Raw genomic sequence first — 72,089 nt, forward strand, 5'->3', positions numbered from 1 at the left:
GATGAGCAGGTATTGAATTAATTTGAGGTTTTTTCTTCCTGCAGTATTATTATTTCTTTTTTTGTTGTTGTTTTTAATGTTGTCCAGTACTCTAATGTATGCATTAATATTGTTAAGGACTTGAAATTTCCTCTTTGAAAACTATTAAGATATGTTTTCATTTTATATGTAAAATTACCAATCTAAATGGCAAATAAGTAGCACAATATGCAAATGAGGTGGGCTAAAATGTAAGCTATTTCAAAATGAGTTAAAATGTACTAAAATGATAATAGTAATTTACACATTATCATATTAATATTTCACTCTACATTAGTAAATATTAATGCTTTTAAGGCTAGTCGGCTTCAATCTCATGCCTTTCTGTAGTAACACATTTCAAACTCTATTGTCCAAATGTAAGCAAAATAACAAAACATACAGAATGAAAATGGCATTTTAATATTTTTCAGCTATGTTTTACTGTAATGTAATTGTAAATGTTTTATATTTCCAATTACAACCATGATTTCTGTATTTTACTATGAGGCTTTATATTCATGGCTACTGTGAAGGACATACATACTATAAATGAACTAGTTGGAAGCTTTTAGTTAAATGACAAAACTGGTTATCTCCAAAGGCATGAAGGGGAAAAATCTTGTTTGAATTTACATTTCATTTTTTTCCTTTAAGGGAACATCTTGCAATTTAGCTCTTTTATAAAATTGTTTATTTTTACCATATAGGGGAGAAAACAAGGTAATTTTTCAAAAGTAAATAGAGAATGTAAGGTCATGTATCACATTTTAAAATTTAAAATACTTATTAATAATTCAATCAACAATCATTTGTTAAGAATTTATAAAGATCCAGGAACTCTGCTAGGCCCTGGTATTTGCAAATAATAAGAAATGAAGTATTCCCTAGTCTGTAATAACTTACACACCAACTTGGTAGAGGCTGCTAGAACCTGTGCTCTACTGGAAGAGTCTTCTAGAACATAGGATCACCTCTCTACCTTGTTGAATTTTTTGAAGAATGGCAATGTCAGAAGCCATTATTAGAGAAATGAATGACAGTATAATCTTTGATTTGAAGAATCTTTAGTAATAATTTAAAAAGTTAAAGTAGAAAGCACTGAGAAATTTTCAGTGAAAGCAAATTGTGTATTTTACCTTATTATTGACTGTGTAAACTTTTTAAAGTCCAGAATAGAGAAGTGGAGATTCAAAAGCAACATTAGTCACTAAATGTAGAATGTCATTAAATATAGTATATTTTAGTTATGCATGGCCAATCACAATGTAAAATGATTGTATTTTTGTAAAATCTCCTTTTGCTTTTGAAATGATGGTAGTGAAATTAGAAGAAATGATAAATATTGTTTCTCAGTGAAAGTCAAAGTCCTTTCCACACTGACTTTCAACTTGGACAGTCCTAGAATCTCTTTGTAGCCCCCAATATAGACAAATATTAGATGACTTCTAGTGAAGCAGAGAAAAGATATAATTAAATATGAAATTTAGTTTGATGGGAATTTGTAGGTAGGTCATGTGGAATTTTGAACCTTGAACTTAATATTTTTTTTCTTTCTTGCTGATAATGATATAGGTTTTCATCATAATCTTGTTCTCTGTCTCTATCTCTGTTTCTGTCTCTTTCTCTTTCTGATTTATTGCTCTATGCTCTTTCTTCCCCCTCACTTTCTCTGAATCTCTTTGTCTCTCCACTTCATATATATATATATATATATATATATATATTTCTTTTTTTTATTATTATCCCTTCCCACTTTTCTTTCTTTCTGGTTCTATGCACAAAAGAATATAGTTCAGAGACTCCCAAATTGCCTGGTATTATACTCTTAATAGGAATAATTATGTGGCTTTATCCACTTAAGATTATTCTTAAGTATAATTTTTATAGAACACATTATTCATAAATTCATGGGTTCAGAGTTGCCCTGATGGTCTTGGTATCATGTGCTGGGTAATTCAATTTTTATTAGATTATCATGTTAATTACTACACAATAGATTACCTTACAATTTGTATTCTCAAGCATTTCTCTCTCTATAAAGAAATCATGTATTTAATTCATTGCATTAGCTTTGTGTGCCTAAAGATGAATAACAAAATGTAAAAGATGAATGCCAAAACATCCCAGAACTCAAGAAACCCCAATGAATTCAAGAATGTTCACAAACTCATGACTTGCTCTGCCATGCAGAAGACATACTAATAGAAAGGGCAAATGAATCCTTTTAAAAAAATCCCTTTCAATAGAGAAAGGCTAAGAAGAAATACCCCTTCTTATCAAATATATTACAAAGGAAAAAAAAAACAACCTTTTAGATCTCTTCTGGGCTACTTTATATTGTCTCTACTTACTTTGGAATTACATAAAATTTATAGCAAGGACATTTAAAGAAAATGCTTGTGCTTGGTGAATGGTCCCTTGGACTCCATTCTACTCCAAGTCTTTGGTACTGCTCCTCCTTTCTTCCTTCTTTTTAGGATCTTCTTGCAGTGCTTTCCCCATTCCCCATCCAGAGCTCTAGAACTTAATGAATTATGGGGCAACTAGGTGTTTGGCCTGGAGTCACAAAGATTCCTCTTTCTGGGTTCAGAATTTTGTCCCATATATTTACTAGCTTAGCTGGATGACCCTGGGCAAGTTATTTAACCTTGTTTACTTCAGCTTCCTCTGTAAAATATGCTAGAAAAGGAAAGGGCAAAGTGCTTCGGGATCTTTTTCCAAGAAAACTCTAAATGCACTCATGAAGAGTTAGATGTCACTGAACAACAAAGCCTCCTACTACACATCAAAACTAACAAATCTTATAGCTAATTATTTTAAGGCCTATTATATCCTAAGGATTTTTTGATAAACATATTACAGTAAGTTGTCTCATTCTAGGTAATAGAAACACAATCTAATCTGTGACTCTGAATGCCAGAAGATTGATTATGGGTGAAAAACTCTAACAGGAATTTTAAGGAAATATTTTTAGGTTGGGATGGGCTGTTGGCTTTCAGCAGGTCTCAAATAACAATATTTAGTTTGTGTTTTTAAGTTGTATCAAGTCATTTAAATGAGACAGATAGGCAGTACAGATGAAACAATGGAAATAAGCATGTAAATAACATCCAAGAAGTGCCAGACATTGTGCTAAGCACATTACAAATCATATCTCATTCTGAACAGTGGATTGTGCGCCAGATATGGAGTCAGAAAGACCTGAGTTGAATTTCTAGTCTCAAATTTATTAGCAAAATAATCCCAAGCACATCATTTAATTTCTTTTTGCTATATTTTCAGCATCTACAAAATGTGGATCATCACTGCACTTACATATCAGGGTTGAGATAAAAATAAATTTTAATACTATTTTTAATTGTGTTATAAACCTTCAAGCATTGCATAAATGTTATCAATAATAACACTAGCAATAATAACTATTTATGAAACTTGATTTTATAAAGTTTTCCAAAGTCCTAAGATTTAAATTTAAAAATTTAAATTAAAACTATAAGATATTAACTAATGTAATATTTTGTCAGCAAAATGGGAGAACACTAAGCATGTTTAGAAGGAAGTGAGGAGTATATAAGGATACAACTAAAAGTAATATCTTCATTTTCTCATTAGAGAAAAACAATGCACTAAGGAAAAATATATATAAATATATGATTCACATTTGTCAGACTTCTTGAGAATATTTCCAGCTATTTGCTTTTCTTCCTACTCTTGAGAATGATTTCATTTATGCAGAAACAATTCTTCCATATTTTTACAAATATAACCTGTAACCTGGAATGATTGTTTCATAACCACAAAAGCCCGATTTAAATAAAATCACTCATGCTAATCAATATTACTAACCTCACTATTTAATTTAGACAATATCCTGCTATTAACTGTGTCACAGACTGTGCAGAGAAGGAATGTTGACAGAAATATGTAATTCTATCTCTGTTAAATGACAGAACACCTAAATATTGATTCATCTCACTGAATTAAATTGAATTTCTAAAGAACATAAATATGTTTTGAATTTTCAATTCGTTTTTAATACCTACATCAGTTTCCCTCCAAGCATCAAGTAGTTTTTAATATCTTTAAAGATCACTTTGCTGTTCTAAGTTAAAATTTACCATGCAGTATATATTCAATAATTTATGTTTTATAACCAGTAACTTCTTGCTTCCACACATGGAATAGATTGTATACAGGAAATATTTATTATAGAAAACTTCAATACTAATACAGCTATATTAATAGTGCCAATACCCTATTTCCCCCATAGCAAGCATTCCATTTTATTAGAAAAACTAATAACTTTTTTCCATTAGATTTTTTATGATGGAACTTTCCTTTGCTCCTCAAGCTATTAGTGCTTTTTAGCCCAAATGGTTTTTATTTTAACAAATTTGTATTTACATAGGCATAGTTAATTTTTATTATCCATATATATATTTATATGAATATTTGTTGTTTTCCTCATTAAATTGTAAAATCCTTTCAAGGAGGTATTGTTTTATTCTTTGTATTGGTATCCCTAGCACCTACTACAATACTTATTAGATACTTAATAAATGCCATATTTTACAATGAGGAGGTAAGGTAAATCATTCTGAAATCCTATATAAAATTATTTTAATCCCCTGCTCCTCACTATGACCACTTATAGCCTCTTTGGGATTTGTCACATAGAAACATCCTAGAATAAACTTTGGTCCTGAGAATGAGCTCCCTACCTTTTAGCTCAGCTGCTCTTGATGATTGCTTATATGGGCTCAAGACAATGGCAACTACCAACAATTTTGTTTCAAATGTAGCTGGCTATGCTTGATTGAATAATTTAAAAAATCCAAGTTTCTGCTGTACATTCAAAAAATGCTTTATGGAGTGATAACTATTTCATGGGTTACCTCTCTTGACTAAAGGTAAACTGAGGAAATTGTGAGTTATAGAATGTTCCATTTTTTCCTTATCAAATGTTTATTAAGAATTTCCTGCATGCCAGGCTCTATATGACTATATATTACTATTCCAGAGATACAAAGAAATGCAATAATATTCCTCAAGGAGGTCAAATTCTAATGAGAAAGGCATTATATCTACTTTCACATATTTAATTCCCAACTCTGCTGATGATTCTCAAATCTACCTATCCTACATTAATTTCTCTTTTGAAATCAATTTTTTTTTCATTTCCTACTGCCATTCAGGCTCTTTAAGCTGGATGTCAAGTAGCTTTTAAATTCAATATGCTCACAACAGAGCTCATTATCTTTCCCCCTAAGTACTTCTCCAACCCCTTCTAACATCCTTATGACTGTCTAGAGCAACAGTCTTTCAGCTCACCAGACTCACAATATAGGATTTCTCCTTCATTATACTATCTCTCAACCCCTCCCCCATTCAATCTGCTGCCAAGGCTTACCAATTATATCTTTGTAACAATTTTTAAAAATATGTATATATTTCTCCTCTCTTTTGGCATTGCCACCACTCTAGGATAGACACATCAACTAGCTGCTAGACTATCAAAATAGACTGCTGATAAGTCTGCCTGCTTCAAGTCTCTCCCCAATCCAGTCCACCCATCCTATCAAATAAAATAATTTTTATTAAGTACTTATCTCAATGCCTGACACATAATATGAACTCTATAAATATTATTCCCTTCCTTGTCTTTCCTATTCAGCTGCCAAACTGATTTTCCCAAAATGACGATCTAATCATGTCACATCTTTATTCAATAAACCACTATGACTCACTACTCTTTATGACCAAATACAAAATTCTCTTTGACATCCTAAGAGGATTAGCACAGCAAATGGTAGTGGGGAATTGAATGAACCACACCAACTCCATCTTATGACTCAATGGAGCAACCTCAGTTCTCTTTCTATTCAATTATGGATTTAGTCCAATTTCTGTCTTGTGAGAAATCTTCATTAAATTGTGAAAATTGGGATAAAAGCTTATTGCATTGCTTAAATGTATCTCTTCATGGTTGGGAAGCTGGACCATTTCTATCTGCTGCTTAGATACCTTACTAAGGAACTAGCTTCTGCTGACTAGAAACCTAGTCATATCCAGAATGATAAAAAAGTAGTTTTCTTACACATACATCTCAACCTTATTTTATATCTAATCTGCATGTCTTCTATTTAAAAATATCATCATATCAGTGACCAGTTATTATTTCCATGTTCCTTTGATTGACTAAAGATACTTTATTCACATCTTTTTCATGATTTCTGAGAATTCTTCCAGTTTGCTCTCCCTCTCCAAAACTGGGAAATCCTTATTCCTTCATCAGTCAGAAATCAGATGAGCTAATTTTGCATTCTGGTTAATTGTTTTCTTTTAATTAATTGATTTTATTTGATTTATTGTTTTTAATTAATAAAAATCTCTACATATACATTTGGGATACACACTTTATTGGAGGACGTCTGATCCTGATCAATCATGCAATTTACATCAACTGTTTAATAAATTGATATACTCAGAAGCTCAGATTTTTATTTTCTTGGGCATTTCATATTTTACATGACACAATTCAAAGCTTTTATTTTCCCTTTTCCAGATTTCATGATAATACTTTTTAAAAACTTGTTTTCTAAAATTTGGTAATTCATATTTTCTCCCTCCCACTCTACCCCCCACCCCAAGAAGGCAAGTAATATGATATAAATTGTACACATTATCATATAATACATATTCCCATGTTCTCATATTGTGAAACAAGACATATTGCTTACGCTGGAGAAAAGTTCATGGAGGAAATATAGGGAAGAATGGTATATGCTTCAATCTGCATTCAGATTCTGTCTGTTCTTTTTTATGGCAGTTGGAAAGCATTTTTTGTCATGAATACATTGGAGCAATCCTGTATCCCCTCTTTGTTGATTATATTTGAGACATTCACATTTGATGATCAAACATTGTTGTTACTGTATAACATTGACCTGATCATCTTGTTTGTCATTTCTTATGGCACAATAGCATTGAATTACAAGCATGTATCACATCTTGGTTAGTCATTTCTCAATTGATAGATGTCCCTTCAGTTTCCAGTTCTTTGTCACCACAAAAAGAATTATTTTTGTACAGTTAGTTCATTTCCCCCTATTTTTATTATTTTTGGAATACAGACCTGACAGGTTTTGCTTAAGCAAAGGTTATGTGTAGTTTGATGGCCTTTTGGGCATGGTTCCAGATTGTTTCCAAGAATGGATGTATCAGTTCAGAGGGGTTTTATTGTTCCATGTTTTCCATATCCCCTTCAACATTTATCATTTTTTGATCAAGTTATCCAGGTTGGTAAGTGTGAGGTTATCATCTCAGAGTTCTTTTAATTTGCTTTTTTTTCTAATTAGTAGTAATTTAGTGCCTTTACATTTTTTAAATTTAAATTTAGGAACATTTTTTCAAATTAAAAGATTTGATTTTTTCAACTGAAAAGTGTCTATTCAAATCCCTTGACCATTTTTCAATTGATGAACTTTATATGATAAATAAATTTACTCATTTCTCTGTATATTTGAGATATTAAGCCTTCATCAGAGATACTTGCTATACAGAATTTCCCCAGTTAGTTGTTTGCAATTCAAAGCCTTCATGAACTAATCCCCTTTTACATTTCCAATCTTATTGCATCTTATTCCTCACTATATATTCTTCCATCTGGTGAACCTGTTCTTGTAATTCCATAAAAAGACACTATTTCTTGGCACCAGGCATTTTCTGGCATACCATCCCTCTTCAACTCAACCTACAAGCTTTCTTGACTTTCTTTAAGCCCCAACAAAAATTCTATCTTCTAAGAGGATTCTTTTCCATTTCCTCTCTTTTAGCCTTTTTCTAATCTTCCCCATGTATCCTGTATATATTTTGTTTGTACACATTTATTTGCTTATCATCTCTTCCATTAGATTATAACTCCTTAAGAACAAGGAATGTATTTTGATTTTTGGGGGTATCACTGACACTTATCCTAATACCTGGTATATGGTAGGGGCTTCATAAATGTTCGTTAATTCATGTTCATTCATATTCATATTATACACATTCATAATTCACATGTAAATAATTAGATACCTTCAAAATATGTAGAGAGGACATTTGAGGCAATCTCTCAGGTAGAAGGTTCTAACATATAATAGGGTTAGATTTATTTATTAATTTAAAATATTACGAAATAGCAGAATTAACATCTAGATATAATAGCATACATAAGCGTATGTATTCAGGAATGATCCAATTGAGAGAATATTTTTAAATGTATATTGGAAAATATGTGAAATATAGTAATTATCTCTGAACACAGTGGAAGAAGGAACATGATAAAATCCACATGTAAGGGCAAGCAGTGATAATGAACTCATAAGATTTAAATTGGAAAGTTTCCTTAGAAAAATAAAAAATAAATAAAATTGTACACTATTGACAATAGCATGTTAACATGTTTGAAAGGAAAAACTAACTGCTTATATTTATATAATTTTATATCACACTTTCTTATTTCTACTTTTTTATAGTTTGGAAGAAATAATTTAATTTTAATTTAATTTTAGTTGACTAAATATATTTTGTGTATGCCAGCTCTTCTGATAGATGAGATTCTGTTATTATAGGATAATAGATTTAAAGTTAGAAGGAATTTTATAAATCATTTGGTTTAAACCTTTTCTTTAGAAATGAGATACTAAAGATGAAAAAATTTATATGATTACCCAAGGTCACACAAGTAGCAAGAGGCAGTCAGCAATTGAATTGAGGTTCTTTGACTCTAAATTTAAAGCACTTTGTGTTTTAATATATAATCATGGGCTGATACAGTGGGAAACTCCAATATCAATATTCAGACATAGAAAGATCTGAAATATCTCTGCATTTGTAACTGAAGGCATTTTACATTTTTGCCTAGTACTTAAACTTTCACATGACAATTTCATTGAGCTAGGTACTCTAAGAGGTGTAGGTTTTAGAAAATACTATGTGTTTTGATTAGGGCAAAAGTGAACAGATTTGTAAGGAGGGCATTGTTATAGATGGCTCAGAATAACATCAATGGCCAAATGTATCTAACCTTTGAGTGTCACAAAATGTCAGTCTAATCTTGAAAGCAGAGAATGGGAAGAAAGAACTATTTTACACTAGTAAGCAAATGCCAAATGTATGCCGTTGTCTGTATGTTTCTCTATACTGAAGATCCAGAAAAAAAAGTTTTTTTTAATGTAATTCTAAAAAATCTGTAATTCTTTTTTTCTTTTAATAAGATCAAATTTGTTCTTCTATCTACCTAGAACATTTTTTTCATTGATTGCATCTTAGTACAAAAGAGAAGTAGAAGTTATTGAATAGAGGAAAAATGGCTAAATATATCAGTTAAATTCTGAGTCTCATAGATAATCAGAAAATATAATTAATTGAGATTTTGGGTTGTTAGAAAAGGGTTCTCAGCGGAAGTGGTACTCAAACTGAAACTTGAAAATTGGAGAGGACTCAGCTAGGTCAACAGGAGTACTGGTTAAGGGTTTCATATAGGAGGAAAGAGGCAAATAAAAAATGAGTAAAATGAGTATTGAAGTGCTTATGTATATGTAATTATATTATGTGTTTATAGATTTATGTATATGTGTGTATATATTCCGTAAGTGTATTTCTATGTATTTTGTATCTTTAATGCACATGTGTATATATATATATATATATATATATGTGTGTGTGTGTGTGTGTGTGTGTGTGTGTGTGTGTGTGATGTGTACATATACACTACACATATAGTTCTGCTATACTAAACACAAATTTCATGACAAAAATATTCCAGTGCCTTAATATTAATATAAGTTTATACTTCTTTTCTCAGATAACAGAACGGAGAAGGGGAAAGATCTTTTAGTCTAAAAATAATCAATAACACAAAAAAACTCATCTTCCTCATTTAGGGTAAGCATTTTTACTTTTCTAATAAAGATTTACCAATCAGAAGATGTAATAGCATTGTAAGAACATAAATCTGGGACTGCCAGGTAGCTCAGTGGATTGAGAGCCAGGACATGAGATTCTGGCCTCAGACTCTTCCTAGCTGTGTGACCTTGAGCAAGTCATTTAAGCCTTATTTTCCAGTCCTTACTGATCTTCTGCCTTGGAACCAACACATAATATCCATTCTAAGATAGTAGTTATGGAGTTTTTGAAGAAAGTAAACATCAACAGCTTCTAATATTTGCAATCCTATAAATTATATGTTACTTGAATTTCATTTAAACAGAAAAAGATAAGAACAAAAAAAGTGTTTGAGGCTTTGGAAGATAAGATATTACTTTTTGCACCTACCAAATTGATTTCCTGTAATTATAAAACTGTGGGATAAAGAATTACTTCAAGGGGAGATATTAGACCTTAGGATCACATAGTAATTACAAATCAAAAAGAATTATTAGCATCACCAATAAATATCTTGCTTCTGATTAATAATGGTCTAAGAATGTATCTTTGGCAGATGATATAGTTAAAAATTGTGACAAAATGTGCTTATTCTTTGCATTTTTCATGTTTTCTTTCATTAACATTGCCACAAAGAAAACAAATAAGAGCCAAATACAGGAGAGAGAGACTGCAGAGAAAGGGAATGTGAGGGGAGGAAAAGCTTATTAATGGAAGTCTGTAGTAGAGGAGATAAGCTCAAAGAGAGGGAAAAAAAGTTTAGATTACTTTGAACACTTGTCTCCTTTATATTCAAACAGACACTTTTTGGATTCGTTTCACCAAACTGCCTCACCTACAGAAACTATGAGTCAGAGAAATTCTATTCATGATTATGTCAAGATAAAAAACAGCAGTTAAAAATGGCTTGTTTGTATGCCAACTTCATGTCAGTTTCAATTTGGCACTTTAGAAAGGAGAAGAGAATGGATACCTTTAAATGTGTTTTTCAGATATTTCAGGTTGAAGTTAAGATGAATGCAAATCAAAATATCCCTATTTTTTTTATAACTCTAAGTTCTGAATTGCTTTCCTAAAGCATGGAAAACCATGGAATGTGTAAAATTTATATTGAAAAAGGTTAATAAATTATACATAATTCTGAAAATGTCTCAAAATACATTTAAATTTTTATTTTTCCCCAATTACGAGTTTCAAATTCTTGACCCCTCTCCCTTGCCTCTACTGCCCTCCCTCCTTGAGATCATACTCAATCTCATATAGTTTTTACATGTGCAATCATGTAAAACATTTTTCCATATTAATCCTTTTGTGGATGCAAACTTCAATAGAAAAAAATTAAATGAACAAGGTTGCTATGGTCTATATTCAAGCTCAGTTATTTTTCTCTGGAAGTAGTTGGTATTTTTTTATCAAGATGATACTTTTGGATCATTGTATTGCTGAGAATACCTGTTATTCATCATTATTCATTATAAAGCATTCCTTTCACTGTACAATGTTCTCCTGGTCTACTTATTTCATGTTGTTTCAGTTTGTGTGTTCCAGGGATTTCTGAGCTCCTTCTGCTTGCCATTTCTTACAGCACAATAATATTCTATTACAATTATATATTATAACATCAGCCATTCCCTAATTGCTGGGCATCCCTTTACTCTCCAAATCATTGTCATCATTGTTTCCCTTAAAAGAGTTGCTTTAAATATTTGTGTGTGTGTATATATATGTGTGTGTGTGTCCTTCCCATTCTGTTTTTTTTTTTTAAATCACTGGGATACAAAGTAATAGTATTGCTGAGGGAAAGGGTAAGTACTGTGAAGCTTTTTGGCACATAAATTGCTATTCTGAATGATTGAATCAGTTGATATTTCCTCCAACAATGCATTCATGTCCCAGCTTTCCCACATCTTCAAGTTTTGTCATTGTTCTTTTCTGTCATAATAGCTGATATCTGAAAAGTGTGGGATGGTACCTCAGAATTGTTTTAATTTGAACTTAGAGCATGTTTGCATGACTGTAGAGAGCTTTAAATACTTTGAGAACTATTGCTCATATTCTTTTATTTATCAATTGCAAAATGGATTATATTCCTATTATATTCAACTCATTTCACTATATATTTGAGAAATGAGGCCTTTACTAGAAAGACTTCTAAAATTTTGTCACACCATTATTATGAATGTATATTACTTACCACTCTACTTCCCTGTTTAGTTTCTGTAGTCTTCCTCCCCCAATTTGCCCACTTTTCTATCACCTCACCTACTTTACTTATATCCTTCTTCTATTTTCTTGTAGAATAAGATAGCCTTTTATACCTAATTAATTCTGTATGTACTTTTCTCATTGAGCTAATTTTGATAAGAGTAAGGTTCACATACTCTCTTCTTCAACTCTCCCATCTTTTTCTCCAGTGCGAATGCTTTTTCATGCTTCTTTTATGTGTACTAATTTGCCACATTGTATTCTTCCCTTCCTCCTTTCAATGCATTCCTCTTTCTCATGTCTTAATTTAATTTTATATTTTATATCATCCCATCATATTCAACATACCCTTTCACATTCTGTCTATGTATATTCTTCTAACTCCCCTAATAATGACAAAATTCTTAGTGGTACAAGAATCATCTCACCATCTAGGAATGTACACAGTTTAACCTTACTGAATGTCTTTTCATCTTTCTGTGCTGTTTGACATTTTATGATTATCTTGAGTCATATTTCACAGTCAAATTTTCCATTCAGCTTAGTCCTTTTCATCAGTACTGTTTGGAAGTCGGCTATTTAATTGCATACCCATTATTTTCCCTTCAAGGAAAATTGCTCAGGTTTGCTGGGTAAGTGATCATTGGATGAAGTCCTAGGTCCTTTGCCCTCTGGAACATAACATTCCAGGCCATCCTGTCCTTTAAAGTAGAAGCTAAGTCTTCTGTTATCCTGACTGTGACCCCACAAGATTTTAATTGTTGTTTTGGCTATTTGCAATATTTTCTCCTTGACAGGGTAGGTGAATTCTTTCAATTTCTATTTTGGTCTCTGGTTCTGGATTATCAGGGAAGTTTTCTTTGGTGATTTCTTGAAAGATGATGTTTATGTGCTTTTTTTTTTATCAAGGTGTTCAGGCAATCCAATAATTCTTAAATTATCTCTCCTGGATTTACTTTCCACTTCAATTCTTTCTCATGAGATATTTCACATGATCTATTGTTTTAAATTCGTTTGAATTGTTTAAGTATTTCTTTATGTCTCTTGGAGTCATTAACTTCCACTTTCCCTATTCTAATTTTTAAGATATGATTTTCTTGAGTGAGTTTTTATACATCATTTTTCTCTTGGCCAATTCTACTTTGTAAAAAGACTTCAATGAATATTTTTACCTCTTTTTCCAAATGCCCAATTCTGTTTTTCAAGAAATGTTTCTCTTCAGTGCATTTTTTTTCATTTGCCAAATTATGATTTTTTAAGAAGTCCTCTTCTTTGTGAGTCCATGTCATGCACCCATCGAGATTTTGCCTAGACCTGAACTACCTCTATCAGCATCTAGTGCTCTGTGCATGGCAGATCCCATCTCTGTGGATCCAGGGAAAACAGCCCATTGAGGGAACTAGACCAGGAAATCTGCCTCCTAACTACAGCCAAGAAGGCCCTCCAGCTACTGCTCTGACCCTTGCTTTAATAATATGTTTATTAGAAAGAGGGGGGTGTGGTGTCAAAATTCAGTCAGAAATGTCTTCATCTTTATGATTGTAGGGCAGATCATTCCTCACGCTTATGCTTCAGTTCCCACCCCCACCCCCACTCCTGCTTTGTCCCATGGAATGAATGAAGTTTTGAGAAACTTAGAAGAAAGAATGAAATTTTGAGAAACTTAAAAGAAACTTAGAAGAACTCCTCAGGACAAAAAGGGGTCAGGAAGCAGCCCCTTCTGGCTGAGGATGGCTCAGCTCTGATCTTAGATAGCCCAGCTGATGGGAGCCAGTTCTTATTTCCCCTCAGAAAGAATGTAGATGACCCAGAAATACTCTCTTGAATGAGCTGGAGGGTGCTGAAGGTTCAAGAAAGTACTGTAGGAATCCATCATATGCTGGCCAGGGGGGAAGCTGTATTCTAGACTCTGGTTACCCTCTGGGGTTGACCTAGCAGGCAGTAGGCTTCTATGTTAGTCCCATCCCCTCTCAACCCCCAGTTAGAGTAAGCTGTGATTGCAATAAACTATGCTGGATTGGCAAAAAAAAAAAAGAGTTCTCTTTTTTGGATTTTTATGCTTCTTTTATCAATCTTCCTATTTTGTCTTTTAAGATATTAATTTCTTCAGTATGTTTGTGACTCCTTTAATAAACTGATGACTATTTCCTCAAGATTTTTTCTGTATTACTAATTTCTTTCCCCAATTTTTCTTCCACCTCTTTGATTTTTAAATTTAATTCTTTTTGGGTTTGAGGGCAATTATATTTTCATTGGAAACTTTGGATGTGACAGTATTGACTTTGTTTTCTTCAGAGTTAGAGTCATCCTCAATAAATTAACTTTCTATGGTCAGTTTCTGTGTGTGTGTATGTATATGTGTGTGTGTGATTTTTTTTTTTGCTCTGTTTCCTGACTTTTTCTTTTCTTTGAGTTGAAATTAAAAGAAAAACCTACAAAAGATGGACTCTGTACCCATGGTGAAGGAAGCACTGGTCCAAGCTTCAGGGTGCTTGTGCAGCTGCCTTCAAAGCTGGCATTAGGAATCTATTTGTTTTCAGTTCTTCCAAGGTGGAAAGGTGTGTTTAATACTCGCTAGGATTGTTCTTTGGTCTGTGAGTAACCCAAAGCTCTCTTTTACTCCCTGGAATTGTGATCAGCATGCCCTGATCCTCTGTGACTGCAAGTGCAGGTGGATGGTGGTGCTCTTCTTCACTCTGCAACTGTGCCCCAGTACTGCCACCTGGTTCCGCATATTGGCGATATGACTGGAGTCCTATATCCAGAGTTAGCAAAGGGACCCTTGTAATCTCCTCAGCAGGTGTCCAAAACCCCTTACCATCTGTGACTGAGAGTTCCAGAAGCCTTTGATGCTGCATTAGTTTTGCCCAAGATCTGTGTCCTTTGTGGGACCTGCCCTGTTGTACTATCCTGGTGCACTAAATTCCTCATGCTGGCCTTCCAAGTTGTTTTGAGCTTAAAAATCACTTCACTTTGTCTTTTTGTGGATTATGCTGCTCCAGAATTTGTTTTGAGACGTTATATCATTCCTCTTTGGAGGGTAATGAGTTTCAAGGCAGATAGACCCTGTACCTTGTCTGCTGTTAAGACTCTGACTCCTATCCCCCAGTTTGTTTAGTTGAATTGCTTGTTGGCTACAGGAGAGGGGGTAGGAGAAGTAGAGGGAAAGAACACGATCCATGTAATCATGGAAAATATTCTAAATTAAATAAATGAACTTAAAATAAATAAAAATACACCTATTTAAGTTTTAGTGGAAAATGCTATAAATTCCTCTTATCTTGAAGTTTTATAGAGTTGATGATAGAAGTGAACAAAATGAAAAATGATTGACAGAGAAGGCCAATTAAACACAGGGGACCCCAATCTTAATTCAAGGTAGGACTAGTAATAGGATTTAGGACTTCTGAATCCTAACTGATCAAAACAATAATAAATTAACCAACATTTACAAAAAACCTAATATGTGCCAGACATTGTATGCTAGAGTTAGAAAGACAGAAAAGGAACAACTCCATAATCTCAAGCAGTTTATATTATATCTAGAATCATTTTAGTGTGGCCTGGGTATTACAGGAGATTCTTGAAATTCTTTTAGGGGATCCACAAGGTCACAACTATTTTCATACTAATACACTATTTTTGGAAGGGTCCAAGCTGAACAACATTCATTAATCTCTTGAGTCTGGTCTTGATTTTCTGACCTTCAGGTCCACACCCCTACACAAGTAACCATCAAGGTGTTTACCATTTATAACACAAGAATACAAACTAACTTGACTTAGAAAATTATATAAAATGTTTTTCTACTCTATTTTTTTCTTTCTTTTTAGGTGTATGGTGTTTCTTATTTTTATTATTTCTTGCATTAACAAAAATATCTGAAATATGATTGTGGATTAACAAAATTTTCAGAATAATTTGAGACATCAATATGAATGTGAAATTCAGGCAATGACAGATATCATTAGGTTAATCTCATTTTGTTTTCAAGCAAGTCACCACTGTTCTATTGATTCCCTTCCAAGTCACATTACACTCAGTATGACATACTTGAATTCATCCATTAAAACTTGGCCCCTCTCTGCCCTTTCACCTTCATCTTATTTTGTGCTGACTTCTTTAATTGACTTCAGAATTATTAGTTTTTAGTTTTTGTTCCAAGATATCGCTGAGACACAGATAAAAAACAAATCTTCCAATCCTTCGAAGTCCATCAGGTCCTCTTTTAGCAAAGGAATGGGAAGAAGAAGGAGGATAAAGCTGAGACTAAAGCTTTCCTTTTACTCCAAATAATTTCTTCTCAAGTACTTGGTCAGGACTTTTCTTTCTAGGCTTGACAGTACTTCTCATCTCTGAATTACAATCTGGATTTCTATCTTATAAACTCACCCATATGAGATGATCTTATTTCTTCAACCAATAAAGATTTATTGTGCTTAAAAGTTATATATTTTATATCATAGAATGAATAGGGAGATAAAAAAAGGCCTCCCAGCAATAGGAGTTGTGTGTTTCTGTCTTTCCCACATGTGTTCTCCAAACTTGGGCTCACTTTCCCCTGGATGTCTCATACACTTTGGGGGGCTGTTTTTTCACAACTATTCATTTACCAGTTTAATAAAATACTGATTTCCAAATGCTATTCAATGCTATCTTATTAAATCAATTTTCAGCTGAAAATACTAGGAAAGCATGAGAATCATACAGGTGTGGGTGTGAGCTGACAGTAATATAGAATCATCCTTATTCTCTTAGTGATACACTAGAGACCAGAAAACATCCAGACATAGCTATTCTAGCTCAGGAAATATGACAGTTATTAGAATAAGTTGTAATAGAGATGGATTGTACAGTTTGTAGGAGCTATACAATTTTAACTACTGTCCTAACAGGAAAGTTGGAAGCAAGGGCAAAATTCTAGAAGGAAAAGGGTCAAAAAGTGGGATCAAAAATAAATTATCACATTTTAATTACTTTGACATATTTGGTTTTCAGCACATACTTTCTATTCCTACTATCATTTTGTGTGAGCAATAGCCTATTTTCCATTATATATGTCTAATTATAAATACAATATACTTTATATTTTTTTCTTTGTCTGTGGATCCTTGGGTTTGGACATTCAATATGCTTTCAAATATAGAATGTCTTTCACTTTCATTAAGAGATTTGTTTTAAATGTTTATAAAATAATTATTAAAAAGTTTCTTCTAACTTTACCACATTTATTTTTTTATATTTGTAAAAATTTCAGAAGTTGCAATTTAAGCTAAATAAGCAGGTCATTTTCCAAATGATGAAAACAGAATATATAAGTTTAGTAAATTTAACATAACCAGAACTTTCACATTTTCCATTAGACAAGTTATTATTATAATTTGTTACAAACACTCACACACACACATACACACAACACACACACACATACACAGAAACTTCTAGAGATTTTTATTCCAATGATAACATTATAGCCTTAGATACACAGTAGATGCAGAAATGTATATGTCCTCTGTGTGTGTGTATAATATATATGTCAATGGATGTCTGATATATGTATATATATATATATATATATATATATATATATATACTTCTATTTAAGGAACTAGCTAAATTTTTAAATATATATACATATAAATATTTGTTTTATTTAGAATGATGATGTCTGTATTTTGGTACTGTATGCTATCAAAGAAGGATTGAATATATTGAACTTGTTGGAAAATAGGCTAATTATTTACAGAAATATTTTAAGCAAGGATTAAATAAAAACTTCAGTGTTGTTTTATGTTTTTCTTAATTTAATTTTCATCTTCCAAGTAAATTTGTGAATATAGAACAATATTTCCCAAGAATGATGAAAATCAAAATTTTATACTAGTATTAGCATATTTCACAGGAAACAATAAGAAGTGGAAAGTGGTTTGTTCATATCTTTTCCATAAGCTTCAATATTTAAATATGGTGTCTAAGTATTAAATAAAATGAAATAATTACTATATTTCCACAAATTTCTTCATCACACAGTTTTTCCTCCCTCCCTCATATTTGAGGAGAGTAATCATTTTCCCTGCTTTGCATTATATGAGTAAAAGAAAACTTTAGAAAAGAAACCTTATCCCTCCCTCCTTCATTTCCCCTAGGCAGTCCCTCTAACTAGAGTAGAAATGAATAAAAGAGTCAAAGCAGAACTATATTTAGTATGCAAGGAAGCAGGGGCTTTGAGAACTCAAAGGAAAAAAAGGGAGAAATAGTTTAAAAGAGAGATTAATTCTAAATCTGTTTCATTTAAAATTTTTTAATGTGAATTAATACCTACATTTTTAAGCTCATAAAATTTTTGTGAGGACCCAGTGATATTATATATAAAACATATGCTAGTTTTATTGATTTTTTTGTTGATGTTTTTCTTGTTATCTCCTTTAGAATATGTGTTCCAATATAATAAATATTTGTAATGGATTTCACAATTATGAATGAACAAAAATGCATTTTCCCCTTTATACATTTTGCTCCTTTTTTAAAGTGAATGCACTGGTTAATTTTTTTTTTTAATTCAATACCCCTCAAAATGGTTTTATATGGTTTAAACTATTTGACAGCATCCAATATTGAATTACCCTGGAAAGCAATTGAACACCTTTGCTGTGGACAAATAACTCAGAAATTCTGTATTTTCCCAGAAGACTGAGGACAGAGCAGTTGCTAAGTCATTTGTCAGTTATTTAATAATTTCCTGTCATAGACATTTACCTTTCATATTTTATAAACATCTCATTCTTCCATTTCTACCCTCATTGCTTCCCTCTCCTAGAAATCAATCACATCTTTATTCCTAGAAGGAATAAGTCGATCTATTCCTATATGACCCCACTCACTGTACATATAACATTCCAGACCAAAGTGTCCCTTCTTATGCATCATACACCTTTAGAATGTCTTCTCCTTTTAAAATGTAAGGCCCTGAGGGAAGCTGGGTGGCTCAGTGGATTGAGAGCCAGGCCCAGAGATAGGAAGTCTTAAGTTTGAATCTGGCCTCAGACGCTTCCTAGCTGGATGATCCTGGGTAAGTCACTTAACCCCATTGCCTAACCTTTAACAGCTCTTCTGCCTTAGAACCAATACCCAGTATTGATTCTAAGACAAAAAGTATGAATTAAAAAAATAAATGAATAAAATGAAAGGTCCTAAAAGACATAAACTATATTTGCTTTTGCATTTGTATAGCCAGAGTTTAGCACAGAACTTAGAAAATACTGAACTATAAAATGCTTCTTAATCCATTATTTCATTTATAATATGACCAATCCTGAATGTGAGCAATATGGATTTTTCCCTATGAAGTGATTTACAAAGAAATTAAATGAACTTTTTTCATATTTTTAATTTAAAAATTTTATTCTTTACATTGTTAGAACATTGCATACGAGATATTACTAAGCGATTACATTCAGAATTCATTTATAAAATTATTAGGTATTCTACTTGAGACAGACTTCTATTGGGTGCTAAGAATTTAATTCTTCATTTCTTCTATTCAAATATTAGCACTCTGCTTTGCATATAGTGTGCACACAAAATTTATAAGTTTATTACTTTTTATTACAAATATAACAAATATTATATATGAAGGGTTAGTAGGGGTGGAGAGATAAGGTAATGTTTGAAAAATAGAGCCATTTTGAAAGCTTAAGGATAAAGTATAAATAGAACAAGGTCTAATGCAAAACACAAATATGATGGAAATATATAAATGAAATCCAAATTTTATGAATATAAAATATAAATGTGAATTTTAAGGATCATATTCTTAGTACCCTGTTTTCCATTTCAAAATACATTAACTTATTAAAATCATTTAAACAAACTAAAAGAAACAATTACATTCTACTTTAGAAAGCAAATAATTATATTTTCTTGATCTCTGCTATTTTTAGGTGTAGCATACCAGCTATGTTAGCATCTTGAAAGTATGATTGGTCATATACCAGACTCATGGTCATGTTACTTATTGATTATTGTATTTCCAAATCTTCAATCCAAAGAACAAAAGAATTCCTGAGCAGGACATTATTTGCCACAGGGTCCTAGCTTCCACCTTGTTAGACCTCAATCCTTACCAAGTCACATGTTTGGTTAACCTCCTCCTATTTGATTACTTGATTGTCAATTGAGCCAATGTTAAAGCCTATGCCATGTCACATGTTAATTAGGTACCTCTCCCTCCACATTCCTAAACTCTCCAATAAAAGTTTGAAGGCATGTGTGGAGCCCTCTCTCAATTCCATCAGGGGAGCATGGCAACATGTAGCCCATATTTTTTAACTCCTTGTCTATGAGTCTTTATTCCTTTGTCTCTCTCTTTCTCTCCTATATCCATTTTCCCTCAGTCTCCAATCTCCTCATGTGTCCACACATGAGAATTTTAATATGTAACTACAGGAGGTTAAATTAGGAAAGAATGCTATTGGGTTGTTGTTGAAATATTCATATTAAATTTCAAGTATTTGAAACATTTAAAAATCTCTTCTTTGGTTCAAGATAATAACATGATCTTACAAATATTAATCCCTCCAAGTAAATGAGCTATAACTGGTTTTACCAGACACTGTATTATAGAGAAAGTGATGGCTAAAAATAAAATGGCATTATTTCCTTAGAACTTGAAAGTCAGTGAGAGTGTTGTTTTCCAGGTATTCCAGTTCTGCCTAACAAGCCTATTCAAGCTTCTAGTTTGCTCCCTGCTATTCTCTCATTAGTTTCACATCTGGTTCACTCTACTCTTTTGTGCTGACTGAGTTCATTTGATTGCTTCATTTGTGCATGAAATCAAGGACACTACTGCTGACATCACCCATGAGCACTCATGTCTGGTTCTGCACCAAAACTGATCAGGTCAAATCAGTGCAAAGAAGAATCAGCTGCCATATTGAAGCAGTAGGAAAGACAGGAGAACTGGTTTTTGTTTGTTTGTTTGTTTACTTGCTTTTACTTTCTACTATTGCCTAAAAGCAAAATAATAATAATAATAATAATCCTAGACTTAAAAATTCCTTAATGCTAAAATTAAATGTAATCCTAAAACTATAATTGGACAAAGAAGAATATTGTATTAGTAATGTGCACATGCCATTGTGTATCCACAATTTTCCAATTATATTAGCAATTTTATTGCATTTTAAAGACCAGAAACTACAGCTCAAGACATGTACAATGACATAACAAGACCATAAAGTAATTGCAAATTTAGAACTATGTATTGTTGTAACATTTAAATAAAAATAATGAATTGTTCATAACAAAGGATGATAATCTAATTATAGACTCCCAGATTTGGAATATATAAAGTAATAATTCCATTTGCAGAATGTTTTAAAATTCTATTCAGTTATATATTGGGAAAAATCTACCTTTGGAAGTAGTCTCTTTTGTTTATAAATAGGTTTAATGATCGCTATGATTTTCTCTGCATCTTAAATCAAGTCTTATGTTGCCCAATTTGAATTCCTACCATTTGCTAAGAGCTCTGTCCACTTTCATTGTACAAAACTATTATAATCACTTTTCATGTGCATCTCTAGTTGAATGCAGAGAACTTCAAGAACATGCATCAGAAAGAGGACATCAAAATCTTGCTCATCTAGTGTTATAAATTACCTTGGATATTCAATGCAATGTAATTTGTGTTTCTGTCTACTCCCCCATTCAGGGAGGGGTAGCATCTCTGGTATGGAGGGCTTGTCGTGCCCTCCTAGGGCAGCTTTCCAGCCTCTGACCCCCACCTGACACCCAGCTCTCACTTGTGGCTCCCAGTAGCTGCTAGCATGCAGCAGTGGCCAAACCCCGGACAATGGCTTCGTCAGGCCGGCCAAACATTGTGAGGGTAGCCATCGGGTTGTCGACCCCTGGTGAACCAGGGCTTTGCTCACCCAGCATGTGAAGACTGCTTTGGCCAAACAGACAGAAGAAACCAAAAAGAAGGTTCAATGGCTGAGAGGGCGACGCAGCAAAGCACTGTGGAGTGCTTAGGAAGTGTTGGAGCACAAAAGACAACAGGGCCATCCAATGCAGCTGAGGAAGTCTCCTGGTGTAACGACTTTTCGTACCACTGGACCCAGGCTTCCAACGCTGAGAGAGTGGGACTGTCTCTGTGCATCGACTTTTCCACTTAAATCTCCTTCACACACAAGTGTCTTTGTGCACACTCATCTATCATAGATGAAAACACACAAAGACAATCATCATCCTTGGTTACCGAGAGACTACTACTACTCCCCATAAAATGTTTGAAATTTTGGGAGACTGTCTCCTCTATGTTTTAGTAGAAATAATTTATAACTAATATTTATAAATATGTGTAGGTTCATTTAACTCTTAGAAAAGGCATTTACTTAAATCTAATGGGCAATTTTTGATTAATACTGAAAGGTATATATTTAAAGTAAAAGTTTTTCTAAGCTAAATCATTCCATTTTTAAAGCAAGTTTAAATAGGTATTTTATCACTATTAGAAGACTAAAACCATATATACACATAAAAAAGAGAATTAGCTGAAAATGAAGAATTAATATGCAAAACATCAAAGGAAGGGAAAGAGGATCATATAGGAAGAAGAGAAAAGGAGTGATAGACAGGGTAATTTATTTCCCATAAAGAGTCACCTAAGAGTCAATAAAGTAGAGGAAAAGATGTGGGGTACAATGACCAATGTTCAAACTTTATTTTCTTTTTTTTGCATGACAATTAAAATTTTTTTTAATTTTTAAATATTATTTAATTTGGTCGTTTTCATCTATTATTCACTGGAAACAATGAACATTTTCTTTTCCTCCCCTCCCCCACTTTCCCTCTCCCATAGCCGACGCATGATTCCACTGGTTATCACATGTGTTCTTGACTCTACCCATTTCCCTGTTGTTGGAATTTGCATTATAGTGTTCATTTAGAGTCTCTCCTCAGTCTTATCTCCTCCAACCCTGTAGTCAAGCAGTTGCTTTTCATCGGTGTTTTTACTCCCACAGTTTATCCTCTGCTTGTGGGTAGTATTTTTTTTAGATCCCGGCAGATTGTTCAGGGAAATTGCATTGATACTAATGGAGAAGTCCATCACCTTCGATTGTACCACAATGTATCAGTCTCTATGTATAATGTTTTCCTGGTTCTGCTCCTTTCGCTCTGCATCACTTCCTGGAGGTTGTTCCAGTCTCCATGGAATTCCTCCACTTTATTATTCCTTTTAGCACAATAGTATTCCATCACCAACATATACCACAATTTGTTCAGCCATTCTCCAATTGAAGGGCATCCCCTCATTTTCCAATTTTTGGCCACCACAAAGAGCGCAGCTATGAATATTTTTGTACAAGTCTTTTTGTCCATTATCTCTTTGGGGTACAAACCCAGCAGTGCTATGGCTGGATCAAAGGGCAGACAGTTTTTTATCGCCCTTTGGGCATAGTTCCAAATTGCCCTCCAGAATGGTCGGATCAATTCACAACTCCACCAGCAATGAATTAATGACCCCACTTTGCCACATCCCTTCCAGCATTCATTACTTTCCATAGCTGTCATGTTAGCCAATCTGCTAGGTGTGAGGTTGTTTTGATTTGCATCTCTCTGATTATAAGAGATGTAGAGCACTTTTTCATGTGCTTATTAATAGTTTTGATTTCTTTGGCTGCAAACTGCCTGTTCATGTCACTTGCCCATTTGTCAATTGGAGAATGGCTTGATTTTTTGTACAATTGATTTAGTTCTTTATAAATTTGAGTAATTAAACTTTTGTCAGAGGTTTTTATGAAGATTGTTTCCCAATTTGTTGCTACCCTTCTGATTTTGGTTACATTGGTTTTGTTTGTACAAAAACTTTTTAATTTGATGTAATCCAGATTATTTATTTTTCATTTTGTAACTCTTTCTAATTCTTGCTTGGTTTTGAAGTATTTCCCTTCCCAAAGGTCTGACATGGATACTATTCTGTGTTCACCTAATTTTCTTATAGTTTCCTTCTTTATGTTCAAGTCACTCACCCATTTTTAATTTATCTTGGTGTAGGGTGTGAGGTGTTGATCTAAGCCTAATTTTTCCCACACTGTCCTCCAATTTTCCCAGCAGTTTTTATGAAATAGTGGATTTTTGTCCCAAAAGCTGGGATCTTTGGATTTGTCATATACTGTCTTGCTGAGGTTGCTTGCCCCCAGTCTATTCCACTGATATTCCTTTCTGTCTCTTAGCCAGTACCAAATTGTTTTGATGACTGCTGCTTTGTAATATAGTCTGAGATCTGAGACTGCAAGACCCCATTCCTTTGTATTTTTTTTCATTATTTCCCTGGATATCCTTGATCTTTTGTTCTTCCAAATGAACTTTGTTATGTTTTTTTCTAAATCAGTAAAAAAAATTTTTGGAAGTTCCATGGGTATGGCACTAAATAGATAGATGAGTTTGGGTAGGATGGTCATTTTTATTATATTGGCTCATCCTACCCATGAGCAGTTAATGTTCTTCCAATTGTTCAAGTCTATTTTTAGTTGTGTGGAAAGTGTTTTGTAGTTGTGTTCATATAGTTCCTGTGTTTGTCTCGGAGATAGATTCCTAAGTATTTTATTTTGTCTAAGGTAATTTTGAATGGGATTTCTCTTTCTAGTTCTTGCTGCTGAGCTGTATTGGAATTATATAGAAATGCTGATGACTTATGTGGGTTTATTTTGTATCCTGCAACTTTCCTAAAGTTGTTGATTAATTCGATTAGCTTTTTGGTTGAGTCTCTAGGATTCTTTAAGTAGACCATCATGTCATCTGCAAAGAGTGATAATTTGGTCTCCTCCTTGCCTAATTTAATGATTTCCATTTCTTTTTCTTCTCTAATTGCTACTGCTAGTGTTTCTAATACAATGTCCAATAATAGAGGTGATAATGGGCATCCTTGTTTCACTCCTGATCTTAATGGGAATGGATTTAGTTTATCCCCATTGCAGATGATATTAGCTGATGGTTTTAGATATATACTGTTTATTATTTTTAGTAATGACCCTTCTATTCCTATGCTTTCTAGTGTTTTTAGTAGGAATGGGTGTTGTATTTTATTAAAGGCTTTTCTGCATCTATTGAGATAATCATGTGGTTCTTGCTGGTTTGCTTGTTGATGTGGTCAATTATGTGGATGGTTTTCCTAATGTTGAACCAGCCCTGCATCCCTGGTATAAATCCTACTTGATCATGGTGGATGACCTTTTTGATCACTTGCTGGAATCTTTTTGCTAGTATCCTTTTTAAGATTTTTGCATCTATATTCATTAGAGAGATTGGTCTATAATTTTCTTTCTCTGTTTTTGGCCTGCCTGGCTTTGGAATTATTACCATGTGTCATAAAAGGAATTTGGTAGAACTCCCTCTTTGCTTATTATGTCAAATAGTTTGTATAGTATTGGGATTAACTGTTCTCTGAATGTTTGATAGAATTCACTGGTGAATGCATCAGGCCCTGGGGATTTTTTCTTAGGAAGTTCTTTGATGGCCTGTTGGATTTCTTTTTCTGATATGGGATTATTTAAGAAAACTATTTCTTCTTCTGTTAGTCTAGGCAATTTATATTTTTGTAAATATTTATCCATATCACCTAGGTTGGTATATTTATTGCCATATAGTTGGGCAAAGTAGTTTTTAATGATTGCCTTAATTTCCTCTTCATTGTAGGTGAGATCCCCCTTTTCATCCTTGATGCTGTTAATTTGCCTTTCTTCTTTCCTCTTTTTTAATTAGATTAACCATTACTTTGTCTATTTTGTCTGTTTTTTCAAAGTACTAGCTTCTAGTCTTGTTTATTAGCTCAATAGTTCTGTCACTTTCGATTTTATTCATTTCTCCCTTAATTTTTAGGATCTCTAGTATGGTTTTCTTCTGGGGGGTTTTAATTTGTTCATTCTCAAGTTTTTTGATTTGCATTTCCAATTCCTTGATCTCTATCCTCCCTAATTTGTTAATATATGCACTCAGGGATATGAATTTTCCTCTAAGTACTGCCTTGGCTGCATCCCATAAGGTTTGAAAGGATGTTTTGCCGTTGTCATTTTCTTCAATGAAATTGTTAATTGTTTCTATGATTTCTTCTCTAACTATCCGATTTTGGAGTATCATGTTATTTAATTTCCAATTAATTTTTGATTTGGGTCTCCATGTGCCCTTGCCGATCAATATTTTTATTGCCTTGTGATCTGAAAAGGGTGCAGTTATTATTTCTGCTTTTCTGCATTTGAGTGCCATGTTTCTATGACCTACTGTGTGATCTATTTTTGTGAATGTGCCATGTGGTGCTGAAAAGAAAGTGTATTCTTTTTTTTCCTACTTATTTTTCTCCATATGTCTATTAACTCTAATTTTTCTAAGATTTCATTCACCTCTTTTACTGCTTTCTTGTTTATTTTTTGGTTTGATTAATCTAAATTTGATAGTGGTTGGTTCAAGTCTCCCACTAATATGGTTTTAATGTCTATTTCCTCCTTCAATTCTCCTAGTTTCTGTATTAAAAATTTGGATGCTATACCATTTGGTGCATACATGTTGATTAGTGATATTTCCTCATTGTCTATACTCCCTTTTAGCAGAATATATTTACCTTCCCTATCCCTTTTGATCAGGTCTATTTGTGCTTTGGCTTTGTCAGATATCAATATTACAACTCCTGCCTTCTTTCTATCAGTTGAGGCCCAAATGGTCTTACTCCAACCTTTAATTCTAATCTTGTGAGTGTCAACCCGTCTCATATGTGTTCCTTGAAGACAACATATGGTAGGGTTTTGGTTTCTAATCCAATCTGCTATTTGTCTACGTTTTATGGGTGAGTTCATCCCATTCACATTCAAAGTTATGATTGTCATTTGTGGATTCGCTGTCATTTTGATATCTTCCCCTAGTTCTGACCTTTCTTCTTTAGCTTTCTCCTTTTGAACCAGTGATTTACTTTAGGTCAGTCCCCCTAGTCCCCTCCCTTGAGATGCTTCCCTTTCTAGCCCCTCCCTTTTTATGCTCCCTTCCCCTCCCCCCTCTCCTTCCCTCCCTTTTTATACTCCCTTCCCCCTCCCCCTCCTTAATTTTCCTTTCTTTCTTGCCCTAATGGATAAAATAGGATTCAGGATCCCACTGGATCTAGATGTTCTTCCCTCTCAGATTTGCTTTCACTGAGAGTAAGGTTTAAGTAATTCCACTTCACGCTCTCTTCCTCTCCTTCTCATATGAGAGTTCTTCCTTTCCCCTTCCCATGTGTATCTTTATATGGGAAAGATTATTCTATTGAGTCCACCCCTATTTCTTGAAGTTAATCTAAGTATTATTGACGGTTCCCTCCTCCCTTTTGCTTTCTTTGCCCCCACTTTCCCCAAATCTTCTTAATGCCCCAATCTTTCCCTATGCATGTTTCTTCTAACTACTCTACTGATGCTACAATTTATGAGAGTTACACAAAACATTTCCCCCACATATTAATATATATAATTTGATGTAAATGTAGTCCTTATGGAAGAGAGTTTGACTTAAAGAAAAAGATAAGATTTATCTCCTTTTCCCTTTCTTTAATATTTGCCTTTTCATGTTTCTCTTGCTTTCTGTGCTTAGATATCGAACTTTCCACAGAGCTCTGGTCTTTTCTTAGCAAATGCTTGGAAATCTTCTATTTTGTTGAATGCCCATACTTTCCCCTGGAAGTATATAGTCAGTTTTGCTGGGTAGTTGATTCTTGGTTGGAGACCCAGCTCTCTTGCCTTTCTAAATATCGTGTTCCATGCTTTGCGGTCTCTTAGTGTGTTAGCCGCTTAGTCGTGTGTGATCCTTATGGGAGCCCCCCCTGTATCTGAAGCTCCTCTTCTTGGCTTCTTGTAGGATTTTCTCCTTTTCTTGGAAGCTCTTGAATTTGGCAATTACATTCCTAGGGGTTGTCTTTTGGGGATTTAGTATAGAAGGTGTTCTATGAATCCTTTCTATTTCTATTTTGCCACCTTGCTCCAGAACGTGGGGGCAATTTTCTTTTATAATCTCCTGTAAAATAATATTGAGTTTATTGTTTATCTCTGGTTTTTCTGGGAGACCGATAATTCGGAGGTTTTCTCTTCTCCCTCTGTTTTCGAGATCTGTGACCTTCTCAGTGAGATATTTTATGTTTTCTTCTAATTCATTAATTTTTTTGGGTTTGCTTTATTGATTCTTGCTGTTTTATCATCTCGCTTTCTTTGAGGTGCTTAATTCTAGTTATTAGGGACTGGTTTTGCTTTTCAGCCTTGTCTGCCCTTCTATTGGATGCTTTGAGTTCTCTTTCCAATTGAGCAGTCTTATCTTTCAGACTGCTGATCTCTTTCTCCCATTTTTCTTTCCAGGTTTCCATCTTTTGGATAAGTTCCAGTTTGAGATCTTCCAGAGCTTGTTGATAGTTTCCATTTTGGGAGGCATGTTCTGATTTTTTTTTTTTTTTGGATTTCCTCCTCATTCTCCTCTTTTCCTTGGGTACTTCCACCATAAAAGTTTTCAATAGTCACCTTTTTCCCTTTCTTCCTGGAGGCTTGATTTTGGGCCATGTGAGCCATCACTTTGTTGGTTTTATATTCCCCTTTCCTTTTTGGTCTGGGGTCTGGGTTATATGGGCGGTTGTTCTGTGAATTTAGGTTGCTTCAGACTAGTTCTTCCCAGCCTCAGAGGTTTCTTAGAGCTCTGGGTCCCTGATCACAGCCACACTGCCCAGGTTTTCAGCTCCACCCAGATAATTAGCGCATGTTCCGCCCCTGGTGTTTAGCTCTGCGGAGATGTTCAGCGCAGCCACCCCAAGTACAGCTCTGACCCCCGTAATCAGCTCCAGATTCTCCAGTGAAACCACCCTGAGATGTTTTTTCCTGGCAGTTCCCAGATCCCAAGGACCCTGGAATGCCCCCCCCCCCCAGACAGCGAAGTTCCCCACTCACTCGCTGGCCTGGTGAGCACTCAGGTAGCTCACTCTGGTTTGGTGGGGGATGGGCGGCTCAGTTTACTTTTCTGTGCAAGCTTTTCCTCCTTATTATAGTGTGGAAATGTTCAAGCCCCACGTACCTTCGCCTCTGTGGAGTACTGGGAGTACTGGGGTGTCCTTCTGTTCCTCCAAAGGTGATTTTTATGCTCCTTTGATGTAGTCTATTTTGTTTGGTGCCGGGAAGAGGAAGCATGTGGCATCTAGATTGCAGCCATGATTACCCGACTCAAACTTTATTTTCATCAGAATTAGCTCAAAGAGGGAATAACACTCACATTCTCCCAGCCTTATATACCTACCTTACACTATAGGGAAAAAGGAGGAAAGGGGGGATAATGGAGGTAAGGAGAAGAGATAAACAAAGAAGAGGGCAAACTGAGGCATTAGTTTATATGGTTTTCTATTTTTTTTTCTGAATGCATCCTGTGTCATTTCTTATGCCATAATATTATTTGATTAAAACCATATATCACAAATTATTCAGTCCCCAATTGATGGCATTCCCTCAGTTTCTAATTCTTTCCAATTCCCAGCTGCTAGAAATATTTTGTACAAGTAGGTCCTTTCCCCTATCTTTTATCTCTTTGGGATACAGAGCTAATAGTGGTATTAATGGGTCAATGAGTATTTATAGTTCTTAAGTATAATAAGAATTTTCAATATCTTAATCACTTAAGTTTCAGATATCTGTAATATCTTAATTTTATCACTTTCATAAAGATATAAAGTGGTAAAAGATGCTATCCATAGTCAAAGAAGTATATGTTAGAATATGATTATAAATAAAAGCAAGCCATCTTTCACTTTATCTCCTTCATGAGTTTTGTATTATATGTGAGATGTCTTCTTTCACAACATGAGGAATATGGAACTATGTATTCCATGAAAGCACTGGTACAACCTGTATCAGACTATTTATTTTCTTGGGAAGGGCACAAGTATGGAGGGAGGGAGAGTATATGAATTGAAAAATATAAGAAAACAATTGTCAAAAATTATGTCTACACATAATTGAAGAAATAAAAGGAAGGTTAAAATTGTTACCAATATTTTTGTGTAATTTAGGATTTTCCTTATCATAGATTTTTTTTGTAATATAGGGCTTGTAATAGTGAGTCTTTCAAAGGATATGTGCATTTCAGATACTTTGTTTCCATGGTTTCAGATTGTTTTCCAAAATTGTTTACTATTGCACAGTACCACCAATAATGTACTGGTGTGTCTATCATTCCACAATCTCTCTAATATTAACTATAGACAAATTTCTCATCTTTGATAATTTTGAGCATGTGAAGTGAAACACCAGGGATTTTGTGAATTGCATATCTCTTTTCATTAGTTATTTGGAGTATTTTTCATGTGGTTGTAAACATTTCACCACTTGTCTTTTGGGGAATGACTATTTGTTTTATAGTATGTATGATTTTGTGCATATACATACTCATATTGCTTTTGAAACCTTTATGAGAGAATCTTGATACCCATTTTCCCATTTGATTTCTTCCCTTCTTATCCTATATGCATTTACATTGTTCTAAAGAATTTTAGTTTCATATCACCAAAATTATATACTTTATCATTTATAATTGTCCCATCTCTTGTTTGGTTAAGAATACATCTCCTTTTTATAACTATGAGAGGAATGTGGTCTGTTTCACTTCTATTTTATAGTATGCTCTTTAATATTAAATTTATGTATCAATTTATTGCATATTTAAGAGTGTGGAAATGTTGGTTTGAGCTTAATTTTTAATAGATTATTTTCCATTTTTCCCTGAAAGTTTTTCCCTAATAAATACTTTCTACTTTATGAAATACTGGGTTATTGAATTATATTGTTTCTCTATCTCAACTGTCTTGTCTGTTCCATTAACCTATTACTCTATAATCAATAACATGATTGTGATGATTACTGTTTCATAATATTGTTTGAGGTTTTGAAGTGCTATTGTCCCATCAATTTCCTTTTCCCTTTTTCATAAATATTCTAGATATTTTTCCCTAAGTGAATTCTATTTTAACAAGTTTTATACTATACTATATTTTATCAAGTATCCATGAGTAGAGTCACCTGTTGGTTTGTGAAAAAGAGTGTTGTAACCTGCATCTTGACAAATTCTATTAGTCACTTGCCAGCTTCATTCTATATTTCAAGGTCAAATTTGCCTGTGATTTCCTGGATTTGATTCCTTATTTTAGCATTCTATTCAACAATGATGAATGAGACAAGTGTGTTGGCTTGTTTGTTGTTATTACTAGAAAAAATTGTGGCTTTATAGAACTAATCAACATTGGTCTCTATTTTTAACAACCCAAAAGATGACTCTACATATGAACATCAGCAGATATTCAATATTGAAATCCATTTGATTATATATTTTGTAGTCAAAGATGAAGCTCTAAAAATTAGTTAAAAACAAGATTTCAGTTTATTATGACTCAGATCATTAGTTTCTTATTGGAAAATTCAGACAAATTTAAGTAGGGAAGTGGTTGGAATGTATAGGTATGACCTATATAGCACATCTTTTGAATATGAATTATGTACAAGAGTTCACTCACAATGTTGTATAAAAGGCAGAAACCAAAAACATTCCAAAGAAAAAGAATAAGAAAACAAAATAGCCATCTGATGATGCTTTAAAAATTGCTGAAGAAAGAAAATGAAAGGTCAATGAAAAAAATTAACCCACTTAACAAAGAATTACAGAGAATAGTAAGGAGAGATAAACTTGGACCACAAGAAAGTGGATTTTTGTTAGTTCAAGCAAAATATTTTTAAGTTTATTTATTTAGTTAATTGATTTAGAATATTTTCCCATGGTTACATGATTCATAATATTTCCCTCTCCTCCTCCCATCCCCTACCCTGCTGTAGTTTTGAATTGATTCAAATACCCCACCTTTTGTAATAAGAACTCACTCTTTGACAAAACAAAAGGCAACAAAAATTAGAAAGGAAACAACAAATTTGGGGGAAAAACTTTATAACAAAAACCTCTGATCAAGGTCTAATTACTCAAATTTATAAGGAGTTAAATCAATTGTACAAAAAAAAAATCAAGTCATTCCCCAAATGATAAATGGGCAAGGGACATGAATAGGCAATTTTCAGATAAAGGAATCAAAACTACCAACAAATACATGAAAAAAGTGTTCTGAATCTCTTATAATTAGAGGAATACAAATTAAAACAACTCTGAGGTACCACCTCACATCTAGCAGATTAGCTAATGAGACAGCAAATGAAAATAACAAATTTTGGAGGGGATGTGGACAAATTGGGATATTAATGCATTGGTGGTCAAGTTGTGAATTGATCCAACCAATCTGGAGGGCAATTTGGAATTTTGCACAATGGACTTTAAAAGAATGTCTGTACTTTGATCCAGCCAAAGTACTGCTGGGTTTGTACCCCAAAGAGATAATAAGGAAGAAGACTTGTACAAGAATATTCATAGCTGTGCTCTTTGTGGTGGCAAAAAAATTGGAAAATGAGGGGATACTCTTCAATTGTGGAATGGCTGAACAAATTGTGGTTTCTGATGGTGATGGAAAGTGCTATAAGGAATGATGTTCTGAAGGATTTCTAGGTGAACTGGAAAGACCTCAATGAATTGATTCAGAGTGAAAGGCAGAAACTTGCTCATAGAGATAGATACACTGTGGCATAATCAAATGTAATGGATTTCTTCATTAGCCGCAACACAATGATCCAGTATCCACATTTAGAGAAAGAATTGTGGAAGTAGAAACACAGAAGAAAAACATAAAATCGATCACATGAGTTTACGGGGATATGATTGAGGATATAGATTCTAAATAATCACCCTACTGCAAATATTAATAATGTGGAAATAGGTCTTGATCAGTGATACATGTAAAACCCAGTGGAATTGCATGTTGGATTTGGGAGGTGAGAGGGAAGAGGAAAGGGAAAGAACATGAATCATGTAACCGTAGAAAAATATTCTAAATATATAATAAAGTGTTTCCTAGTGTCAGGAGAATGATCTTGAAAGTCCAAATAGAATTTTCTGTCTATTATAAAGTTCTCCAAATTCTCTTATTTGCAGATGACATCCTACTTATTTATTTAGACCTTGGAATACTATAAAGCCCCACCCCAAAAGAAAATCCTCAGTCATTCAACAATAAGATATCTAATCATCCAAAATGAAAAAAAAAAAACAAATTAGCAAAAAATCACAAATTGCCGAGATTAAAATGTTCAACTAGGTGAACAATACACCACTTATCTTCAGAAGGACAACATATGGAGCTAGGCTGAGAACTGACAGAAATACAGAGGTTAGTCTAGAGCATATCTATGAAACCAAGTTCTTTTCCAAGTTACTGCTTACTTCTATACATGATTTTTGAAAAAGGAATCTATCTCTAATATCAATTGGTCTTTTTACAATTGAACATTGGGGCAATACTCTAATTTCATGAGAATCAAAATTGTAAGTGTCCTTAAAGGACAGTAGAAAGCTGTGTTTTTGTATAAGAATGGTAACAATGATATTTTATATCAACATCAATGAATTTAGTACAAGAAGTAGCATATAAAATACCAGGAATGAAATATATTGTTCTGTATAAGAGAGAGAGTTGGTGAGATAGAGCCAAGAGAGTGTGCAGTGGGCATGGGCATTTAATATAAATTTTCCCTATATTTCCTTTTAAACAGCTTGAAAATTACCAAATTCTATCAAGTCAAACTCTAGACCCAATGATGAGCCAATAAAAGTTAGAGTGAGACTTTTTTTTCTGCCCAAGAGAAACTGGGAATTTAAAGAGAGCTCTGTAACACCAGGGTGAGTTCTAGACCTGAGTGCATACAGTGAAAACAACAGGTCTTTGGAAAAGACCTTGGAAAAGATGGAAGAATGACAGCAGTGGTAGGACCATCACCAGCAGCAGTAGCAGCAATTTCTGAAGCTCTTACAAACCAGAAACAGTAACAGAAATGGACAATTGATCAGAAAAAGAGTATATGGGAATCTAGTCCAGGCATTGGGTAATGAACCAGGTGCTATTTAGCAACTCCATCACCTATAGCTCATTCCAAAGTGGAAAAAATGCAGGAGTCCTATTTCTAGATGGAAGTTCTAGAGCAGAGAGGAGCACCAACACTTATAGAAATGTAAAGGTTAAATTTAATGGTTGGATGCAATTTATTTACCAAAATAGAGGGGAAACAATAAAGAAGAGAAAAGTGAAAGAGGTTAGAGAAAATAACTATACTAGCCCTCAGTCAGGAGGGATGGTAGTGAGTAAACACTCCGCCTTCTCCATGATGGAAGCTAGTCTCTTAGGAAACTAGGAAGAGAGAGCCTTTTCACTCACTCAATCAATTAGTCCAGGAGTCAGAGTCTAAGTTGAAGTCAACATCCACACTGCAGTCTTCAATAAGGTTCCCTTGAAGACTATCTCCAGGAGACACCCTCCACTAGACTCAACTTCACCAGCCTCCAAGCCCAAGTATTTTGTGGCTTTTATGGTGATTTCCTATCCCTGCCCCTCTTCACAGGTCCAATCACAGTTTCCAAAATTGTCATACCTCTCATCCTCTGAAGGTAGCAACTCTCCTCCTAGTATTTACATCTTTGGATTCCCACATTTGAGTGTGTGAACTCAAAAAAATTCAAGAGTTTGTGGCTGTTTGAATTAGAAGAAAGAGTGGAAATCTTCCAAGTATCTTGCTGTCTTCTCACCTCTAAGGGTGTTAATTCTCCTCCTAGGAGTATGAGTTTGTGGACTTCCCTTATTTTAGGATTAAGTATGGTTGTATTCTCTTTTGTTGATTAATTCAAAAGTAGACAAAAAAGAGTTAATCTTGTCTTCAATCTAGTGAGGTACTAAGTAAGGATACTTAAGTTATTGTTATTCCAAAGTGTTAACTCCAACTAGGCAAAGGGAACAAAGGATTCCCTTTTCACTAAACAAAGAGAACCAATAATTCCCTTTCAAAGTATCAAGAGACCAGGGCCTTTACATCAGTAGGGTCAGGAGAGAGGGAGAAAATTTGGAATTCAAAATTTAAAAATAAATGAAAGTTTACAAAACTGATATTCATCAGATAGACAATCTAAATGTCACACTAAAATTTTTTGAGTTTGTTTTCATATTTTATTTTAACTTGTATCTGTAATTGTTTGGTATTAGGATTGCTAGTGTAAGGGTTAAAAGTAGGAGTTCAACAAAGTTAGAAGAGTAGTGAATAAAAACACAGTTTAATTTTGAAAAAAAATGTATAGATAGAAAATAGAAAAGAGGAAAGAGAGATTATTAAACTTATACCATATAACTATACTAAAATTCCTAATACCTTACCTCTAACTGTCTTCTGAGGTGTGGAAAGGAAACTAGACTAACAGTTAGTGGGGGAAGGGGCAACTGGGAGTGGCAGTTGGGTCTTGTGACTAGAACTTCCTTCTTGCCAGGTGGGTCTTGCTTCCTGGTGTTGGAGGAGAGAGGAGCTTGTTCAGCCCAGTCTGGTGTGGTGAGCCTCTTCTTGGTTCAGCCCAAAGATTTAGGCCCAATTACGTCTGAAGGTCAGAACTGTTCTTGTTTGCTTTCTGTCTACTGCTAAGATTCTGAATTAGACAAAGCAGGACTGATATAGAGTAGAAGGGAGTGGAAGAAACCCTCTGCCAGCCTATGGGGCCTGGCCTTAACTCTGAAGCTGAAAAAAAAAAAACAACTCCAATCCCAACTGGTTATTAAACTTCATATTATTTGAATTCACAGTCAGATAGGTGGACTATCTTTCTGGGCACAGAGGGAGCTGAACTTCAGTTCAGTCATTCCAGGACAAACAGTCCTTATTGGACCCCTGCTGCTTCCTCTCAGCAGGGGGCATGTCCCTCCTTTGCTTCAAGGAGCAATATTCCCTCTCCCCTCTCTCCTCCATACCCCCATGCAAACCTCCCATTATCCCCCATTTCTCCAAATCTCCATTTCCTTTTCCAATAAATATTACAGAGGACAGTTTCTTCTTGCCTGGAAAACACCAGGTCTACTGTAATCTAGTCTATCTATAAATGATTCACTAACTAACTAAATCCCTAAATAATCAGAAAGCAGTTTGCTATAGACAACTACCAGTAGCCCTTGCCTCAGAGACAGACCTCCTGCTCTCTCAAGATCCAGAGGCAAAAATCCCTAACTGTCCATGTTGCTTCCTTTTCTCTGTTCTGGTCTCCCTGGTAATGGAATTTTCAGCTCTGGCTCTCTGACTCCTGTCAGTTCTGATCTACTTAGAAACCCTGCTCTCTAGCCTCTTAAGGAGACAAAGGAAGAGACTGAGAAAATCCCTTTAACTCTAGTGTAATTGTTTCCCCATTTCAATTTATAGTGCTGAAAAGTTTCCTGGAATAATGAGTAGGAAACTGAGTTGCCCATAATTAGTTAGCCAGAATGGGTCAGGGGCAGGCCTTTAACCAATATCTTCCAGGATTGAAGCCATGATATTTAGCCTCTATGGAACACTATGGCATTACTCTCTATTGTGCTGAATTGATGATGAAGAATTACAAAGGATGCAAAATAGTGGTTGGAATTTGTATTGTTTAAGATATATGGCTGCTAAAACACATCCACAGATAGTAAATATACTAGCAAAAAGACTCCCAAGTATTTTATACTATCTGCAGTTATTTTAAGTGGAATTTTTTTCCTAGCTCTTCCTGGTTCTTTTTAATTGGTAATATATAAATGCTGATTTTCTGTGAGTTGGTTTTATTTTTTAATATGCTGCAACTTAAAGTTTTCAAATGTTTCAACTAGCTTTTTTAAGTTAGCTTTCTAGGATGCCTTATAGATATCATTATCTTTAAAGGGTGACAGTTTTGTTTCTTCTTTGCCTATTCTTATTTCTTCAATTTCTTTTTCTTGCCTTATTACTATTCATATTTCTGAAACATTATTGAATAATAGTGGGAATGCCTTGGAAAGCTGGACATCATTTTTTATCTCTGCCCTCACATAATGAGTTCACTGTATGTCATTATAAGAACTCAGTCTTAAGAATTTGTAAAATATAGGAGAAGGATGCGAGGAGAACTGGCAATCATTTTTTTCTTACATTGTTAATTGTTCAGCTCATGTGCCTCCATATTACCAATATTTTTACATGTTCACATGCATTCTTATTTCATTTAATATAAATATATAACTATAAATAGAGCCCATCTATAGAATCCCATTAAAAGAGGATTACATGTCATCCAAAGGAATTAATACCCAATACTTGGAGGTAATTCCTTTCAATGATACAAATTGCAACTTATCCATGACTACCAGACTTTGTAACTGTTGTCAATTTCTCTGGCAATTGTTCCTCTTCAGTTCCTTAAAACATGCTGGTACCCCCTTTGGTCAAGATAGCATCCTTTTATTAGCTGTTTATGTCTTTAAAACTGGCAATACTAATTCAATTGCCCTTTTATGGCTGTGCTTTTTTCTGCCACATTAATCTAATATAATTGTATGAGGGAAGGTCCTACTTATTTGCAGTGTGAGCCCCATGAACTGACTTAAAAAGTATCAATGTTTATGTCTATAGATTAATATGCTGTATGTAACTTTTAAATTTATTATTATTGAAACATTTAGACAGAGCCTAGATAGGCAGGTGTCACGGATACAAGTTAATTATGTATGAATGCTTTCCAAAAAGTGAAGGGATGAAAAAGGATGTACTGGAAGAAGTCTGAAGGGAAAGAAAGAATGAGGAAATTGTCTTACTTAGAACAGGGGCACAAGGAAGTGCTTCTATGACAGAGGAGGAAATGGGTATGAGGTGACAGACAATTCTTAAACATCATTTTCATAAGAATTGATACAGAAAGCGAGCACATATACATAGACACTGATTCAGTTTGGTATAAAAATCTATCTCACCCATCAGAGAAACAGAATGAGAAGATAAAAGAAAGAAGCCAAGGAGAGGGGCTGATAAAAGGGAGAGTGGATTAAGAGAAGTGTCTAGAAGCAAAACATATTTTTGAGGGAAAGCATTGTAAAAAGAGAGATAGAAGCATAAACAAAAGAATGAAGAGAAATACATAGCAATCATAACTACGAATGTGAATGGAATGAATTCATTCACAAATTAGAAGTGAGTAGCAAAATGGAAAAGAACATAGAATTCAAAAATTTGTTTTTTACAAGAAACACATTTGAAAAAGAAAAGCATAGGGAATTAAAATAAAGAGCTAGAGTAGAATCAATTATGCTTCAGCTGAAGAATGAAAAAAAGGCCAGGGGAGCAATTATGATCTCAGATAGAGCAATAGCAAAAATAGACCTAATTTAAAAAGATAATCAGAGAAACTACATTTTGCTAACTATACCCTAGACAATGAAATAATATACAAAATGTTTAAGGCACATTTCTCTCATCAAGGCCTTATTTTTCAAATACACAGGAAGTTATAGCAGACTTATTTTTTTAAAATACCCATTCCCAGTTGTTAAATGATTATAGGATAGGAACAGGAAGTTTTCAGAAGAAATAATCAAAACTATCAACACACGTAAAAATGCTTTCAGATTTGCTAACATAAAATAAAAGGAAAATGACAAGTGGAGAGGATGTGAAAAAAATAGGTACATTAATGCACTGTTGATGGAATCACAGTTATAAAACTGTGCATACCCTGTGGTCCAGAAATATCACTTCTTTGTATCCAAAAGATTTCAAAGGCAAAAGAGAAAGACTTTTATGTACAACAGAGTTTATAACAGTTCTTTTTATAATAGTAAAGAATTTGTAATTGAGGGGATGTCCATCAATTGAGGATTAGCTGAACAAGTTATAGCATATTATGGTCATGTACTATTGTGCTATAAAAATTATAGGGTTTGGGGGGGTTTCAGAACAACTTGAGAAGAACGAGCTATATCAATTGATGTAGAGGGAAGTAAGAACCATCTGATCATTTTACATGTAATAGGAATATTGTGACAATAATAAACTTAGAAAGATTTAACTTCTCTTATCGATATGATATAAAACAATTCCAAAGAACTCAATAAAAATTCTATCCACCTCAAGAAAACAAGAACTGATGAGCTCTGAATACAAATTGAAATATATGTGTATATGTATAAATGCACATTTGTTTTAATTTCATAATTTTCCTTGTCCTTTTAAAAATATGACTAATATGGAACCATATTTTATAGGATTTCACTTGTATAATTGATATATTACTTTCCTTCTCATAAGTGAGGGAAGGTCTGAAGGGAAAAATTAGGACTCAATGTTTTTAAATAGAATGTTATAAAGAAACAGACATTAATAAATCAAAGAGAAAGACAGAGACAGATAAATAGATAGATTATGTAGATAGATAGATAGATAGATAGATAGATAGATAGATAGATGACAGAAGAGAAAAATTAATACTATATAGAACATGTACTTCATCCTAGAGGCAATAGGGAGTCATTATTCTGGTTTAATAGAGAAAAACTGGATTTGATGGCTAGGAAAAACTAATGTGAAAAATATTCAATGATATTTAATACGTATGTCAATCTAGCAAGGCAGCCTACGTCATTGAGACTATTCCTTCAATTGTAAAATGGGTATAAGAATATCTTAATATGTTTCTTACAGATATTTTGGGAGAATCAAATATAATGTCTAAAAATACTCTTTTATATAGATATAGATATAGATAGATATAGATATAGATATAAAGGCCTATGAAGTTATACTATTTTTATAGAATTAAAAACTATGCCAACTATTATTTTAGGACTTTACAATAGATAAATAATTATAAGAGAACATGTGATAAGAAATAGTTATGTATAGAAATATCAATTCAAATGTAAGTTTCACAAACATCATCTCCATTTGAAAAGGATGTTTTTGAAAGCCATTATGGCTAAAACAAAACCACATGGAATCCAATAATATATGGGCTTGTATTTGGTGTAAAGGGATATGGTTTCTTAGCAGTACATAATTAAGTACTATTATAGAGCATGTTACAAAAGTCCTTTCAATCAATTCATTCATTTGGCCAGCTATAATTTAATACTTTACAGTCTCTCACATTCAATTAATTGATATTTACCAAATTATGCTTTTCATGCAGAACTATCAAAACAGGGTGCTTAGTTTTCTGTATGCAGTTCACATACTTTTAATGGAAAACAAATCTAGGAACTTTTGAAATTAATAGCCATTTAGTTGAATAAATATTTAATTTGGTATCCTTATGTGATCTGCTCAGGGTCATGCAACTAGCAAGTGTTTGAGGCCACATTTGAATCTAAGTCTTCCTGGCTGTAGGTTCAATGTTCTATTCACTGTCACCTAACTTCCTCTATGATTCATATTTAAGGTCATAAAATTTACCCAGAAATCAGTAAATACACACAAAGATGAAATCATAGAGTTTAATTTGTTGTTGTTTAACATTTATCCATCAAAAGAAAAAAAAAAAACTGCTTGATAAACCTTTAAGCAATTTTCTGAATGTTGAAATGTTCGATCTTGACTTTCCCTACTAAATTTGTCAGAAAAGGTCAGGATAGTGTTACTTTTGGCCAAAGGCTGTTCTGGGACTTTAAACAAAAGATTACCTGCTTTGTGATTTTAAAAATAAATTGCAAAGATCAGAATGAATTTGTTATGAGTTTCTTGAGTGTTCAAATAGAGAATGTTTTAGAGATGTAAATAATTGGAATCATTTCATATCTTCATTTCCAACTGCAACTTTAGCTGAAATTATTTTTGTCATCTATAATGAAAATATAGAGTAGTTGTCCATTTTATGTCATATCACAGTAATTAACTTAATTTTACTCTAATATTTTTCTATAGTGGATCCTGATTTAAAAGTAGCCTTCAGAAACTTCTATCATTGCTAAAATAATGTTGAATAGATAAATAGATGCAAAGACAAAATACAATGGTAGTAGCACTTACAGTTGTAGTAGTACTAATAATTGTAGGATAGTAGCTGTAGCAGTGGTAGTACTAGTTGTAGTGGAAGTAATGAAGTGCTTTTGTAATTTTTAATTTTTTTTCTGGCTTCAGCAACTGTAATCTTTCATTTTGTCTATAGAATATCACATTTGGAAGATATTTTAGAGATATCTATTTTTATTTCTTTATTTTGTCAATAAAAATAGATCATGTGAGATGAGATAATACAGTTAGCTAATCAGTTTTAGAATCCGGGTATCCTGATTTCCATTTTTTTCTTTCTACTTTATTCTTCAACTTCTATTCTATTTCCAATATTAATCTTATTCTTCCAATTCTAATTCCTCCCTTCCTCTTCTATTTGGGTCCCCAGGGATTTATATTTTTATGTCTAATTCCCTAGTTATTTCTCCAAATTTCTAGAAATATCTTCAATACAATTCTAGGTGGTGGGTAACCACTATTTTCCACCAGACTTCTTTGCCTCCAGTCCCCTGTTTTATTGGAAATCCACATTCTACCCTTTGTCATATGTAAGAGTTACTTAAATTAATGTCCAATACTTCAAGTATTATTTTTATAAAGTCCATTATCTGACAAAATAGAACCACATAACTAAATTTTCTACCTGCTCAAAAATCCCTGTTCCAACAAAACCAGCAACAGGAAGGAAAAAGGGCTAGACATGGAACTCCACCAAATTTATCCTGTTTATGTCAGCATGTAAGTACAAGTGAGTGGGGTCCTGGTAATCATAGTTTTTACTGGGGATCATAGTTTTTTAGGGTAACAGAGTCTAATTTCACAATTCCCCCTGAGATCCTTTGGAAGACTAGTCTCCCCAATGGATCTTGAAAACATAACCAATTTATAAATTAAAATAAATTGTGGATAAAAGGGAAAGAGAACAAAACCAATGATTGCTAGGCACATTGACAAAAAGTCAACTGGGGGCAGTCTCCTTCAGCATAAAAGTATACATACAAAATAAATGTATTCCAACCCCCCATAGTTCAATTTCATTACTACCCAAAACTCATTCTGGATCTTTCAGTGCAGCATGAGGTTTCTGCAAGCATCTCCATGGCGCCTTCTCCAAGCACTTCAGTTTCTGAATTCTGGGAGGTAGTTCTTAACTTTTATAAAACTAGAATTTTATGACAATTATACAGTCCCCTCTGAGGAAGGTATTGACAAACACATGGATCAACTCAGGTTAGCCATTGAAGCTCATGGCTTTAAATCATGACTGAAATGTTCCCCCTTGGGGGTCATTTAGGAGTACCACACCCCTTAACTTTTCCACCTCTTGTATAAAACTATAACCCATCATGGGCTAATCAAACCCCTTGGTTTGCTCCCTCCTTTGGCATGAGACTGTAATAACTCTAAAGGCATGTCTTTTATATATCCTATCCATTGTATTTTGGAGGTGAGGACTACAATAGTGAAAATCACTTCAGTGTTTTTTATAAATGCAGAGGTGGGTAATGTTTATGGGTACAATATCCCTTAGAAAAACTTTCCACTTTCTGGATAAGATGTTTATATATCTCCATTCACTACATTTTTATAAATGTGGAGGTGGGGAATGTAGGCATGTCATTCCAGAAGGCCCTTTAAAATCAATTTAATAAAAAATATTTTTTTAGATCATTAAATTTTTCTGGATTTTTACAATGCCATATTTTCTAGTACAGTCATATGGGGAGGAAAAATAAAGAGTATGTAACAGTATATATAACTAATTGTCAAAAATATAGTAACTTAAAGTGATGTATTGTAACAGAACTTAACAAATTAAATAAAATCTTAAAAGAAGAAATCATCAAATATAATATATGTGACATAATACAGGCACTGAATTTGAGTCGTTTTTTTTTCCAATTCTGATACAATTTCCATAAAACAGTGGAGTCTGAGAAGGCTTAAAAATTTCACCTATAGACTCTTTAGGATTCCTTCTCCTCCCTAGGATCTTTATCCATTTAGTTTCCTTTTGTCACACCTCTAGTATCTCCCATAGTGAAGGAGAATTTCTCCTGAATATAGTGTGGAAGAATCTCGAATGTATTGTAGAGCCTGGGCAGGACAAAATGGCAAGGGGGTATAGGAAGATTAATTTCTCCCCTTAATCTCAGGCAAGTTAATTGCAAAGACCAGTGCACCCAGGAGTGGTAAGGGGAGAAAAAAAAATCCTAAAACTGGGAGCTGTTTGAAATGGGCAATGCATTGCTCTTTCATGGAGTAGGCCATGCTTGCAATTCTACTTCCTATTTGGAAGAGGATAAGACACCAGGGAGTAGTTTGCTTCCCATGCCATGTGGACAGGGAGTTAAGAGAGTAGAAGCTCTCTTCAGGTTAGGAGGCTAATTATTGCCTAAGGGAAACACATCTGGGCTTTCATGGCAAGCAGTGAGAAAGCACTCAGATGTTGGCAACGTACTTTACCAGCTGTCCAGAGATTGTCTTCAAGGACTCCCAGCTTGTGTGTTCTAAAGACACATTGGAAGCAATCAGCAATAGCAACAGCAGCAACAAGAGGAGCAGAAGTGGCTGAACTTGCAGAAGCAGGTGGTTGGAACCACCCAGGGCGTTAGCAGGGGGGTTGGGGGGTGGAGGGGAGGCAGAGAAAAGCCAGGGTTTTTTTCAAACGAATCCACTCAGAGAGAATTGAGACTTTTCAACCCCACTTCTGGTTGCCATAAATGTAAGAGTTAAATTAATGTCCAATATTTTAAGTACTATTTTTATGAAGTTTATTATCTAACAAAATAAAACCAAGTGACTAGGTTTTCTACCTGCTCAAAAATCCCCGCTCCACCAAAACCGCCAATAGGAAGGAACAAGGCCTAGACACAGAACTCCACCCAATTTATCCTGTTAGCACATAACTACAGGAAGTGAGTGGGGTTCTAGGAATTGTATTTTTTTGCTGGGGATCATAGTTTTTTAGGGTAACAGATTCTAATTTCACAATACAAGTATTATTTTATAGGTAGTAAGTAGTAGAGTTGAGATTCAAAGCCAGATCCGCTAGTCTCCAAATCTAATACAATACTTTTGATAAATCTTCTGTTCTTCTGTGTGTAATATTAAGATAATGATATTTGCACTGCTTATCTGTTAGGATTTTTGTGCAGAAGATATTTTGTGTAACTTGTTACCTGTATTTGAGTAGAGAAATAAGAATAATATTTATACCCTCCTTATATTTAATTTATATTATATTCCTTATATTCCCTTATATTTAAAATTCTTTGGACTGTCATATTGATAACTGCTTCATTTAGTTGAATAAAATAATTAAGATATATGCTCATTCTCTATAGCATCTGAAAGCATCTTAAATATATCTACAGTGCTAAATAGAATGGATAATGTGTACTTAATACAATCTGACACATAATTTCAATATATTAATTATATTATATATTATGTGCACAAAAATGCACAAAGACAATAGTCATCCTCGGTTACCAAGAGATAACTACTACTACTACTACTACTACTACTACTACATATTATGTAATATATTATACATGTTATGTTATAATTAATTAATAATAAATTATCTTACATTTTGAAAGCTTTTCACAGATTGTATGTTGGAAATTTTGATATCGTGTTTATATTACAAATATTCTTCTTCCAAGTCAATTTTATAAGAATAAAAGTCATTCCCCAATTGACAAGAAGTCAGTGAATAAGAACAAGCAATTTTAAGATAAAGTAATTATGGCTATGAATATTTATATTAAATATTCTAAATGACTCTTGTTTGGACAGATGCAAATGAAAACAACTCTAAGTTTGCTTTACCTCATACCTCTCAGATTAGCCATTATAACAGTAAAGTGATTAGAGTTTGGGGGGCGGGATGTTGCAAAATTGGTACATTAATGCATTGTTGATGGAGCTGTGAATATATCCAACAGTTTTGGAGAAGCATTTTTAACTTTCCCCAAAGGGCTATAAAACCAGACATCATTTGATCCTGTAATACCACTTCTGGATCTGTTTAACAAAGAGATCATAAAAGGGAGGAAAAGACCTACTTGGACAAAAATATTTATAGCTGTTCTTTTCTGGTAGCAAAGAATTGGAAATTGAGGGGGTGTTCATAAATTGGGGAAAGACTGAACAAATTGTGTAATGTGGTGGTGATAGAATACTATTCTGTTATTAGAAATGATGTGCAGGATGATTTCACAAAAAGCTAGAAACATCTACATGAACTGATACAGAAGGAAATAAGCAGAACCAAGAGAACATTGTAAAGAGTAACAGCAATATTATATGATGATCAACATTGAAAACTTGGCTAATCACAGCAATGCAGTGATCTGCAACAGTCCAGAAGGATTTATTAGAAAGAATGCTATTCATCTTCAGAGAAAAAACCATTGAAGTCCAAATGCAGATCAAATTAATATTTTTCACAATGGTTTGCTTATGGTTTTAGTCTGAGATTTTGGCTATATATTAGTATTCTCTTATTACAATGAACAATATGAAAATATGTCTTGCAAGATACAACTATAACCCAGATCAAATTGTTTACCATATCCAAGAGAGGAGAACAAGGGGGAGAGAGATAATTTGGATCTTATGACTTCAGAAAAACATTTGTATTAAAAATTGTCATTGCATATAATGGGGAAAATAAAATATCTTCAAATAAATAAAAATGCTATTCTTAAATAAGTATGGATTAATATTTGATCTGTGAAAATACCTTGATTTTGAGTATTTGTTGGTTAAGCTCTCAAAAATATTTTTGTGTCTATTTGAGAAACTGATTTATCACTCCAGTCTGTCAAAGACAATAAGCTCAGATGCATAATTCTATCCAGTAGATTGTAAAATTTTGTAGACTTTAGTCCTACATTCCTACAACTTCTCTGGATAAATTACAGAGAAAAACTTCTATTAATCAGGAAGCCAAGGATAATCCTTTAATTTCTAGTAGCAATGATCTTTTCCTAAATTGACATTATAAACTGCTTTGATTCCAGAAAGAAATGTGTATAATTTTGATATTTATTCACAAGGTAATTGCTGAATTATTAGCTAAGATCACAATATGTCACTCATGAAGGTTTTTATTTATCTATTATTATTTTTGTTCTGTTCTTTTTGATTGAGTTTGCTTTCTTTTGACAAAACTAATGGCATGTTCTGGTTATCAGGCTTTACTATTTCTGAGGGAAATTTTTTCTACTTGTGTCAAAAATTATTCTGTAAGATGGAGGCCTGTTTATTATGTGCTCTGAGAATATTTGTCAGTGCTTTTCACCTTTTTTGGCAAGGAAGTATTCATTTTTCTACCAGTAAAAGAGGATTTGGCTGAGTGCCCTGATCAGCTGAATCCCTACAATGCCCTTGATGAAATTACAGGCTGTATATGGTAACTAAAAGAGGAAGAATTTACTCTTTTCAAATGTGAGTAGGTTACATTTTCAGTTTTCAAGATGATAGTTTCATTGGCCTATGTGCACATCATAAAAACCACTCCTTTTTCAGACTTTGTTGTCAGTTGATAAAATGAAGTGAGATTTTAAAAGGAGAGGATTATTCACTGATTGGGGAATGGCTAAATATTGTGTGTTTCAGGAATGAAATGGAATATTACTGCAATATAAGATATGTTTGATAACAAGAATACAGAGAACTAGAGAAAGACTTAATTGAGTAGATGCAAAGTAAAGTATGCAGGGATAAGAAATGAATAAAATGAAGAACTAAATTAATATTAATGGGAAAAATAGTCACCACAAAACAATCAAAAGATTAATGCAAAATTAGTAAGAACAAGTATGGTCTCGAAGAATAGGTGTGAGAAAAGATGCTCTTCTCACTATTGGGCAATATTAGAGTTCTAGGTGAGTAATATTGTCTATTTTCAGAATTTTTGAAGTGTTGGTTGATATTCTGATAATTATTTTTCTTTTATTTCTGATTTTTATTTTAAAATTCTTTGATATATGGAATGTATTCTTGTGAATGTAGTAAAGAAATACAGGGCTTAATTTAGATGATACAAAAACAAGAGAAAAGATACTAATAAAATTTATTTCTAAACAAAAGAAACCCAAATAAAAACAAAGAATATTAGTTAGTGAGTCTCTGGAAATGGTCAGGTCTGAGGAAAGAGTCCACTCTTTGATTTTTACCTCAGCCCTCTTCCAGAGTAGAGCGAAGGAGAGAACTAATGGATTTCTCTCTTCTCTATGTTTCCATGCCTCAATCAGTATTTTAAATTTTCTTTCTTTCTTTTTTTAAATTTTGACAACCTGTTGATCATGAAGTGGAAACTCAGTATTGCTTTACCTGCATTTCTTTGATTATTAGTAATTGGAACATTTTCCCATTTAGGGCCTTACATAATTTGAATTTGTTGCATTGATAACTTTTTTTTCATATTAGCCTATATTTTCTTTACTTTCATAGTTTCAGATTTGAATATCTGTAAAGTATTTGTATCATCATCATAATTATCATCATCATCTGAGCTAGAATTTAATTAGTGCTTCAAGTTTTAAAATACTTTACAAATGTTATTTTATTCTCTCAATAACATGGGATATTGGTACTATAATTATTGTATTTTTTACAATGAGGAAAGTGAGGCAGAAAGAGGTTTAGTTTCCCAAGTCTTCTGGACTTTAGGTAAAATGATCAATCCACTGAGCCACTAAGTGCCAACATAGGATTCTTTTCTTTTCCTATTAAAATGTATTATTTTAAGTAATTACATTTAAAAATATTTTATATAATTATAAATAAACCAATGAGTTCAGAGTTCCCCATTAGATAATATAAATATAATTATATATTACTAGTTATATTCCTATATATTTGTGTATCTATATACATATCTTTATATATATTAGTTTAACTTAATATTCCACTTCTAACTGATCAGTTCATTTTCTTTCATAATTTGTTTTAAATGTGATATTATTACTTTATTTTGCCCTTGAATTTTTAGTACAATTTATTAAATTCTATTTTCTTTACCTGTTTTCCAGCACAATTTTATTTGATATATATTTTGCTCTATTTGACTTTGATGCATATACCTATATATATGCATATATATATATATATATATATATATATATATATATAAGCTTATTTGTCATTTTGTCTCAAGGAGTTAACTTCTATTTAAATCATTATAACTTAAAAGGGGTTGTTATTTTTTTCTTTTTTCCCCCTTGACTAAAGTTTAGAACTTATTTTATTAGACTCTTTTCATGTCATTACCATAATGGAGTAGTTGCTTTTATTGTTGTTGTTCTCATTATAATTTTTGCTATCTCCATCTTTAGAGGGGGAGGGAAGGGGATAGAAAAGAAAAGTAGAGGAAAGAATAAGGGAAGTGAAGGAAAAAAGAAAGTTGGACAGAAGAGAAGAAAGGAAGAAAATCTTTTGGTAATGTTTCAAGACATAAAGAATTTATATCACACCAAGCACACAGCTGTTTAATTAATAATTCAGGTCACTGATTTAGTATGTAAGATTCAGTACCAGATCAATTAAGTGGGCAACTTTATGCCAGCAGATAATTACAACATGAGGAATATGGTTTTATTTATTGTAGCAACTTTACTCTCTTGGTTCTCTCTTTCCAGAGAATTGTATCCTTAAAATAAATAAGTAGGAATATCAATAACAATTATGTCATTTTGGATAATAATGTAAATTATTAGTTACCTCTACTTTTGATTGATTACTTTAATTTTAAAAAAGGTTTTACATTAACTTTTGGACAATTGTTTACATTTTAAGACCTGTTCCAATAAATGATAGCAAGACACACATCATTAGCATATGGTAGAAAAAACATCTATTCAAATGTAAGTAAGAAATATTAGGCCCAGCAGTAGTTTATTACATCATTTTCTAACAGGGTAATTGGCATAAAGAAGGTATTTTAACAAATTTGCATAGGATACAATTCTACAAATAGGAAAATTTACTTTAACTTTGGGACAATTAAAAGTATCATTTTTTTCCAGGAAAAATTCTATTCTGGTCATGGTGTCACTGCATGAAGGTTAAAGTACTCATAAATGTTCATGCTGGCCAATATGTGCAAGATGAAATTTTATTGAATAAGTCAAAGGTGACAACTGATCTACAAAAATATCAGATAATTTATATGGCCTCATGTTTTTATATCAAAAAAGTAGATATATGCAATTACTAATTGGCAATAGATATAGAAATTAAGTGTAAATGTTATTCATTTTGTTTTTCATCTATTTTAACTTATTCAATAAGTGACTGTCCATAATTATATTTATAAATCATAATAATTTATTAGGGTTCATAAATAGTTCAAATAAGGAGTGCATTGTTTTCTCCAATTTTATAGACTGAAAAACAGAGGCTCTATGAGAATAGTTCTTATTTGCTAATAGTCACAGATATGATGTGTCATTTCTGAGACTTTACTTAAGGACATTCTCATGCTAATCAAAAAGTTTGTTGCTCTGATATTCTTTGACATAGAACATATTTTAAATATTATGAAGAAGATATACAATTTCTATCCACCACAAAAGCCTCTGTCCTATGAATATTCAACAATATTTTTGCCAAGATTAATATATATCAGTCAAAGAATTACTTTATATCTGGAGGTAAATATGTTTCCTTTTTTCTTTTTCGGAGAAAAGAAACCAAATAAAGACTGATTTATCTAATAATGTGTTTTCTGAGTCATTTGAGTAAGATAGAGGACTAGATATTTTCTCTAATCCTTATGATCACTCATACATTTTTAAAATACTAATTATGAGAAAGATATAAAGCAGTTTGTTGTTTTTCTACAGGCTAGGACAGGATGATTCCTTAAAAGGTAACAACTCAATGAACTAAGGACACTGTAAGCTGATCCTAACTCATAAAATACACATTGAACTCTTCAACACCACCCACCAGGTTTTAGCAGCAGAGCTGACCAAAGCTATAGCTCAGCCTTGCCCCTCCTCACCTTGTAGCAAAGATAAATAAAAAGGCAGAAATAAGCTATGATTGGGAGAGCAGTGTGACAATGAAATGTACCATAAGTCAGAACTGAGGAAGAGAATAAATGGGGGAAGAACACGATCCTTTATTTCTATAAGTCACTTCATTGAGTTTGAGGGAAAGATTCTAATTCACCTAGGGAAATGTGAATTCCCTATCCTGGGAAGGAACTGGTTTATCCCCAAAGTCAATTGTCATTGGAAGAATTTACTAATAATTTGAAGAGGAAAAAATAGTTGAAAACATTATTAGATTAAAAATTAAAAATATGAGTTTAAAATTTAAACAAAAGTTTAAATATTTCCCCTGTGGTAACTTTTGGAATTCTATAGATACTGATTATATACAAAATTCATGCAACTTTTATATAATCCTTCAAGATGTCCAGATTAGGAAGGTGAAAATTATTGGCCGATTCAATTGAATTTGTCCTCATTTTATTGAATGTATGAATCAGATATTCAATATAGAAAACATGAAATACTTTCCTAACTCACTGGAGTTAGAAAAGAATTAAGAGAAATAATTTGGATCATCAATCAGTAAGTATTAATTAAGCATATTCTGTGTTCTTAAATAAATATATAAGATATAAAAAGGAATTTTAAAAATAAACTTTTCTTGCAAGGAGCTTTAAGTCTTTTTGGAGTGATTATATTTATTAACAAAAAAGAGAAAAAATAAGCAAAATACACGATTATATAAATAAATCTAATATATTTATACTGAAATAAAATAATTCAAAGGAATGAGATTACTAATCACTTGCATAATTAAGGAAGGACTTATGTAAACATTGGCATTTGATATATACTTTGGAATAAAATTTAGAAATAAAGAACCATGAACAAATTAGTGGGGAACAAATTAGTTACGTGTCAGACTTATGGACAAAAAATAAATTATGTCCAAAAAAGACAGTGTTGTGGGGGCTGGAGTCAGGAAGGTAGCTTAGTACCAGCAAAAACTGAAACCACTCTGAGAACCCTTTCAAACAAATTTTTAAAAAGTATTTTTACATGGTTACATGATTCATGTTCTCTCCCTTCCCTCTACCCCCCTCCCCCCGCCTTGGAGCTGACAAGAAATTCTCCTGGGATATACATACATTATCACTCAATATATATTTCCATATTATTCATTTATATAATAGAATCATCTTTTAAAAGCAAAACCCCAAATATTATGCTCATAAAGAAATGATAAAATGTATTTTTTTTCTTCTGCAGGTCTCAGCACAGAAGGTGGGGGAGGGGTGTCCAGGCTCTCACTTGTACCATAGAAAATTACACTCTCTCCCTACTTTTCAAATTATGTTCAGCACGAAAGTCCTGTGACTCTCTCTTGATGTTGGGTTTGTATTTCTATATTTTATAAAATACTTTTTAAAGATTGGTATGAAATGATAGTCAGAAAAGTTTTGGCTTTTGATGCTCCCAAGTCATCATCTTGACTCCCCTAAACCAATCTTTTAAAAGTGCCTTAAAATGAAAGAAGTAAAAAAATAGAGAGGAATTTCTAACTCTTAAATTTTTTTACCATTATTATAGTAGTTAAAAATATATAGAAGCAGAGGATGTGGTACTAAGATGTACCATATAAAAAAATAGGAGATGAATAAGAAATGAGGTGGTTGCAAGGTGGTGGAAAGTAATATAAGGAAGGGGGAACAGGTGGAGTGATTAAAAGCAAAATACTGGTATGGAGGGACAGAGTGAAAGTAGAAAAGACAGGATTAGAAGAGGAAAACAAGATGAAGGGAATATCTGGATGGTAATCATAACTGTGAATATAAATGAGAAGAACTCACTCATAAAACAGAAACAGAGAGCATATTGTATTAAAACCCGGAATTCCCCATATGTTGTTTACAAGAAACATATTTGAGACAGGTAGACACACACAGAGTAAAGGTAAGGCTGGACCAAAATCTGTTGGGATTCAACTGAATTTTTTAAAAAATCAGCAGTAGAAATCATGATCTCAGACAAAGCTAAAGCAAAAATAGATAATTAAAAGAGAATTACATCTTGATACAAGGTAGTATAGACAATGAAGTAATATCAGTACTTAACATATATGCATCAAATGATATAGCATACAGATTTTTGAAGGAGAAACTAAAGGAGCTTAAGGAAGAAATAGTTAAAACTATACTAGTGGGGGTCCTTAACTTTCTCCTCTTAGAACTAGTTAAATCCAACCAAAAAACAGACAGAAAAGAAGTAAAGGTGGTGAATGTAGTTTCAAAAGTTAGAACTAAAAGATCTCTGGAAAAAGCTGAATGAGAATAAAAAGCAATATACCTTATTTTCAGGTGTATTGTGGCATCTACACAAAATTTTACCATGTATTTGGGCAAAAAATTCAAAGTCAAGTACACAAAAACAGAAATAATAAATGCTCTTTACAAATAATTATATAATTAAAGTTATACTCTATAAGTGTCATTGGAAAAACAAAACAAAAGTTTTGGAAACTAAATAATATAATATTTAAAAGGCAGCGGGTCAAAGAACAATTTGTAAAAATAATAAATAATTTAACTAAGAGAATGACAATGTTGAGACAATATATCAGAATTCATAGGATATAGTCAAAACAGTATTTAGGGGAAAATATAAATCCCTAAATGCTTATATCAATAAAATAGAGGGAAAAAACAGGTCAATGAAGAGGGGAAACAACTAAAATAACTGGAAAAAGGTCAAATTAAAAATCACAAATTAAGTACTAAATTAGGAGTCATAAAATCAAACAAGAAGCAAATAAAATTGAAAGCAAAAGAAGTGTTAAAAAATAAATAAGTCTAGGAGTTGGTATTTTGGAGAGAAAAAAAAACAAAATAAAATAGAGAGAACATTGCTTAATTTGATTTTAAAAAAGGAAAGAATCAAATTACTATTACAAAAATGAAAAAGGTGATTTCACCTCAAATGAAAAGAATTTAAAGGAATCAGAAGATATTATGCCTAATTATATGACAAAAATCCCATAATCTAGGTGAAATGGATAAATAGTTAGAAAAATATAAATTGCCTGGATTAACAAAAGAGGAAATAGAATAATACTGAAGCAAGCCCATATCAGAAAAAAATAATTGAACAAGCCATCAAGGAACTTCCTAAGACAAAATCCCCAGGAGCATATTGAATCACGAATTATCCAAAGAACATTTAAAGAACAATTATTCCCAATGTCACACAAACTATTTGACAAAATAAAAAAAGAAGGAGCCCTACTAAAATAATTTTCATATCATAAATATGGTGCTGATACCTAAGCCAGGAAGAACAAAAACAGAGAAAGAAAATTACAGACCAAATTCCTTAATAAATATTTATGAAAAATCCTAAATAATATATTAGCAAAAAGGGTATATCAATATATTACAAGAATTGTTCACTATTACCAGGTGGGGTTTATACAAGGAAGGCAAGGCTGTTTTAATATTAGGAAAACTATCAGCATAATGGACCATATAATAATCAAAATAACAGAAATTACATGATTATCTCAATAGAAGCAGAAAAAGCTTTGAACAAAAACCAAAATCCATTCCTATTAAAAATATTAGAAAACATCATAACAAAAGGGTGTTTTCTTAAAATAAAAAGTAGTATTTATTTAAAAGCATCAGCAAGAATCATCTGAAATGTATATAATTCCAAAGCTTTCCCAATAAGGTCAGGAGTGAAGCAAGGATGCCCATTATCAACATTATTATGGAGAAAAAAGAAACTGAAGGAAGTAAAGTAGGTAATGAGTAAACTCAACTATCACTTTTTGTGGATGATATGATGGTAAACTTAGAGAGTCCCAAAGAATAAACTAAAAAACTAGTTGAAAATTAATAACATTAACAAAGTTACAGGATACAAAGTAAACTCAGATAAATCGTCAGCATTTCTATATATTTCTAATAAAGCCCAGAAGCAAGAGTTAAAAAGAGAAGTGCCATTTAATTCACTCTACTGTTCACTTCCATTTTATGGGTGAGTTCATCCCATTTACATTCAGAGTTATGATTACTAATTACTATTTTTTAACTAATTCTATTAATTACTATTTTTTCCTATTTGATCTTGTTCTATTCCAATTCATTCTAATCCTCCTAACCAGTGTTTTGCTTTATCCCTTCACTTTCCCCTCCCTCTAATCACCTCTCCCTACTCATGTCTTATTCCCCTTCTACTTCTCTGTAGGGTAAGATATATTTTGATACCTCAATGAGTATATGTGTTTTTCCCTCTCTGGGCCAGAGAAACTCCATTTAAAATCACTCTAGATAGTTTAAAAAAATAGGAATCTACTTATGAAGATAAATGCAGAAATTATATGAACATAATTACAAAATATTTTTCTCAAAAATAAAATTAAATCTAAATAATTGGAAAAAATATTAATTGCTCATGGGTAAGCTGAGTTATTATAATGAAAGGATAATCTTACCTAAATTAATTAACTTATCCAGGAGTATGCCAATCAATGTACCAAAAAAACTATTTTAAAGAATAAGAAAAAAACAGTAACAAAATTCCTTTGGAAGAACAAAAGGTCAAGAATATCAAAATAACTGAAGAAAAAATTAAAGGATGGTGGCCTATCCATACCAGATCTCAAACTGTAGTTGTAAGCAATGATCATCAAAACAATATGATATTAAGAAGAGGAACATTTTATTAATTTAGTTGAAATGGAATAGATTAGTGGTAAATGACCTCAGTATTCTATTATTTGATAAACCCAAAGTAAATGGTCAAAGGGTATAAATAGGAAGTTTTCAGATGAAGAAATCAAAGCTAATAAACATATTAAATGTTCTAAATTCCTCAAAAATAGAGAAAATCAAGTTAAAACAACCCTGGATTACCACCCCACAGCTACTCCATTCCCAGAACCATAAATTCCCTGAGGACAATTGTGTCCCTCCTAGTCATTTTACATGTTCATATCAAAAATTAGAGAGGGATATGGGCTTTGCATCAACAACTAGAAAAGTTTAAGACAAATTTAATTTGTATTTATTAGAATATGATGAATACCATATTTATATGCACATATTAATGTTGAGATTGAAAATAGGATTCAATACCCAATATTTACAAATTTCAAATACTCAATTGTTCAATATGCTTTCATTTCAAATTATTATGTTTTATTTTATAGTCTATTTTTTTTTTCATTTTAAATGTGAGGAAACTATAGTTTGTGAACTTTAAAAACTACTCCACCCTACTTAGATCGTACTTTAGGGGAAGATAAAGTTGTAATCTCCTGATTGAACAATGAAGGTACTTAGTTCTCACCTTACAGTGAAGCTAGAACTTTAAGCTAAGTCTATTTTTAGATCTAATACAAAAAAGTGTTAAGTAACTATAAAGGTTAAATTAATCACAAAAAGGTCAAGTAACTCACAAAAGGTGAACTTAGCAAAGAAGTGATAAGTAACTCTAAAGATATAATCAAATCAAAGAAGGTGAGAACAAAGAAGGCAGTCCTGGAGAAAAAGCCTTTAATGTGATTGGTAGATGTGAAAATTTAGAGGAGGAGACAGAAGGATGAAAGGTATACATACATATATATATATATATATATATATATATATATATATATATATATGAGATTTTTCGTCCCTCAATGACTCTCTCTTTCTCTTTCCCTGATTGGCGGTGGAGAGTTAGCTGAGAGCTGCATGCTGAGCCTTTTGTCATCTTAGCATGGCTAAAAGCTATTTTCTGGTTCAGTGATGAGTTTCTGGCTAAATTTTCCTCCTTTACTTTCCAACTTTTTCCTCTCAAAAGCCTCTAATCATCTTCAGAGACCTAGAGGCAGGGAGTTTAAAACTTCCCCTGGCATAGACCAGGTAGGAGAAATCCTATATTCTCTTCCCTCTTTCTCCTTAAATTCTTTCCCTGTATATTAATTAAATTAACATAAATTTCCAGACTGACTTGGGAATTTTATTTGGTGAACATTTAAATCTAGATTTAAAGTCACAACCCTAAAATTATCTGACAAGTTGAATGAGACTAAGCAAATTATACAAGATCACAAATTTAATTAGTGACACAGTTGAGTCTTGAACCAAATATCTTTAAAAAATAGAAATACTTCAGAAAATAAATATTTTACAATCTAATATCAGAAGCATAAGCAAATAATATCAACCACAACCTGGTATTTCTTCTCCTGGGGACATTTCTCTCTTACCTTGTTGCAGTCTTTGACCTTGACTCATGCTGTTTTGTCTGGTTCTCTTTCTCTCCCTGATTTTTAATCTCTAGTTTAAGCTTGACATTCTCAATTAGGCCCCAAAAGTTTCTGAGCTGGTTTTCTCTTTATTATCTGTGTCCATCATAGAATCTGATCTCTGTTTTTCTGACTCTGACTCAGAATATCAGCATTACTTTTGATTATATCATTGCTTCATGATTTTACTTGTTCCTGGATGTTACAACACTAGCAATTCATGCAAATATTTAGTTTCAGCATGAAGTAGTCATGGGCACCCTCTTAAGATATGTTAATGCCAATTTTATTACATATATAAATTTAATTGTCCCCTTATAGCTTGCTACAATCAATAATAATGATAACATTTTGCCTACAATAATAGTTTCAAACTCATTGGTTTTGGTCTGTAAGTACTGGTAAAGGAAGAATTAGCATTTCCCAACTTTGATATATTATATTGTATCAGGAAATGTATGGAGATAATCATGACTTTAAAAAAAAACCCTTATCTTCAGTCTTGGGATTAATACTGTGTTTTAGTTCCAAGGTTGAAGAGTGGTAAGGGTTAGGCAATGGGAGTTAAGTGACTTGCCCAGGGTCACACAGCTGGGAAGTGTCTGAGGCTAGATTTTATCCTAGGACCTCCCATCTCTAGGCTTGGCTCTCACTCCACTGAGCTATCCAGCTGCCCCCATGACTTATTTTTAATATAAAAGGCTCTCAAAACTAAAAGCTTGGGAATGTCATGATGTATTCTATTGAGAAAAAATCTAGTCTGTTATTCACTCTAAAGGAGTAATCACTGAAACATATAGGAACATGAGATTGAACTTTGAGGAACTATATAAAAATGTATGTGCATTTCAATGTATCTAAATAAAAAGCTACATCTGCAAAGTATCAAAGGCTGCCTTCGTAAACTGGTGTAATTACTAGTGAATGTTTTCAAGGAAGACTTTATAACCAGCTGTAGGCTATAGACTTAAACTGTACTATAATGAATATATCTTCCTTACTGGGTAATTCACTTTTATAGCTTTATACATAGAAAAACTATGTGGTTTGAATAGTTAAGTATTAGGCTTTTTGTATTACTAGTATTTAATTGATTAAATACATTTTCTCCAGTAGAGAAAAATAAAAATACCATATAACATGACAGATTATACATTTTTGTACTTGGAACATAAGTATAAATACGAAAAATTTCCTAATTGTTCCTTAATTAGACAACAACTGATCAGAAGGAAATTACAAAGGTCCCTTGTCTATCTCTGGGTGCAAGACTTGTTGCATAGCCCATGACCAGATCCAGGTTGTAGTCCTCTGTCACAGCCTCAGCGTGAGGAGGGGCACATAAAATCACTAGGCCACAAGGAAGAAAAGGACTCTGGTCACAGTTCCAAGGCAGAAAAGAGTGCTTGTCATCACTCACTGACCAGAGCACAGGCTAGGAGAGTATGAAACACCTTTCCATTCATAATATTACTCGGAAGAACTAAAAGCAGATAGGTTCCCCTGAGCCATCTCTGAAGGCATCTACATGAAAGATGAGAAGCTGGGAATAGTGCTCCCTTCACTACAGGTATACATTCCAAATTTAACAGATATTTTTTTTAATCAGAAGGGGAAAAAGTCTGGAAAATGAGCAAATAACAAAAAGTAAAACCCAATGTAGAAATTTGCTTTGGTGGCAGAGAAGAAAAGAAAGCAAACTCAACAAATCTCCAAGGCTGTATTCAAAGGCTCTAAGAAAAACATGAATTATGCTCAAGCATAAAAATAATTAATGGAAAAGTTTAATGATTTAAAGACATCAAATAAGAGAGGAAGAAGAAAAATTTCAAAAAGAAAAAGGATAGAGGAAAATCATGAAAAAAGTCAACAACTTGGTAAAGGAGGTACAAAAATACTCAAAAAATAAATAAATAAAAACAGAATAGGTAAGTTAATGAAATGAGGCAAAAAAAATTGGCTGAAGAGAACTTCTTAAAAAGTAGAATGAGCCAAATGGAAAAAAAAGATTTACAAAAATACACTGATGATGATCTTCTTAAAAGTCAGAATTGGCCCTATGAAAAAAGAAGCACAAAAATTTACTGAAAAGTTTTTTTTTTTTAATTTAGAATATTTTTCCATGGTGACATTATTTGTGATTTTTCACACCTGTCTTCCCTCCTCCCTCCTGGTCCTGACAAGCAATTCCACAAGTTTATACATGTATCACTGTTAAAAACTTATTTCCATGTTATTCATATTTCCAATAGAGTGATCTTTTGACATCAAAAACCTAATCATATCCCCATCAAACAATATGATCAATCATATGTTTTTCTTGTGCATTTCTGTTCCCACAGTTCTTTCTCTGGATATGGATAGCATTCTTTATCCTAAGTTTCTCTGGACTGTCATGAATCATTGCATTGTTCCTAGTAGAAAAGTCTATTACATTTGATTGTGCCATAATGTATCAGTCTCTGTGTACAATGTTCTGGTTCTGCTCCTTTCACTATGCCTCAATTCCTGGAGGACTTTCCAGTTGACAGAGAAATCCTTTAGTTCATCATTTCTTTCAGTACAATATTATTCCAACAGATACCACAATTTGTGTACCCCAATCAAAGGACACTCCCATCATTTTCCGATTTTTTGCCACCACAAAGAATGCAGCTATAAATGTTTTTGAACAAGTATTTTTCCTCATTATCTCTTTTGGGTACAAACCCAGTGGTATGGCTGGATCAAAGGGCAAGCATTATTTTAAAGCTTTTTGCACATAATTCCAAATTCCCTCCATAATTGTGGGACCAATTCACAACTCAACTAGTAGTGTATTAGTGTCCCAACTTTGTCAATCCCCTCCAACATTTGTCACTTTCCTTTGCTACCATATTGACCAGTCTGATAGGTGTAAGGCTGTACCTGGGAGTTATTTTTATCTTAATTTCTCTAATCAGGAGGGATTTAGAACACTTTTTCATGTACTTATTGATAATTTTGAGTTCTTCATATGAAAGCTGCCTCTTCATGTCCCTTGACCATTTGTCAAATGGGGAATGGCTTCACTTTGTTTTTTTTTGGAGATTTGACTTAGTTCCTTATGTATTTGGGAAATTAAACCTTTTTTCAGAAAGTTTTATTCTGAAAATATTTTCCCAGTTTATTGTTTTCTTTCTAATTTTTGTTACATTGGTATTGTTTGTCCAAAAATTTTAATTTGATATAATCAATGTAATTTACTTTACATTTTATAATGTTCTCTATCTCTTGCTTGGTCTTAACTTCCTTTCTTTACCACAGATCTAACAGGGTATACTATTTTATGTGAACCTAATTTATTTATGATTTGAGGAAAATAATTCTTTAAAATGCAGAATGGACCAAATGTAAGGGGAAGTATAAAAGCTCACTCAAGAAAATCATGCCTTCCCATGTGGAACTATGCCAAAAGTGCTTTAAATTCCTGCCTGCCCTTTGATCCAGTCATACCACTACTGGGTTTGTACCCCAATGAGATACTAGGGAAAAATACTTGTACAAAAATATTTATAGCTATGTTCTTTGTGGTGGCCAAAAATTGGAAAATGAGGGGATGCCCTTTAATTGGGAAATGACTGAACAAATTGTGGTCTCTGTTGGTGATGGATTACCATTGTGCAGAAAGGAATAATGAACTGGAGGAATTCCACGTAAACTGGAATGACCTACAGAAATTGAGGCAGAGTGAAAGGAGCAGAACTAGGAGAACATTGTACAAAAAAACTGATACACTGTAACACAATCAAACACAATGGACTTCTGTACTAGCAGCAATACAATGATACAGAACAATTCTGAGGGACTTATGAGAAAGAACACTATCCACATCCAGAGAAAGAATCGTGAGAGTAGAAACACAGAAGAAAAAATATTTCCTTGATTATATGGTTCAATGGGGATAGGATTGGAAATGTAGACTCTAAATGATCACTCTATTGTAAATATTAATAATGTGGAAATGGGTCTTGATCATGACACATGTAAAATCCAGTTATATTGCTCCATGGACTATTGGAGGGGGATGGGAGGATAGGAGGAAAAGAATAAAAATCATGTAACCATGGAAAAATCTTCAAAAATAAATAAATAAATGAATACATTTTTAAAAAGAAAAAGAAAATCATGCCTTCCAAATGACTTTAAAGTATGCATACCCTTTGATCCAGCAATACCACTATTAGGTTTGTACCCCAAAGATATAAGAAAAAATGTTTGTACAAAAATATTCATAGCTGTGATCTTTGTGGTGTAAAAAAATGGATTTGAACTCTGGACTTCAATCCCCACAAGCCCTTGCTCCACTTCCACAAAATGCTTTGTAATCTCACTGAATTCTCAGGTGGGCCGAGATCGAGAAGGGATTTAACCTGATTGCAAAGGCTTTTGTGGTCTTTTTGGACTTCCGTTTTGGAGCAGATGCAGCTCTTCCATGATGTGAGATTATCTTGTCTAGGCCTCTCTGGCCTAGGCATGTGTTTCTTATCCTCTATTTTCTTTAATCCTTAATCTTTAATAAACCTCATAAAAATATAATACTCCTTACAGAGAGAAACTAATTTCTACCTCCCTCAGTCTCCCCTAAATTTTAATCTTTACAGTGGTAGGAAAAAATTGGAAAATAAGGGGGTGTCCTTCAATTGGGAACAACTGAACAAATTGTAGTATATGATGGTGATGAAATACAATTGTGCAACAAGAAACAATAAATTGCTTGATTTCCATACAAGTTAGAAAGGCCACTACAAACTGATGCAGACAAAAATGAGCAGAACCAGGAGAACATTGTGTGAAGAAACTGAAACATTAGGGGACAGTTATATGTAATCAACTTTGCTACTGATAGTAATGCAATGATCCAAGACAATCCCAAGGGACTTATGAGAAAGAATGACATCCACATCAAGAGAAAGAACTTTTGGTGTAGAACTACAGAAGGAAACCATTTGGTTTATTACCTGTTTATGTGGGTAAAGAATGTGGAGTTTTGGTTTTTAAAAGATTAATCTATTACAAAAACAAATAATATGGAAATAAGTATTGAATGATAATATATATATAACCCAAATGGAATTGCTTGTCAGCTCTGGGAAAGGGGAGGGAAAGTAGAAGAACATGAACCATGGAACCATGGAAAAATACTTAAACTAACAAACAAAAAAGAAAATCATGCCTTAAAAATTAGAATTGGACAAGTGGAAGTTAATGACTCCATGAGACATCAAGAAGTAATCAAACAAAGACAAAGGAATGAAAAAAAAATTAGAACAAAATAGAAATATTAAATGGAAAAACAAATGACCTAGAAAATAAATCAAGATATAATCTAAGAATCATGGGATTACCTAAAAGTCATGATAAAAAAAACAAACCTAAAACATCATGTTACAAGAAATTACCAAGGAATATTGCCCTGATAGTCCAGAACCAGAGGATAAAATAAACATTGAAAGAATTCAACAATCACCTCCTGAAAGAGTTTGCAAAAGGATATCTTCTAGGAATGTTATAGGAAAATTCCAGAATTCCCAAGTCCAAGAGAAAATATTACAAGCAGCCAAAAAAGACAAAATTCAAGTATGGAATCACATCAGAATACAGGTCATTCCCCAATTGATAAATGGCCAAAGGACATGAACAGGTAATTGTCAAAGTAACCAAATCTCCCTTTAGTCATGGAAAGATGTTTTAAATCACTTTTAATTAGAAATTATAAACTTTAATTAGAAAATGTAAATTAAAACAACTGTGACTTAACATCCCACACCTATCAGATTGATTATCATACCAAAAAAGAAAAATGATAAAAAACCTTTGGAGGGAATGTGGGAAAATTGAGAGAGGAATATATTTTGGGCTGAGTTGTGCACTGATTCAACCATTCCAAAGAGCAATTTGGTCCTATGCCCCAAAAGTTATTAAACTGTACATATTCTTTGACCCAGCAATACCATTAGTAGATTTGTATCCAAAAGAGATATTTTTAAAAGAATTACCAATATGTAAAAATATTGAAAGTAGCTCTTTGTAGGGGAAAAGTGTTGAAAAGTGAAGGGATATCCATCAATTGGGGAATGGGGATAATTATTTTTAATAGAATACTACTGTAAATGGTAGGCAGGTAGAACAAATAAAAAACTGGAAAGACTTAAATGAACTGAAGCATACTGAAATAAGAAAAAGTAAGATAATACTATACTGTGATGGCAATACTGTATGATGGACAACTGTGAATAACAGCTATTCTGAGCAATAAAATAATACAAAATAATTCAAAGGTCTCATGATAAAAATTGCCATCTGCTTCCAGAGAAAACTGATGGAATATGAATCCAGACCAAAGCAGATGTTTTTTTTTACTTTCTTAATTTTTTTTGGTTCAAGTTTCTTTCAGAAAAGGTTTAAAATGGAAAAAAAAATGTTTTACATGATTTACCATGAGATTGCTTACCATTTCATCAAGATTTGGAATAGAGGGAGAAATTGAGACTCAAAATTATTTTTAAACTATTGGAAACTGTATTTACATGTTTTGGGAAAATTATAAGAAAAAAAGAAAAAAATGTTCTTAGGGAAATGAGGATTCCTTCACATAGGTACTTAATAAACACCTGATAGTATTGATGATTATGATATTATTGATGTCAATAATCTCACAGAAGTCAAGAATAATATCTAACCTATCCAAGACTATTTTTAGGCAAAAATTAAAATAATGGTGTTAAAAGTGCCAAAGTTGTGATGGAATCACTTATCCGTATTTCAAGAAGCAGTAAATTAAACTCCTACTTTCCCCTCAATAAAGGTTCTTTCCATTTCTCTTGAAAAATAATAAAATAATGAGATTATAAAATAGTCACATGTAAAATGAACAGAGGTATGAATGATTTCTTTTGACTCCTTCATAAGTTGAATTTAAGTGGAACAAATTTGTGTAGTCATTGACCTCACTCCCTCTTCCAGAAACATCCAATTCCAATGACAAAAAAAATCAAGACAACTGATGATACCTTGGGATTCAGTAGAAGATCCTGACATCTCTGATTTCTAAACAAACTTTAAGTACTCCACAATACCTTCTTCCACTGCCTACATGGTCATTGGAAAAAATTGTTCTCATTTTTCCATTCTACCTTTAGAGAGTCTTCACCTGCTTTGAGTAGACATTCCCCTAAGTCAATGATGAGTTTGAGGCCCATCAATTACCCTTAACTTGGTTAAGCAGACCCACTGAGACTATTTTATCAGGGTGTGGCTAGTGGGATTACTATAGCTTTTTGGATCAACAGGCATACTTCAAAAGATGAAAGCAGCCTTAAAAAAAGGCTCAACAAACCCTCACAACAAAAGTACTAGCCTCCTGTAAATACCCTCTACACCAATATAGAAGACTATGTCATATGATGAAAGAGATGAACATTAGGTTAAATAAATTTCAGAGGGATGGAAATAAGCATGTATGTGGCATGTGCTAAACACATTTATTTATAAAAATATTTGAAAGCAGAGTTAGAATTGGAACCTAGAGCCTCCTGATTTCCAGTATGTGATAAGTGATAAAAATCTATATAGTAATAGTCAATATATATAATTATATAAATAATATTTAATAAGTATTTACATAGTTCTCTAATGTTTGAGTGGCACTTTACATGTCATTTCAGAGAAAAACAGTTCTGAGAGCTCAATCCTAAAAAAGAAAAAAATTAAATCTCTAGTTATTAACTCTACATTATTAGATCTTGACTGACCTAGTTATTTTGGGAGTTTCATCATTAAAGTCTGAAAATAAATCATGTATTAGTTTTTGCTATGGAAATTCATGACACCAACTAAAGTGAGAAGAATACAAACTGTATTGAAAGATTTAATATTCCCAGTCTTGAAATAATAAATTTTATGTACTTTTTACATTTCTTTCTATTTTTTAAAATTATTTATATATTCTTTCTCCATAAGCCTTATTTCCTTTTCAGAGTATTGTCAGAAATCTAAGAAATCTTTGGTGAAATGGCAATCATCAATAGATAGCTTGTCTGATTTTTATTTCTTCTGATCTTTATTTTCCCTAAAATAGGTGAATATTTTTTTTTCTAAAACTGATATACCAATTTTCTAGGAATCACATATAAAATGCTTCCATCACCTAGAACATGCAACCCCCCACCAAAAATAAATATAATAAATCACAAAAATAATGTTGCACTGAAATGATGTTCTGAAGACTTGCCTCAGAAGAAGCTGAAAATCTCCCTAATGTCTCTTTTTTGGTTCCCTTTTCAAATCTCTTCTCTTCTTCATTCCAGTTTTTAGGATATGACTGATCCTAGAGCAAAGCCCTCCTTGCTCTCATAATTGACTTAGTTTAGGAAAAAAACTAAATATTTTAGATTTTTAAAATAATTGTTATCTTAGTGTTGGAAGGCTTTCTAGTGACAAAATTGATACTATTAATTGCATATCTTTCATACAAACTTACAAGACAACAGTAGAAATCAAAAAGTAAACAAAGAATCAAAAGTTCAATAATAAAGATTTGGGACCCATAGAACAAACAACAGATGTAATAATAAGATAGTCTTCTGTATTTTGGTTATGGATTATGTATTATCTTGGAATTTCCTCATTTTATCAGATTTTCACTTTTTCCTTTACTCAGATCCAGACTAAACAGCATATACGTGAGTAATGGTTTACAAGATGAAATGTTAAATTAAATGTAATTTGACATAAAAATTAACTTTTTGAGATTAAATTATAAGAGAAATAATGAGGAGCTAATACTAAAACAACTTCAATCCAACCTGGGGGCACATTTTTATTGATATCTTTATATTATGTTTATATCTTAATATTTATCACACCACTTCCTCCAGCAAGTTATTCTTTGTTCCACAGGGGAGAGAGATGGAAAGACAGACAGATGAAGGGAGAGATCGAGAAAAGAGCAAAATAAAACCAAAACATCAACTGATTCAAAAAATATATTCAATATTTTATACCTGAGAACATTTTCTGTCATAGATTTAGGCCTGCCATTTTACTTTCCATATTTACAGTATAAAATGATATTAATTTAAAACAAGGCCCTATTTTTGTAAGACATTAAGACTTTGTAAGACTAAGATATACAAATATGATCCCTGTAATATTATATATATTATGATATATACAGTCATTCCCCACTATTTGGGTATCTGCATTATTTTAAGATGGTCAATGAAATAATTTTCATATTTAAAAAATAAAAAAACAACCCTGAAATGTTAGTATTATTTTCCATAAGAAACAGCTTTTTACACTATAAGTTATTTTTCCAATGACTGAAATAATTTCTTTTAGTCTACCAATAGCAGTATAATCCACTTTGAACAAAATTGAACAAAATCCAAATTGATCAAAAACTGGACTTGGAGTTGACTAGTGTGCACTAAATTCTTCCTCTCTCACTGCATGGCCTTAGACATGTCCCTCTATCAGTCAGAGCTTTGAAACACTAGTATTTTAAATTAAAGGTTATCATTTTTGGCTTTTATGGTCTCTTCTAACTCTAAGTGTATGATTCTTTGACTATGAGATTAAGGATTCAACCTGTGACTACAGGACAAAATAAATATCCCAGAAATGCTTGGTAATCTATTGCTTTGAATGAATTCAAAGAATCAAATATACTACTCTCTATGTATTGCACCTGATTGGACATGTATAGAAAGAAAATTATATTCTAAAATAATATCACCACTGACACATAAAGGGAAAAAGGATAAACAAATGAAACAAAGTTGAAAGATACATTATGCAAAATACAATATATTATATACTTATGAACTAACTCTTAGATGTACATCAGTGTGGTAATTGCTTAGAGGAGAAGCAAAGTTTTGGCCAAAAAATAATCCTTACCCTTTGAGAATATGAAATTTTATTTGCTTATAGATCATCAAGCAAAAATATATCATTAAGTTTGGAAGTCAATCTAGTATATCTATCAAATCACAAATCAAACCTGAAAGACCATATCAATTGGTGAAGGCTTAATGTTCAAAATGAAAAAGGAAGTTTTAACTAGAATTATCTACATTACTTACAATGTAGATCATTGTCATCAGATAAATTGTTTGGTGGACATTATTTGTTCATCAGTTCTCTTGTTCCTCTATTTTTCTTTACTTAATTGTTGAATTCTGGAGGGATGCTATGTTTTTGAACTGGGCATTTAATAGCATTTGGATGATGTATTTTGGAAAGAAGGCCTGGAATCTAACTCATCCAATTACTTTTTAATGATAGTTTTTTCTCCCCCCCTTAGCAGTGTGAATGAAGTACAATGTTTTAGAAAATACATAATTTTCTCCCCAAAATTGGTTTCTGCCAATAACAGAAGCAGATTTTATTGTGAAGTGCTGCATATATTTGGTTGTGATATCTCTGAAAATTGCTTTTATAGAGTGAAGGGAAATATGTCTTAGTAAAAGATCATGACTCACTGAATATAGTAATTACATGAATGAATGACAAGTTAGCATTAAAAATATGCTCTATTACCTGAAACTGAACAATTTTCATTTTATCTCATTGTCACGACCTGATACTTTTGGTAAATTAGAGGGATGTCATGTAGTAACTGCTGAATTTGCAGATGTTAGAAAAATTCATAAAGTCTCAGTAAGCATTTTTCATCCAGCAGAATAAATGTATGCCATAAGTTGTCTGTTCTCTTTAGACATGTTGGGTTCCCCCCCCCCTTATTGGGGCATCACGATTCTGTGCATCATTTCATAGCATTATGCCAGTGTGTACAACATATTTTTGCACCTGATCAAAAAGTACTGTTCCAATAAGAAATGAATAATTATAAATCTGTGCCTAGATTGAATCATAAGAATTGCAATGCTGTCATTATTCAGGTAAGGAGAAACAAGCTTCTCTGTTTCTCTCTCTCTCTCTCTCTCTCTCTCTCTCTCTCTCTCTCTCTCTCTCTCTCTCTCTCTCTCTCTCTCGATCCATTTACAATACAAATTATAACTTTCATCCCTTAATCTGATGGCATTGGAATTTCACATGCCCCTTACCCAAAGAGAAATCTCTATCATATATATGCTACTTTTGCACAAATAGCTGAAATAAAAACTATTTTGCTTTGATTGAAGAAAATCACTATAACTCTAAAAAATCCAGTAGTGCCAAGGAATAGATGCAGCCAGATCAAGTATTTGTGCCATGAGTTTTTTTTTTATATTTTAGAGGAATTGTTTAACACAAAAATTCATGTATATATATAGTGATATAGCAATTTTTGTACCTAGTACAAGTAGTATAAAAGACACTGAAGCAAACAATCTGAAATACACATCGAATAAAAAGAAAATTTAAGGCTATCAGTAGAGTGAAGTGAGGTTAAAACCCTTCTCTTTTGAGATGAGATAGAAAAGCAGATCTACTCTTAAGAGATTTCCAAGGCAGAGACAGGTAGCCCACAATCTATTTTCCTTCTTTTTCAAATAACAATTCCAACCAATGAGGTACTGAATTCATTATTTATAAATTATTGAGATGATTTTATTAGTACCCTATAAATTTTCACGTTAATTCTGTGAATATATTTCATATACAAAAATACACACAGAACACCACACTATTCTGAATGTTGGTTCACATTGAAATTTCAGTGTGAGAGACAGATTATTACTTTATTTCAGAAGTTCTAATATGACAAAGAGAATCCAGATGCATTTTGGAAGAAATTTCAGCATCTTGGTTTATTCCATACTCAGAAAATCTGAAAAATGAAGACATGGCTTAATATCTTCTTTTCACATCCATTATAGGACATGTTCAATGTAGGGGGAAAGGGAGGGGGGAGTAGATACATAGATAAGATATGAAAGTCACAAAAAATTAACAAATAAATTACTGCTTAGTGACTTTAGGATTTAAATTTAGTTCCCGCTGAAAATTCCCTCATACCAAAGTGCTACTAATTTTAACCTTTTAAAATAATTATTGCAAAATCCAGGAACCAAAATTGTATGATTAACAAATATACCCAATTAAAATTATAGATGACAACTTGATTTCCCATAACTTCCTCTGTCCACACCAGAGTCTTGTTTCATTCTTTTAAAAGAAGATCTCCAAAAAGGAACATTGTAAAAGGCACAGTGGTCCCTGATTTTTCCCCCACTAAGAACTGGATATTGTATTAGTTTTTATCAGTTTACCTATTTTCAACTCATAGTCACCATGTGTTGATGCTAATCTCTATACTCTCTTATCTTTCTCTATTTTACAATCTTGTTTTCTTCCCATAATTATTAAAAGTCGCACTATGCCCACACTTCTTGGCCTGCATTTCATTTTTAGATATGCAACAATTCCATTTTATTTTATTTTATTTATTTATTTATTGATTGATTGATTGATTGATTTTTGGTTGCAATTCACTACCTCCCCTCCACTCACCCTTTCCATAGCCGACACGCAATTTCATTGGGTATTACTTGTGTCCTTGAACATAACCTATTTCCATGTTGTTGTTTGTATTATGATATTCATTTAGAGTCTACATCCCCAACCATATCCCTTCGACCCATGTATTCAAGCAGTTGTTTTTCTTCAGTGTTTTTACTCCCATGGTGTTTAATCTGAATGTGGATAGTGGTTTTTCTTGTAGATTCCTCTGAGGTGTTCAGGATCACTGCATTGCCACTAATGGAGAAGTCTATTACATTTGATCGTACCAAAGTGTATCAGTCTCTGTGTACAATGTATTCCTGGTTCTGCTCCTCTCACTCGGCATCAATTCCTGGAAGTTGTTCCAGTTCCCATGGAATTCCTCCACTTTATTATTCCTTTAAGCACAAAAGTATTCCATCACCAACATATACCACAATTTGTTCAGCTATTCCCCAATTGAAGGGCATCTCCTAATTTTCCAATTTTTTGCCACAACAAAGAGAGCATCTATGAATATTTTTGTACATGACATTTTCCTTATTTTCTCTTTGGGGTGCAAACCCAGCAGTGCTATGGCTGGATCAAAAGACAGACAGTCTTTTAGTGCCCTTTGGGCATCATTCCAAATTGCCCACCAGAATGGTTAGACCAATTCACAACTCCAATAGCAATGCATTAATATCCCAACTTTGCCACATGCTCTCCAACATTCATTACTTTCCTTTGCTGTCATATTAGCCAATCTGCTAGGTGTGAGGTGATACCTCAGAGTTTTTTTGATTTGCATTTCTCTGATTATAAGATATTTAGAACACCTTTTCATGTGCTTATTAATAGTTTTGATTTCTTTAACTGAAAATTGCCTATTCATGTCCCTTGCCCATTTATCAATTAGAGAATGGCTTGATTTTTTGTACAATTGGTTTAGCTCTTTATAAATTTGAGTAATTAGACCTTTGTCAGAGGTTTTTGTAATGAAGATTGTTTCCCAATTTGTTGCTTCCCCTCTAATTTTGAATGCATTAGTTTTGTTTGTACAAACCCTTTTTAATTTGATGTAATCAAAATTATTGATTTTACATTTTGTGATTTTTTTCTAACTCTTGCTTGGTTTTAAAGTCATTCCTTTCCCAAAGATATGACATGTATAATATTCTGTGTTCAACTAATTTACTTATAGTTTCCTTCTTTATATTCAAGTTATTCACACATTCTGAGTTTATCTTTGTGTAGTGTGTGGGATGTTGATCCAAACCTAATCTCTCCCATGCTGCCATCCAATTTTCTGAGCAGTTTTTTTTTTTATCAAATACTGGATTTTTGTCCCAAAAGCTTGGACCTTAGGGCTTATCATAGACTGTCTTGCTAAGGTCACTTACCCCAAGTCTATTCCACTGATCCTCCTTTCTGTCTTATAGTCAGTAGCATATTGTTTTGATGACCACTGCTTTATAATATAGATTGAGATCTGGGACTGCAAGGCCACCTTCCTTGGCATTTTTTTTATTATTTCCCTGAATATCCTTGATCTTTTGTTCTTCTTACTGTTTTTTTCCCTAATTCAGTAAAAGAAGGTTTTTGGTAGTTCACTGGGTATGGCACTAGATAAGTACATTAATTTGGGTATGATTGTCATTTTTATTATGTTAGCTCATCCTACCCACGAGCAATCAATGTTTTTACAATTGTTTAGATCAAGTTTTAATTGTGTTGAGAGTGTTTTGTAGTTGTGTTCCTATGTTTATCTCAGCAGATAGATTCCCAAGTATTTTATTTTGTCTTGGGTGATTTTCAATGGTATTTCTCTTTCTAATTATTGCTACTGAAATGGGTTGGAGATATATAAAAATGCTGATGACTCATGTGGGTTTATTTTGTATCCTGCAACTTTGCTAAAGTTGTTGATTATTTCAACTTTCTTTTTGGTTGACACTCTAGGATTCTCTAAGTAGACCATCATATCATCCACAAAGAGTGATAGCTTGGTCTCCTCATTGCCAATTTAAATACCTTCAGTTTCTTTTTCTTCTCTAATTGCCACTGCTAGTGTTTCTAGCACAATGTTAAATAATAGAGGTAATAATTGGCATCCTTGTTTCACTCCTGATCTTAGTGGGAAGGCTTCTTTCTGGTTTATCCCCATTGTAGACGTTTGCTGATGGTTTTAGATATATACTGTTTATTATTTTTAGGGAAGGTCCTTCTATTCCTATACTTTCTAGTGTTTTCAATAGGAATGGGTGTTGTATTTTATCAAAGGCTTTTTCTGCATCTATTGAGATAATCATGTGATTTTTGTCAATTTGCTTGTTAATATGGTCAATGATGTGGATGGTTTTCCTAATATTGAAACAACCTTGCATTCCTCGTATGAATCCTATATAGTCATAGTGAGTAACCCTTGTGATGACTTGTTGGAGTCTTTTTGCTAGTATCCTATTTAAGATTTTTGCATTTATATTCATTAGGGATATTGGTCTATAGTTTTCTTTCTCTGTTTTTGACCTGCCTAGTTTTGGGATCAGTACCCTATTTTTTTTTCATAAAATGAATTTGGTAGAACTCCTTCTTTGCTTATTCTGTCAAATAGTTTGTATCATATTGGGATTAGTTGTTCTTTGAATGTTTGATATAATTCATTTGTGAATCCATCGGGACCTGGGGATTTTTTCATGAGGAGTTCCTTGATGGCTTGTTCAATTTCTTTTTCTGATATGGGGTTGTTGAGGTAATCTATTTCTTCCTCTTTTAGTCTAGGCAATTTATACTTTTTTAAGTATTCATCCATATCACATAGATTACCATATTTGTTGCCATATAATTGGGCATAGTAGTTTTTAAGGATTGCCTTAATTTCCTCTTCATTAGAGTTGAGATCACCCTTTTCATCTTGGATACAGACAATTTGGTTTTCTTACATCCTTTTTTTAATTAGATAGATCAGTACTTTGTCTATTTTATTTGTTTTTTTTTCAAAGTACCAGCTTCTAGTCTTATTTATTAAATCAATAGTTTTTTTACTTTGAATTTTATTAATTTCTCCTTTCATTGTTAGGATCTCTAATTTAGTCTTCATCTGAGGTTTTTTAATTTGTTCACTTTCTAGTTTTTTAATTTGCATACCCAATTCATTGACCTTTGCCCCCCCCAATTTGTTTATATATGAACTCAAAGATATAAATTTCCCTCTGAGTATTGCTTTGGTTGCATCCCATA

This window comes from Monodelphis domestica, chromosome 2 (genome assembly GCF_027887165.1).
Source record: "Monodelphis domestica isolate mMonDom1 chromosome 2, mMonDom1.pri, whole genome shotgun sequence".
Classification (NCBI taxonomy): domain Eukaryota; kingdom Metazoa; phylum Chordata; class Mammalia; order Didelphimorphia; family Didelphidae; genus Monodelphis; species Monodelphis domestica.